Source organism: Cupressus sempervirens, chromosome 2 (assembly GCF_028749045.1).
Source record: "Cupressus sempervirens isolate cs-2001-9-10 chromosome 2, ASM2874904v1, whole genome shotgun sequence".
Classification (NCBI taxonomy): domain Eukaryota; kingdom Viridiplantae; phylum Streptophyta; class Pinopsida; order Cupressales; family Cupressaceae; genus Cupressus; species Cupressus sempervirens.
This window is the reverse complement of record NC_143119.1, coordinates 771072015-771144103: the sequence shown is the minus strand read 5'-3', so window position 1 is coordinate 771144103 and position 72089 is coordinate 771072015. Positions and strand designations below refer to the sequence as shown.

Below are 72089 nucleotides of genomic sequence, written 5' to 3'. Positions count from 1 at the left end.
AAACAATTTACTCAGCCATTTAACACTTTTCAAACTTCAATACTGACACTCGGTCATTACTGACTTTGCAACTCAACACCCAAGCACTTTCAAGCAGTTGATACTACACATATGTCCTTATGCATATGATCTTATGCTAATTTGGATTTTCATGCTTATAATCTTAGGAACTGATGTATAATTTGACAATTTAAAATATAGTTCCATAATTGCTTCTTTATTTTAGTTTGTTGTGTTGGAATCACGTAATCCATTGGATTAGGTGATCACATATGCATCATTTGAACTACTGATACCTTAAAATTTCTTCTTCTAGGTTTGATTTATCTGTCTTCTTACTTCTTTAGCATTAACTTGTGCTTTTTCTTTTTTCTCTTCATCATTGGGTGTTAGTTCTCAATTTCTATAGTCTCTGCTTAGGTGACCAACTTTATGAAAGTGAAAACATACCAAACCAAAGTTCTTCTAGTTTCCAAATCTTCCTCTAAAATGTGTTTTTGCACAAATTACTAGAATATGTCCATACTTTACACATAACTAACAAATGACCCAAGTATTGTAGTCCGAATTTATTGCATTACCTTTCCTAGTTGTATTGCCTGGACTTTTAGTTGTCCAAGTGTGTTTTGCATTAGATTTGCAACCTCATGCCTTGTGAGCATACTTTTGACATATGTAGCAATAACCTTTAAATCTAGATGTAACTGGTGTCTTACTGATCTTTGATCTACACTCATATGCTTGGTCTCCACACTTGTTGCAATTGAAGCAATAACCATTGAACTTAGGTTTAGGACTGGGCTTACCAATTTTACTTCTACAAACACTTGTTGTATGACCTAGTTTTGCATAGTGATAACATGTAGGCTTCTCACTCTTTGGTCACCCATTCCTTTGTTCTTGATGCAGAAGCATCTTGCATGAGAAATTTTATTTCAAAAAAAAATTGGAGGAGAGAGAAAGTGACAAAAATTAGAGGAAAAATAAATTAATTAATTAAAATGGAAAAAAGGAGAAAAGAGGAATTTCTATTTTTGAGGTGCATAGGTGGCGTAAATAGAAAAATAAAATAAAAATGGTTGTCATTTCATTTATCGAAGTGTGTAGGTGGCATCTTATAATTTTGTGGAAAGTTCCTTAAATCATGCATTTAATATTTGTTGTGATCCACAAAAGAAATGTAATTTTCTAATTGGGCCACATGGTGGTGCTTAGTTGTAATTCTAGAAGGTTGTGGATATTGTGTAGGAGAAATTCTAGAAGGTTGTGGATAAATCGTGCATTGGGTGGTAAGTGCCTATTTAAGCAAGGCATATGAGCATTTCTAATCAAGCTTGGGAAGGTAAAGCTTTGGAAGGTGAAAGCTTCAAGGTGTGAAAGCTCAAGAAGTAGAAGCTATGGAAGGTAAAGCTTTGGAAGGAAAAGCTTCAAGGTGTGAAAGAGACGGAGGAAGTGAAGAGTGAGTTTTCCTGAGTCTATGGATAGAGCGCCGAATGTGAGGTAGTTTACAGCAGGATTGTGATGGAGTTGTGAGTGTGTAGACAGAGTGCCAAATGTGAGGCAGTTTACACTTGGATCTTGGATAAAGTTGGAGAAGAGCTAGTGGCTATGGTTTAGAAACAAGGAGATTGCTTGGTGGCTTGCGAGCACAAGTTGAGATCTTGGAGGTTTCTACCAGAGTGTGGATCTAGACTAGCTTGGGTTGGATTGGATCTTGAGAGATCTTGCAGAAATGTTATTGTAATTGCTATTGGATTTTCAAATATAATAAAATTGCTTGGGAAGCATTTTGTCATCTCTTTGTCTTCATATTGTTGCATTTTTGGTTGTGAGTTGGTAGGGTGGTGTGGCCCTTCATCAAGTGGTATCAGAGCATACCTTCATCAGTTCTCTGTGCTTTGATGACTTACCTTGCTCAGCAGATGGTACAAACTCGATATAACCTAATTTATTAGTATCATGAGTTCTTATTTGTACTTTTAACTATTCATCAAGTTTTCTCATGGATCATCCAAATATGTTCATTCTTTCAATAATTTTTTTTTAGCTCTCAATTCATATTTTAATTGATTATTCTCTAATCTCAGATCTACAATCTCTTCCATCTTCCTAGAAATTTCATGACTGGCACTTAATAACTGAATTACCGTGTCAAATTGATTATGTTTTAGCCTCTGTACTTCAATGATCCTTTCATCAAGTCTTGTATACATTTGCCTCTTATCTTCATCAATCGTTTCCTTATCATCAACTTTTTTTTTCGTTCCAATACTTCACATAGTCTTATGGTTTATGTAATACCCGTTGGTGATTTTGTGGGACTTGCTACTATATAAGTATACATAAGGGTAGTTGTAGAGACAAGACAAAAAGGTAAAAAGGCAAGAGTTGAGTCGGATAAGACTTGATAGGTTAGTCAAGGGAGCATTTATGAAGGTTGGAAGCATGGCATGTGATGTGTGGATTCATGCTCGTTCACATAGATTTTTTGGTTGTGGCTATGATTTTGAAGGCTTCTATGGTTGTATTGCAATGGTTTTTTGTTGAATAATACGTGGTGATGGATGCTTTTGGAGGCTGGGTTTTTCTCTCAATGAGGGTTTCCCAGGGTATATATTGTGTCTCATTTTGTAGATATGTTGTCTATTCTCTTGCATGTAGATTTTAAGTGCTTACTTATTTCAGATCTATTATGGGTTATGTGGAAATGGTTATATTTTTGTTGCAAGTTTCCTTACAAATGGTATCAGACTATGGTTTTATTATTGAAACACTAGATTGAATCCATAGGAATGCATGAGAGGATAAAAGAAAGGGCAATATATATGGATTTCATAGGTTTTTTATTGCAGATCAGAAGGTTTTGGATTTGTTGTTATGACGAGATGTTGGCAGATTTTGGGCATGTGAAATTGTTGGTCAAATGATTTTTTTTTATGTTTCATTTAAATGAGGGTTTTAGGGGAAAGCTTGCAAAATGACCTCCTAGATAAAACAAACATCGTCATTGGATCCAGGTTGGTTTTTCCATTAATTTTGATATATAATATGCCCCAATCTGGCCATGTTAATAGAAAATGCAAAAGCTTTTTAGTTTCAACCCATGACGGACATCAAATTTAATCCCGATGGAATTTTTGTCACAAAAAAAAAATCATACTAAAAATGGTAAAAAGTTTGTCTTAGTAAAAATGCCATAACTTTTTGTTAGGATATCGGATTTTAGTCTTCTTATAGGAGTTGGAAAGCTAATTCAAAGAACTACAACTTGGTGCATGTTTGATTGTGTGATTTTAACATTTTGTCAAATTTTAAGAGCCCAAAAGTTACATGTTGTTTCTTTTGACCACTGAAATGGAAAGCTCTTGAAGAGATCTACACATTGGTTTAGACTGGGTGTAGGTTTAGCATGGTTTATTAGGTGATATATTGATCTGAATGGTTTATGATATTTATTGACTGTGGTAAAACTGTGAGTTTATGACATTGTATATTTTGGAGATTTGAGATTTGATGTCATTGTATACTCAACTTATATTTTAGATTGGTCTCATGATGATATGGTTATCAATGTTTGATTTGGATATGTATGATGACTTGTTGGGTCTACAAGTTGTGTAGAGTTGTAAGTGGTCTATACTTACAAGTTGCATTTATGGCTTGGCTATGGGTTGTCTTTGGCCATTGATGTTTCATTATCGATGCATATTAAGATTGGTGGCTTGGATTTGAGTTGTTTGTGCCCTTAGTCACATGGTTTTATGATTTGTCATTATGCAGAAGGGATGAAATGTTTTTACCAAATATAGTCATGGTGCAGGATTGCGGTTGACTATTTTATGCTCACAGGATGAACACATTGAGAGTTAGTTGCTCAATTCATGGATGTGATCAAGGTGACGTAGATTTTGGCATGACATGGTTGGATATACAGGTACATCCTTGATGTTCCTTAGTTTGGATTTTTTTATCTAGTTATGGTGGTATATATCTTCTTGGTTGAGGATCGTGGTTATTTAATTTCTTTTGAGGAGCTCATGATGTGCCCTAAATTCTTTTATGGTTTGATGCATTGGTTGATTCTCATGGTTAAAGGATTATTTTTCATCATTATGTCATGGATAGCTTAGATATACAATTTAGTGGGAGCATGTGACAATGATGAGGTGGAAGTGCAAGATTGGTTCCTAGTTTGGTTTATATCTTCTTGGTTTGGAGATCTTGGTTTCACTTGGCACTAACACTTTTGTTGTATGTGTAGACCTAGAGGATCTTCAAGTAGGAGATGGATTTTATGATGCCATGGGTGACTCAGTACCATAGTTGAGTCAGATTTTTTGACATTGATCTATTTAATAAGTGTTTGTAGATGTTGGAGGTTTGTCTTAGATCTTGTTGCCGTAGAAGTATATTTGACATTTGCATGGTGTACTTGGTTCTTCATGGTGTATGGAGATGGTTCTTCATGGTATGTGGAGATGGTTTTCTTCATGGTGTGTGGAGATGGTTGTATCTTGAGGACTCATGCGGTTCTTGGTAAAGATGTGGTTTATGCTTTCATTTGGCATGTTATTCTTGGTATTAGGATGGTTTCATTATGATGTCATGGTATACTCATTATATGCATTTAGAGTTTCAACCTGTTATAATATTTTCATATGGAGAATGTTATCTTTTTTGTTGAGATGGTTTAGATCATGTTGTCGTGTTTATGTTCCTAAGACCATGGTTGGAACTTTGGCATTGATCTTAGTTTAGTTTCGTGGTATTGAGTACGTTGATCATTTGTTGGATAATTCATGATATTGCTATGTTGCATTTGGAGTTGGCATGGATTGATTGGTGATAGGTGCTCATGGATACTTATAGACGGTGGTGATGTTGATTTCTCTTGGATTAGCAAAATATTTGTTAAGACGATTAATAGTTTTCATTAAGAAAGTTTGAGGGGCATTCACTTGATATGGACTTAAGAGGAGAGCGTTCTTAGATGAGTCTCAGATATCTTGATGAACATTCTCTTTCCCCACTCTTGGTCTACTCAATAGTCTACTACTTGAGAGGTATAACCCATTGCTTCTCTCAAGTGTATTGTGTTTATGCTTGTCTTTTATGGATATGGACCTTGAGCTATGGTACATGAGTTAGTTCTAGAGGGTTAATTTGAGAGATGGTTTGGCATTGGTTATTTCTATGTGTTGTGTTGTTGTTATGTTGGTTGAGTTAGGGAGATGGTTTTATATTGGGCATATTCCTTGCATTAAGAATGGTTATTCCTTGGTTTAGGAATGGTTTAGGAATGGTTTAGGAGTTTGATCTTCTTGTGAGAAGATTACATACATGATTTGTTATATGGTATGGTTTGAGCATTGTTGTGGCTTCTTTGTCAAAGTCTTATGGAGGAGATCATACTTGGAACAATTTACATCTAGAGGTGTGTGTAGAAGGACATGATATAGGTTATGATTTGCATGGCTTCTCTTTGGTCTTGGTTATCTTCCTAGATGTTTGGTTTCACTTACATTATATTTGAGATTAATTGGAGATTGTGATCACTGGTTTGTGCTCATGTATATCATGTGAGAGATGGCATGGCTATTCCTTTATATCTTTTCTTTATTGGTTGTGGAGAACTTGGGAGAGCATTGGATACTTGTTATGAGAGTTGTTTTTATAGGTTATTGGTTTATGTATTATGGATATCCTTTATACTACATGGATTTACTTCTTTGAGATGATGTGAGTGGATTGGTTATAGATTTGACATTATCTTCTGCAATGGGAGCTTCTTAGTATATATGTGGAAAGTATTGCTCTTAAGGTTGGTGATTGCAGGTTATAGATTAAATATGTTGATGATGTGAGATTCACTTGGTATATCTTTTGGAGGTATGGATAGTTGGATGGGTTAGGCCCTTGTTGTGGGTGTTATTTTAGCTATAGATATTCTACAACTACATATACATATGATTGCCTTTGGATCAAGTGTTTGTGCTTGACATTTCAGTTGGTACAAGATTTTATGATCTTCTAATGTGATAGGTTGGGTGGCTTTCGCTTTGGATGGCTTCTATGTATGTCTAGTGGCAGTGGCATAATAGGAGGTGAGCACATTTATGTTTGAGATGTTGTATACTTTGATTTTGTTGTCAATACTAGGATGGAGCACTTGGTGTACTTTGATCCACGATGGTGGATGTGCTAGGAGGGATTATTTCCTTGTTCATTTACATTGCTACAGATTGAACCTATGCAATGTATACAACAAGTTGGAGATTATTGAGACAATGGGTGTTGCACACATTGCATATTATTGTTATATTGTATTGTTTTATTTTATTTTGTAATGTTGTACCTAGGAGCACTTAGATGGATGTGCAATATAGAAAGACTCCCATGGGATATACTTGATGAGTTTTACTATAACATTATGATAATATTAATGTAATTATTTAATATTGGGGAAAAGAATTAAATGTCTAATATTAAATGCAACGTTAATGAGTTAGGTAGCACATGGTTTATGTAATATCACTTGCTAGTTTTGTTGGACATGCTACTATATAAGTAACCACAAGGGTAGTTGTAGAGACAAGATAAAAAGGGAAAAAGACAAGAGGTGAGAAGGACAAGGCTTGACAAGTTAGCCAAGAGAGCATTTGTGAAGGTTGGAAGCATGCCATGGGATGTGTGGATTCATGCTTGTTCACATGGATTGCTTGGTTGTGGCCATGGCTTTGAAGGCTTCCATGGTTGTATTGCAATGGTTTTTTGCTGAATAATACATGGTGATGGATGCTTTTGGAGGCTGAGTTTTTCCCTCAACGAGGGTTTCTCAGGGTATATCTCATGTCACAATTTTGTGGGTATGTTGTCCATTCTCTCGCATGTGGATTTTAAGTGATTATTTGTTTTAGATCTATTATGGGTTATGTGGAAACGATTGTATTCTCATTGCAAGTTTCCTTGCAATAGTGATTATGAATCAGAGGATAAAGATTAAGATGAGCTAGAAGCATTACTGGCAAAGAGGCTACTGAGAGGAAAAGGAAAATATAAACCTACAAATTGCTTGTGATTTATTTTAAATGCAAAAGGGTAGGTCACATTACATCTAAATGTCTTGACATGAGCATGAATGATAATAATAACAAAAAGAAAAATAGATTCCGAGTGAATAAAGACTACAAGGAAAAAGAAAAGAAGTCTTATTACCGAGTTGAGCAAGATGTCACTGAGTATGAAATTATTGATCAAGAGGAAGGTGAAGAAGTTGTTTATGTTGCTATGAATGATGACACAGAAGGAGATGAAAGGTATGAAGATGAAAGAATCTTATTTCTCAAGTTAGCAAGATTGATACCCAGATTGTTAATAGTGGTTGTTTACATCATATGACTAGTGATATTAGAGAGTTTGATAAAATAGAACATTATGATGGAGGATTTGTTAAACATGGAAGTGATGCTCCATGTCCTTTAAGAAGAAACATATCCATTATCTTGAATGAAAATATTAGATGCGACAATGCATATTGGGTTCAAGGACTAAAATACAAATTGTCAAGTGCATGATACAATTGAATAACACAGGTCACCGATTGGAGTTTCAAAACTCAAAGGTGAAGATCTATGATGATATTATAAATCTAATTGTTACAAAGAACAAAGACGGGGTGACTTATTCTATCTGGATTCTATTGAGAATACATGTTTGATTGCAAGGACTGAAGATGTATGGTTATGTCACAAAAGGTTATTTCATGTGAATTTTGATAATATAATCAAGGTTGGTAGGAAGGAAAGAGTGTAAGGTTTATCGAGCTTAAGTAAACCTAATAAAGTGATGTATACGCAATGTCAAATTCGTAAAATGACCAAGTAAAGTTTCAAAAGAAATTCTTACTCATCTAATAATGCACTAGGGTTGGTTCATAGTAATTTATGTGGTCCTGTGGAAGTACAAAGTAATTATGGTGGTTGATATTTCATTTTATTTATTGGTCATTACTCAAGAATAATTTATGTGATGTTTTTGAAAGAAAAACACGATGCATTCCAAATGTTCAAATGGTATAAGGCAAGGGTTGAAAAAGAAATACGTCAGCAATTGAAATGCTCGAGGTCTAATAGAGGAGGTGAATTCATTTTGATGAGTTTATTATCTTTTGCAATGAGAATGGTGTTAAAAGATAACTCTCTACACCAAGGACCCCACAATACAATGACATAGATGAAATAAAAAACATATCAACAGTTCATTGTGCTAGAATATTGTTGATTAAGAAGGAGGTTGCACAAATATATTAGAGAAGCAATCAACACTGTTGTTTATAACCTTAACTGAGTACAAGTGAAGAAAGGTACAAACAATACTCCTTATGAACTCTAGTACGGGCATACACCAATGTTAGCTATTTAAAAATCTTTGGAAGTATGTGATATATTTTGAAAGATGCTAAGAATGGAAAGTTTTATTCTAAAGGTGATGAAGGTATATTCCTAGGTCATTCCACAATGATTGAAGCTTGTAACTATTTGAAAAAGTTACTAAAAATGGTGGAAAGTGCAAATGTAAGAATTGATGAGTTTATAGAGAATAATGATGAAGAAAGTAAGAAAGAACATGAAGACTATCAAATATTTGTATATGTACAGGAAGGTGCATCGAGTACCTACCCAAGCAACAAGGTACAATCGAGAAACTAGTTGAACCCCTACCAAGTGTAGAAAATGTTAAAGAATAAAGAATCAAGCCAATTTTAGCAAAGAATGTTAGAAATAATCATTCACAGGATCAGATAATTGGAGACAATAATGCATGAATCATGACAAGAAGTAAGTTGAGAGAAAATATATGTTTAATTTCTAAATTTGAGCCTAGAACAATCAAATATGCACTAGAAAATGAACATTGGATAAATGTAATGAATGAAGAGATTGATCAAATTGATAAAAACAACCCTTGGACACTAGTACCAAGACCTAAGGAGAAGAATGCTATTGACACAAAGTGGATCTTCATAAATAAGCTGGATAAAAATGGAGATGTGATAAGGAATAAAGCAAGGCTAGTATGTAAAGGATATGCTCAATAAGGAGTTAATTATGACAAGACATTTCCTCCTATTACTAGATTAGAAGGTATGAAAATTTTACTTGCATGTGCTGCTTACAAAGGTTCCAAGGTTTATCAATTGGATGTGATGTCTACATTTCTAAATGGAATTTTGTAATAAGAAGTCTACATTAAGCAACCTGAAGGTTTTGTGGACCAGAATTAGAAAAACATGGCATATAAAGCTTTATGTGGATTGAAGGAGGCACTCTAAGCATGGTATGAAAGATTACACTCATATTTGCTAAGAATTGGTTTTGTAAGAACTAATGAAAACAATAGTCTGTATTTGAAAAGTGAATATGGAGATCTAAGATCTTGATAGCTGAAATATTTGTTGATGATATCATATTTGGAGGACATGGACTAATGTATAGAACATTTGCCGATGAAATGAGAAAGGAATTTGAGATGTCAATGTTTGGAGAGATAAAATTCTTTATTGGGTTGCAAGTTCAACAAGTCAAGGATGGGATACACATAACTCAACCCAAATATATCAAGGAGATTTTGAAAACTTTTGGCATGGAAGAGTCAATAGTAGTTGGTACACCAGTGATAACAGGATGTAAACTATCAAGGAAGATGATTCTATTGAGGTGAATGAAACACTTAATAGATTAATGATTGGTAAGCTACAACATGTTGTTCATAGCATACCATATATTGCTCATGTTGCAGGTATAGTGGAAAGATTTTCTTATAATCCTAAAGATACACATTTGATTATTCTGAAGAGAATATTTAGATATCTAAAAGAAACAGAGCACTATGGTTTATGATGGAGCTTTTGAGTCGAGAGTCTATACTAATGTCGATTGGGCAGACAATGCGGATGCAAAAACCAAAAAAACAAAAAAGTGGTGGAGCTTTCTTTTTAGGAGAAAGATTGGTGAAATTGATAAGTAAGAAGCAAAGTTGTATTTAACAATCTACTACTAAGGTAGAATATGTAGCAATTGCAATCAATTACTCTAACATTGTGTGGATCGAACAATTATTAGAAGGTATGCAAAAGGAAGTGACGGATCTTGTAGAAATCTACTATAACAATACAAGTGCTATAAACACTTCAAATAATCTATTGATGCATCAAAAAACAAAGCATATATCAATTAAGTATCATTATTTGAAAGAGAAAGTTCATGAGAAACAAGTAAGCTTGGAATATGTTAAGTCAAAGGAATAAATTATTCATGTATTCACAAAGCCTTTACTTAAGGATACATTTGAATATCTAAGAGGTAAATTAGGGGTCATTCCCCTATTTGATATTCACTAGAGGAAAATGCAAGATTACATCAATTCATGCTTTATTATAACATTTATTTGCAAGTTGATGCAAGAGTTTACTCCTTAGGAGCAACCTAAAGTTGTGAAAATGATGCAACGGAACAAAAGTGCTTAGTACAAGCAAGGTACAAGGTACAACTACATGAAAAATGAGTTTAAAGAAAGGTTTGAAGATGCCTTTGGCATTGTTGTCAAAGGGGGAGTGAATGAGAAAAGGGAATGAATGAAGTAAGGGGGAGTTGAGTATCGAAGGGAGAAGAGTAGAATGAGAACAAACAGAGAAAGAGCAAGGATAAGCATAATCAAAGGGGGGCATTTAATGTTGAAGTAGATGTGTTGAGACGTGTTGCCAAGTAAGAATATGAAAGTCAAATGTGTTGCTTATAAGAATATCATATTTGGTATTGGATGGTGTATTTCAGATATGTGTTCTCATCAATGCTCAAGGGGGATGTTGTCAGGCACAACTGATGTTGATGAATGAAAGAACTATTATGATTACACAAGTGATGTTGATGAGGAACAAGGTCAAATAACTGAGCTATGACTTGTATGTAGAAGATTTAGACTAGTTGTTACGTTGTCATTGATGTCAAGATGATTTACAATACTAATTCATGTAAGTTTCAAATCATCTAAAGGATGTGGTATTGAATAGAGAAATGGATTGTAAAGTTATTAGATGAAATGATGAAGTGATGTTAAGTATGTGAACCTAATTGCGTAACTAGTGAATTGGTCTCTGAAAAGATAATATTGGTTTGATTGTTTTACATGATTTGATGAAGTTTTAAGTTGATGCACGAGTAAGTTATTTTGGTCAGTAAGAAATGAATGAAATTATAAAGTGAAAAGATAAGGAATTGAATCTTTGATTTTTCTTGTGTACGACTTTGTGTCTAAGCTTTCCTTCAGTTGTTTCCACTTGTCAAATTGCATTTACTGTTGGAGCTTTTAGGCTAGCTTATAATGGCCCTGGCTAGTGGTGACCCAATTGTTGATACTAGTGTTCACGTTGTTGCTTTGAAAAGCCATGGTACCTCCATTGAACAAACTTCCTCGCAAATTTGTCTTGAAGTTTTTTCACGAGGTAATCCTGATATTATCCTTCCTTTGCAAGAATTTGATGCTGCTTGTGATTGGTTAGAAAAGGATACCTTAATAGGGTATTTTGTGGGTAGGACTCCTCCTAAAGCTATGCTCCAAGAATGGGTTAACAAGAGCTGAACTCCTCATGGAGTCCACCTTGACACTGTACAAAACCTCACCAAGGGTTTTTTTTCTTATTTCACTTTGCCAACCCGTCACAGGTAGATGCAGTTTTTAGCAATGGTCCTTGGTTTTTGCATTCCTCCTTGCTTGTTTTTCAAAGGTAGTTGAGAGACTTCACTATCTCTTACAACAAAAAGCTTAGGTTCTTGTGTGGGTCGAGTTCCCAAATTTACCCTTGCCTTGTTGGTCTTTTATTGAGTCCATTGCTAATACTCTTGGCAAAGTTATCACAAAGGAACATGAGAAATTTTTCAACACTTGCCCTCAGAACGCATCTGTGTTGAGGTTGATCTTTCTAAGGATCTTAAGGATTTTGTGGAAATATAGATTGGGGCTCAAACCTTCTCTCAAAAAGTGTTTTATTTGAACCTACCTAACACCTGCTATAGATGTCAGTCTGCGAAACACAAGATTAGGGATTGCCCTTTAGTCATGCCTAGGGTTAAACCCCTAGCTAAAGGGATTCCCACCAAGATATTAGAAGGGAAAAAGAAAGAATGGACTACTGTTGGGTGCAAGGGCAAGGCTCCCTTAGTTCCTAAACAATCATATGCGGCGATTATTTTGGTTCCTCCTGTTTCAACAGTAGTGCAAACCCCAGCCAGTTTAGGGGCACAAGCAATTTTTTCGGAACCAAACCCTGGTGTTTCACAAGTTTCAAACCTTGGTGTTTCATAGGGGATTAAGGTGGGCACCAGGGCTAACACCTCGGTTGTGATTCATACCCCTCTTGCTACTTCTTTCACAGTGACTTAGAATGCATGACGTTCTCGCAGTCCTCCTAGATGTGCTAAGAAACCAAAAGAGAAATGATGGGCCATCAATCCAGATGATTTTCCTTCTGGCTTTAACCTAGGTTCTTCTTTCTTGCATAATAGTTACTCCTCTCTCGAGGACGAGGAATATATGGAAGAATTTTCATGAATTTTTTTTTATCATGGAATGTGCGAGGTCTCAAGACCTCTCTAGAAAGTATTATGTCAGGGACACTCATCATAGACTTGGCAATTTAGATTTTCTCTGTATGCAAGAAGTTAAGATCGCTAGTTTCATGCATTCTTTTGCATATTGTGTCATTTGGCCAAATGGCATTATGTTTTCCTCTCAACATGATGCTAGCAGAGGTGGTGTAGTTACTCTCTTGTCACCTCATCTTCATTCTGTTATCATTTCACATGGTTTTGACCCCATGCACAAAATAATTTGGCTTTTGCTTTCCATTAACAATCATTCTTTTGGAGTTGTTAATGTTTATGTTCCCAATGATGTTGTGGAAAGATCTCAATTGTGGCGATGGCTAGCTGACAACTTGCCTCCAAGTACTTGGGTTATGTGTGCTGACTTCACTATTGTTGAGTTGGCCTCTAACAAACATGGCATTTTGCCTTTTCGCTAGACAACTAGGAAAAGGGAAGCCTGGTACTACACGTGCAATAAATTGGGTCTTTTTTATCCCAATACTAACTGTCACCAACATAGTGGGGTTTGGCACACTTGGTCCAACTTTCAATCTGGCTCTGACCACATTTTAAAGCGTCTCGATCATGCCATGATTACTGCATAATCTTTTTCCTCCTTTTCTGAGGATTGAGACTTACTTGTCATTCCCTTACTAGATGTGACATTATCTGACCACTATCCCATTTATTTTACCATTTCATGGCAAACAACTGTCCAGAAAGTTATCAAGTCACAATTCTTCCTCAACGCGTCTGTGTTGATGCATGCTTCCATTGTTGCTCATATCCTACGTGTCTAGAATTTGGAGCCACATTTGCATTCCCAGACTCGGTGGATTTAGTGGTGGAATGATGCCATTACTAGAAATGCTCGCTTTTTGCACATCTATGGAAGCTAGTTGGCGATTTTCAAAATATAGTCTTATGAATCTACTACTTCTGTGCTTAACAAAGCTTTTGAGGCTCTCACCCTTAATCCTTTCGATGTTGATTTGCAAATTCAACTTGCCAAACTCTACCATGACAAACAGGTTACAAATAATTATGTCGCTCGAGGAGCCCAAATCAAAGCTCGCCTCCATTGGTTGGAGGTTGGCGATAAAGCTTCGAAGGAGTTCTTACAGGCTCTTCGAGCCCATCATACCAATTTTGGATTTAAAAAATAAAAAAAGACACTTTTGTTCTCTCCAGTCTCCCTGACATCCTACAAGCATTTGTTCATCACTATGAGAAGGTTTTTGCTTCACAGGGAAATTCAATTGCTTAGGAGGAAGCTCTTAGAAAATGTATTTCTGTTAATCCAAACCACCTAGCAGTTGAGCAACATGCTTTCTGTGAGCAACTTCTGACCCTCTGAGACCTTAAAGAGGCAATTTTCTCCATGGCAGATGATAAGTCCTCTGGGTTTGATGGGTTTCCTTATGAATTTTACAAACACCTCTAGGAGCATGTTGGTCCTGATCTGCACAAAGTTTATCTTGAAGCCTATCATTATAAAAGTCTAGGAGCTATCATCAACAAAGGAAACATTAAATTCATATCTAAAGCTAGAGATCCTAAGGATATTTACAACTGGTGGCCCATTACCCTTATCAATGTGTCATATAAGATTATTGCTAAGGCAATTTCTCTTAAAATTCGCCATCTCCTGCCTTTAATTGTGCAGCCTAAGAAAACTCGCTTTATCAAGTCCAGACATATTCTTAACAACATTATTGTTGTCTAGGAAGGAATGAAGTGGGCTCGCAAGTCCAAGCAGTCAGCTATTTTTTTGAAAATAGATTTTGCAAAAGCCTATGATAGAATTGAATGGCCTTTCATTTTGGTTATGCTCCAGGCTCTTGGTTTTGGTCCCAACTTTCTGCAGTCCATAAAGATGCTAATGCCTGCATTACCATCAATAACTCCCAATCTAATGCCTTTGGGCTTTTTCATTCCATTAGGAAAGGTTTCCCTCTGGCTCCAACACTTTATGTTCTTACTGCTGAAAGGTTTGGCTATTTGCTAGCCCACTCTGTGTCTTCAACTTTGGTTCGTGGCATTTCTTTGCTAGATTCCTCTCCCCAGTTGGTAAATGGTCATTTTACTGATGATTCCTTTCTCACTCTTTTGGAAGATGAAGAAAACTTCAATAATGCCTTAAATTGCCTTGATACTTTTTGTCAAGCCTCCAGCTCTGCTATTCAATGGCATAAAATGCTTTGTTATCGCTAGTCTTTTTTGCCAATGCCACCTTGGCTTAACTAGTTTGAATGGAAATGGGTCACTCACAGGGATATCTTTCTCTTTCTAGGCATTCCTTTTTCTTTTCAAGCATCACTAGTGGATCTATGGAATGCAGTGCTTGCCAAGATTTACTAAGAAGCTGGATTATTGGCTTACGAAACCACTTTCTCCTATAGACAAATTCCAGATTTGATCAAAAGTTCTTGCAACAACACATGTCTATTATTTTTCTTGTTACCCGGTCTAAAGGCCTTGGCCTTCTCTCCACACAGAATCAAGGCCTTGCTCTGTGTGCCAAATGGATAATTCACGCCATCACTGGGGATGAAGACTGAAAGATTTTGGTTCAACATTGCATTTCTTCTGGATTTCCCATCAACAAGCTTGCATGGAAGGGGATTGGCTTTCGCACCCTTCCCATCATGCGAGAACCCGTGCTCATACAAAGCTCTTTTTTTATCAAGAGCATATGGAAAGCTTAGGAAGTTGTTAAGCCTTGGCTTTGCTGGTCTAGTGATGAGTTTCGTGATGGACTCTCTTTAAACCAACATAACATTTGGTGGTCTCCCTTGTTTGCCATCTAGGATATTCCCCTCACCAAGACTCAAGGTGCTAGTGCTCTGTGTTTTTTCAAACAAGGCATCAAGACTCCTAAAGATCTTTTCTCTAGGGTTTCCATGAGTTTCAGGTTTTGGGAATATATGCATGTCTAGTACCGTCTTTCTTGTCCAGATCAATAGACTTTTGACTTATTGCTTTTTGCAATTCCAGGGGACTTAATTCATAAAGTGAATATTCAATCGGTTAGACCTTTGCATTGATTGGAAGTGGTATCCTGCCACTCCTTTCACTAGTTACAAACCAAGTCTGGGTTATAGATGGCTTTCTCTCCATTTGCCAATGGTGGATACACTCAATCAGAGATGGCATTTGCAATATTCTCTTTCTCGATGGAGAAAGCACTTTGACACTATTTGGAGTGCTATTACAGAACCCAAGATTGCCCATTTTGCTTGGTGCCTAGCTTTTCAAGGTCTTTCCCTTGGGCCTCGACTTAAGCATATTGGGGTTCTAGATCCTAGGCATCCATTATGTGGCCAACTAGAGTCCTTCTTGCATATTTTCTGGTTTTGTAGACGTGCTCAAAATTATTGGCACTAGATTCATGATATTTTAAAACCATTTAAGCCTGAACCCTTTTCTTGGCACATGGTTATTTTGGGTGATTCCCTAGGATCCCTTGAAAATTTACCTAGATTTGACATACCTTTAGGATGGAGATTTTGTTCACTCTGTGGAAAGATAGAAATGTTGTCTTTTCACTCACAATTTTCTTGATATTAATATTGCTATGTACACTAAGGCATGCATTTGTAATAATGTAATGATGCAGATTCAAGTGCAAGCAAACAAGGTAGCCTTGGAGTTGGCCCATCTTCAAGAGCTTCTTAATCACTAGGGCAATGCCCCTTGTACTATTGCCAGGGTACCTCCAGATGCCTCGGTTGATACCTCGACACATAGAGGCTGCCGCTAGAGGTGCAACTCCTCAAGTCACCACTCACACACTACGCATTCCCAGGCTTCCTGCCACCACTCTAGCGGTGGTGATGATGGGTAGAGGCGTTGCTCAGTTTCCCCACCCTGTGGTGGCTCTAGCCAGTCCTCGGCTCCTCCTCCTAGTGCTCGGTGAGTAGTTTCTGGAAAATGGCCTTTTTGCCTGGAGCTGGCTATTTCGCCTCCACGACCATATATGAAGGATGCTAACTAGGCCACTAATGCTATTGATGTTGTTGCTGATAGCTAGACTATTTCCAGTTAGCCTCCTAATCCCAAAGATGATTAGAGATTTCATGATCGTGATGAACCACCTCCCTCAACAAGCACTGCTTTAGCCACCTGAGGGTTGCTTTAGATTTTTTTTTGATGAATAGTTGATGTTTTTGACCTTCCTCATGTGAACTCTCATCAGGTGATCTTGTATCCCCCAACCCTTTTTTTTGTGAATTGTATTCTTAGTATATTATTTATTAATAGAAAAGGACTATTCATAAAAAAAGAGATAAGGAATCAATGAGTTACAGCGAGCTAGAAATGGTGGTCGTTCAAAGAAGAGGAAGTAAGGTTAAGTAAGTCAAGTTTATTAGATGGAGCGATGATGGTTACCAAGTGAGCATAGTGTTAACCGAGCGTAGTGATAACTGAGTAATGAAGGTGTTTGATGACAGAAGAAAATAGTTCAATAAAGAAGAACAATTTATAGAAGATCAAGTAAAGGATGACATCGAGTGAAGATCTGGATTAATCTAGAAGCTAGAAATGGTGGTTGTTCAAAGAAGAGGAAGTAAGGTTAAGTAAGTCAAGTTTATTGGATGGAGCGATGATGGTTACCAAGTGAGCATAGTGTTAACCGAGCGTAGTGATAACTGAGTAATGAAGGTGTTTGATGACAGAAGAAAATAGTTCAATAAAGAAGAACAATTTATAGAAGATCAAGTAAAGGATGACATCGAGTGAAGATCTGGATTAATCTAGAAGATTCTAAGATAAGGACAAAGATAGTTAGCAAGATCAATAGATGGAATTGGCAAGGTAAAATTAGATGTTGAAGATTTAAGACATGTTTTAAAATCCAAGAAAAGTTTAAGTTCCAAGGTGAAGTTACAACTAGCATGATCGATAAAATGTTATACCCAATGCTGGATTCAATGTATCTAAGTTGGTGATTGACCATGTGGACAAGAGGGATTAATGAAAACCTTAGTAAATGTGATTAAGTGACAAAGATTTGTCTATATTAGGATTGGACAAGAATGGTAAAGTTGTTGGGGCTAGTTGAGTTGATGGTAAAGTTGTTGAACGAACACAAGGGCATATTGAGTAGATTTGAAGTGTGAAGTGAAGTGGATTGATGGAGATAGTGTGATGCCCAACCAATAAGAAAGATTTGAGTGGAATGTGGAGCTAAACAATCAAAGGTAGTTGGATATTTATTAGATCATTTTATTGTTACTCTTTAACCATTATAGCACAAAATCTCTTAACCAAGAGGATTTAATAGTCCTATTTGTAAATCCTTTTGTAAGGTGACATTCTATTGAATGTTTTTAAGTCCTTTAGATAAGCTACTCATTGAAGGGTGATAAGGTCAAGATGATCTTTGGCAAAAATACCCTAATAAGTTCACATCTAACAAATGTGTATATAGCCTTTAATAAGGTTGACTCTTAATCGAGCTCACTTCAAAAGAGTGAATTTCTTTTGGGTGACAAGTCCTAGGTGGTTTTTACCCATATTGGGTTTTCGCATTAAAAATAGTGGTGTCAATGTGTGCCTGAATGTTTTACATGATATTTCATGTTTACATTTAAAAATTGTTAAATACTACTGTGCTTTAGTTTCCTAAGTCTAATATGTACGCCGAGTGAATTTGCTAATAAGTTTATTTTTTTAAAATACAACGCATTGTTTTAAAGACTGGAGGCTAACTGATTGACCCCCCTCATCCTAGTTATCTAACAACACCCTTGTGACTTTATATGCCTTTAAGAGGTATACATTTGATTTTTGTTTCAATTTATGTTGTTTTGGGTTAACGAGGTCATTTAATTGACCCATTTTGGAATGTTTTCATGGCAAGACATTACAATATGTACAATGGTGCAAGATTTATCATGTAAAAGTTCTCAATGTCAACAAAACTTTAAAATGTTGTCATTGGTGTCAACAATGGAGTCAATAGTTATTTGAGAAGTTATAGATGGTTTTAATGCGATAAATACGTAATGCCAACTTGAATGTGGGGTTTGGAGATTGTGACAAAGAAGAAATCCATATTTTTTGTGTATTATTTTTATTTTTTCTCATGTTATAGACTGTTCTTTTGGTTTGTATGGATTTTATATTTCATTTAACCCCTTTAAGAAGCAAAATTGGATTTTTTTGTTTCATTTAGATTAATGAGGTCATTTAATAACATTTGGGATCATTTTGATCCATTTTGGAATGTTTTCATGGCAACACGTTACAAGATGTACAATGGTGCAAAAGTTATCACGTAGAAGTTGTCAATGCTAACAAAACTTGAAAATACTGTAACTAGTCTTTACAAAGGAGTTACTAGTTATTTAAGAAGTTATACATGATTTTAATATGATATATATGTAATTCCAACTCAAATTTGGGGGTTGGAGATTGTGACGAAGAAGAAATCCATGTTTTTTGTGTATTTTTTTTTTCTCACGTCATAGACTATTCATTTGGTTTGTATGGATTTTATATTTCATCTAATGCTCTCAATCTAGTTGGAAAACTTAGTGATGTGAATTTACTTTCATTTTCAATCGATATCATCAAATTTGATTAAATTTTGTAGAAGTTATGACATTTTTGGTAGTTTGGGTGACTATCTTTTTCCATGAATAGTTTGAAAGAAACACATGATATGGAATGTTAACATACAAAAAGAATATGAAATCAACATGAAAATATGGGAACATAAGTCTATTTTCATTTCATTTCATTTTTGTTTGATCAATTTTTTTTAAAAGTTTGGATGAGCTATGTCATTTTTGGCGACGGTGAGTTTGTGATAAAACTAGAGTTTTCATCTCGTTAGTTTATGGTGACTGATCAGGAAAGTGCTGTACATACTTCCAAAAATAAATATTGGGCCCTATTTTATCAAGATTTTGGGTTGACATGTAATTATTAATTATAACCCTAAAGCAGTAAAAATACTTGTATAAAAGGGCTTAGGGTTAGGGACTGTTTCAATGTTGTGATGTGAAATTTGGTTCTTGCGGTGGTATTGAGTTGTAAGGGATTACAAATTGTAATCAAGTTTTAATCACCGGATCATAATAATATTGGACTTGTTGTTTGGTGGACGTAGCCCAAGGATTGGGTGAACCACGTTAAATCATGGTATCTTGTGTTCTTTTCTACGTGATCTATTATTTTCTGATATTGTTTATATTTGCATGTAATTGTTATTTCTGTCTATGGTTTAATCCTAACACATCTTGCATTAAATACTGTATCTTTGAATTGCATTGTCCAAAAAGGCTCAAACTTGAGGAGAGTCCTCTTTATATTTCTACCAATGGTTCCTCAAGAATATTTTTTTTAATAAAATTTACAGTAAATGTTCTCACAACCCTTGGTGAAATGAGGGACTAACAAAATAATGCATTGTTGGGATGTTTGATGTAATGGATTTATATGCTATCAATATTTATTGTGAGAGCCACAATTAGACCAATATTGTACGCCTTTTATGATTTTTGAATAACATATGTTGACAGGGCAAATGAGTAATGTATCTAAGTGATGTGAAATGGAATGCACCTTGAGTATATTTAAGCAAAACTTGTATGTATAATATATGTTAGTCCTTCCTTTGCATCACTAGAGCCGATTGGCCCTAGCTAGATTCGATTCCAACAATTTTGTTCTTCATCCTTATGTCCTTTTCAATATTTTTTTTTATCATCATGACTAATATTAATAACACTTACCCATAAATAAATTTAACCTTCAATATATATATATATATATATATATAGATGAATAGTCCTTTTCTATTAACAAATAATATACTAAGATTACAATTGACAAAAAAAGGGTCAGGCGATACAAGATCACCCCGCAAGAGTTCACATGGCCAAAGCCGGAAACATCAACTATTCATCAAAAAGAACATATAAAGCAACCCTTAGGCGACTAAAGCAGTGCCTGCTGAGGGAGGTGGCTCATCTCTATCATGAAATCTGCAATCATCCTTGGGATTGGGAGGCGGACTAGGAACAAACCAATCGTTAGCAATAGCATCACCGACCTAGTCAACATCCTCCATATTAGGTCATGGAGGTGAAATGGCCAGTTCCAGGCGAAAAGGCCATTTCTTAGAAACCACTCGCTGAGTGCTAGGAGGAGGAGCCAGGGACTAGCTAGTGCCACCACGGGGCAGGGAAATTGAGTGGCACCTTCATCCATCATCGCCACCGTTGAGAGAGTGATGGCGAGAAGCTTGGAACGTGGAGTGTATGAGTGGTGGTTTGAAGAGTTGTGCCTTTGGCGGCAGCCTCTAGGCGTTGAGGTATCAATCGAGGCATTTGGAGGTACCTTGGCAATGGTACAAGGGGCATTGCCCCAGTGATTGAGAAGCTCTTGAAGGTGGGCCACCTCTAAGGCCACCTTGTTTGCTTGCACTTGAATCTGCATCATTACATTATTACAAATGCACACTTTAGTGTACATACAAATATTAATATCAAGAAAACTATGAGTGAAAAGAAAAACATTTCTATCTTTCCACAAAGTGAAAACAATCTCCATCCTAAAGGTATGCCAAATATGGCTAAAATTTAAAGGGATCCTAGGGGAATCACCCAAAATAGCCATGTGCCAAGAAAAGGGTTCAGGCCAAAACAACTTTAAAAAATTGAATCCAATGCCAATAATTTTGAGCATGTCACAAAACTAGAAACTATGCAGGAAGGACTCTGGTTAGCCATAGAATGGACAGCTAGGATCTCGAACCCCAATATGCTTGAGCTAAGGCCCAAGGGGAAGACCTTGAAAAGCCAGGCACCAAGCAAAATGGGCAATCTTGAGTTTTGTAGTAACACTCCAAATAATGTCAAAGTGCTTTCTCCATTGAGAAAGAGAAGATTGTAAATGTTATCTTTGATTGAGTGTATCCACCATCAATAGATGGGGAGAAAGCCGTCTATAACCTAGACTTGGTTTGTAATTGGTGAAAGGAGTGGCAATATACCACTTCCAATTAGTCCACCAAGGTCTAATAGATTGAATACCCACTTTATGAATTAAGTGCCTTGGAATTGTAGAAAGCAATAAGTCAAAAGTATACCGATCTGAATGAGAAAGACGGTACTGGACTTGCATATCTTCCCAATATCTGAAACTCATGGAAACCCTAGAGAAAAGATCTTTAGGAGTCTTGATGATGTAGGAGCATCCTAGGCTTTCTTGCAATCCCGCATGTTGAAGCCGAGTGCCAGTGTTTTCCAAATTTCTATTACTGCCGAGCTGGTTAATGGATGCCAAATTACTATAACTCTAATGGATGCCAAGTTACTATAGCTCTAGGGGATGCTGAGTTACTGTAGCTCTAGTGGATGTTGAATTACTATAGCTATAGTTGATGTCGAGTTACTATAGCTCCAATGGATGTCAAGTTACTGTAGCTCCTAGTGGATGCTGAGTTACTATAGCTCTAATGGATGCCGATTTACTGTAGCTCCTAATGGATTTCGAGTTACTGTAGCAATCTTGTGTTGACTGAGTGATCATGTATGTGCCGAGTGCCAATATTGGTCTTGGTTCTATTCGTGCGAAGTTATTTGCGAAGCCAACTTTTGGCATTTAATTTATGTATGGGTATTTAATTTAGTGTTGTAGCTGACTTGTGGCTCAACCTATATTCAATGTAAGGGATTTAATTTAGTTTGTAATGAGTTGGGTTGACTTGTGGGTTAGTTGGGTATAATTGGGGTTTTGTGGAGTCTTTAGTGAGTAGTTATCATTCTAGCGTGGAGAAGGGGGTGAAGTGTAGATGCAAATTTTGAAGAGCTAGGGCTATGACTTGAGAACCAGAGGATTGCTTGGTGGACTTGAGGGTGCAAGTGTGGATTTCTTGGTGTTCTTATCTAATTGTGTATCTGGACTAGCTAGGATTGGAATTGTAAGTTGGATCTTGTGGATCTTGCATAATTGATTTTGTAATTGCTATTTGTAGTTGGCCCTAACCTAGAAGGCCTTATAGCCAGGCATATTGCATGTAATCAGTTATATCTATGAATAAAGAGTTGTGATTTGGTATTAGATCTTGCATTATTGTTGAGTTTTTGCCGTGTAGTTATTTATTGGGGGTTTCGACATCTCCTTTGGGGATTCTCCTACCTTGCATTACGTTACTTGATGCCTCGTTTGAAAAAATGCAAAGCACTAGCACCTTGAGTCTTGGGAAGGGGAATACCCTAGATGGCAAACAAGCAAGACCACCAAATATTCTGCTAGTTCAAAGAGAGCCCATCATGAAACTCATCACCAGACCAGTGAAGCCAAGGCTTGACAGCTTCCCAAGCTTTCCATATGCTCTTGATAACAAAAGAGCCCTGTATGAGCACGAGTTCTCGCATGATGAGAAGGGTGTAGAAGCCAATCCCCTTCCATATACGCTTGTTGATGAGAAATTCGAAAGAAATGCAATGCTGAACCAAAATCTTCTAGGCTTCATCTCTAGTGATGGCATGAATAATCCATTTGGCAAATAGAGCAAGGCCTTGCTTCTGTGTAGAGAGAAGGCCAAGGCCTCCAGACTCTTTTGGGAGACAACAAAAATCCCAAGCAACTTTGTGAAAGCCATAATGATTGGAACCAAAGGCCCAGAGAAAATCACGGTGCAATCTCTCTAATTTTTGATAGGAGGCTTTTGAAGGAGCCCAACAAGAAGAATAATATACATGCATAGCTGCAAGGACTTTTGAGCAAATCTAGAGTTTGCCTATAAGAAAGTGGTTTCGCAAGCCAATAATCCAGCTTCTTAGTAATCTTGGCAAGCACTGCATTCCATAGATCCATTGGCGACACTTGAAAGGCAAAATGAATGTCTCTGAGAAAGCAGAAGATCTCTCCGCAAGCGACCCATTTCCATTCAAACTGGTTCAACCAAGGTGGTGCTGGCAAAAAAGATTGGCGATAACAGAGTGTTTTATTCCATCGAATAGCAGAGCCAAAGGCTTGACAAAAAGTGTAAAGGCAATTTAAAGCATTATTGATGTTTTCTTATCCTCCAAAAGAGTGAGAAAGGAATCATCAACAAAATGACCATTGACCAACTGGGAAGAGGATTTTGGCAAAGAAATGCCACGAAACAAACTTGAAGACACGAAGTGGGCTAGCAAATAGCCAAACCCTTCAGCAACAAGAACATAAAGCACTAGCGCTAGAGGGCAACCTTGCCTGATGGAATGAAAAAGCCCAAAGGTGTCAAATTGGGAGTTATTGATGGTAATGCAAGCATGAGCATCTCCACAGACTAGAGAAAATTGGGACCAAAACCAAGAGCCCAGAGCGTAGCCAAAATGAAAGGCCATTCAATCCGGTCATAGGCTTTTGCAAAATCTATTTTAAAAAAACAGCCAGCTGCTTGGACTTGCGAGCCCACTCCATTCCTTTCCAGACAACAATAGAAAATTTTAAAAATTGTAAAATTAAAAATTAAAATTGAAGAAGAACAATTCAAATGAAAAATAAAACTAAAATTCCAATCCTTAAACATCTTTACAAGTGATTTTCCCTGAATACCTTTTATATAATTTTTTTTCACACAATATTTATCTTTTACATAGTTTTGTTTTAATTCTCTAACATTTTTATAATGTACAAATTTGACCTATAGATTTAAAAAAAAATAAAAATTGAAAAAATAAATAAATTCCAATCCTTGAACATATGTAGAGTTGTATTCCCTTGATTTTACATAGTTTGCAAATTAATTAAAATCTAGAAACTCTGTTATAAACTTAAATAGAAACCAGACCTATAACGAAAAATCACCCTCTAAACAACTATAGTGAAAACGTGGATCACAGTAAACCTGAGAATTAACCCTGGTTTACAAACACACTATGAAAAGCAAAAGAATATGTAGCCGAAAGCCCTAGGCTTATCATCTTTCATTTCCCCTCCCCCGTATATATTGACGATATTATACATGTATTCACACCGCCTCTATCGTACCCATTAATATGCATTTGGCCTTTTTTCACATCAACATTTTTTCACATCAACATTTCACAGTTATATAATATTATCTCACCGACGAGGAAGAGTACAGAGGGAGAATGGATCAGTGGAACTATGCGAGGGCTGCCCAACAAGCTGCTCACCAGGTATTTATGCTTCTGTATTCCCTCTGTTTTTGCAACCAGGGGTTTAAGGTTTTAGTCCCACTCATTTCCTATAATCTTGCGCACCGGCAATGAATTTGAGAAGCAATGGACATGACTTTGATTCGATGGATACCGTGAAAAAGACATAGGGAACGAATATGGATTTCAGACGGTTACTTTTGGTTTTATTTTGCATTTACTATCGTAGGGTTTGGACATTTTATCAGGGTTTTTGTTTCACACCTTTTGGTGTGCTAGGTTTTGGGTTTTCCTGTAATGAATTCAAGTTATTGCGAAGTGCTGTAGATTTGCGTTAGTTTTTCGTCTTTGCTAAGGTGGAACGTGTACGCTAAGTGGGATTAGATTGTTTCCACGGATATGCATTGGATTTTGTTTTGTTTTGTTTTTATTTTTCTTAAGGCACGTTGAGATTAGTAGGCTAACAATTTGGTTTCTCTACCTCTTTTATCTTTTATGTTTTAGCCTGTTCGAGGTTTGCATCGAAAGTTTGCACCGAAGTTTTGTACAAAACTTAATCTATTTAATATGGTTATTCAACTTCTTTCCTCCAGAGTAGTACATTTTTTAAGCCTGCTTTGCAGTCTCATCTTTTAGAGGTCCTACGAGTTGTCTTGTTCGTGGCTTTTGATGAAGGGCAGGAACAGATTGTTTGCACTTTTTGGAAAGAGGCTTTTTAAACCACTTCGTTTTTAGCATGTGAGAATATGCTTAATCTTATTTTCGGCAGTCAATCCATCATACTGGTGTTGATTTAATGATAGTTGTTGCAGGAACTCTATTAATTTTCGTTTCTATTCAAAAATTTCCAAGCATTTTCATTTTAACATGCTTTTCATTGGATCATTACCCGTTCTTTGCTTTCTATCGTCTACTCATACGAGTTATGATTCTGTTTGGCCATTTATTGAAAAGATCAATCTCCCATGAATAACAGTTATGAAGAAGTTTACGAAGCTTTATTTTGAACACACGGGCAGTGGGTTAGCTTTGTCCCCAGCTTGACACGTCTCCCAGATATACCTCTGTTCTGGCGTATACTTAATTTGCCAGAAGCATATTGTTTGTAACAATTGCCATGCATGCAACATCCTTTTATTCTCTCTGCTACTAACATCACCAAAGGCTGCTTGGTTTTATCTGTACGATGCTATACAGTTTATAGAAAATAAACTGGAATATTTCTATAATGAGAATCAATCCACATCAATTCGTCATTGGGCTATCTTACTATTTGTTTCATAATAGTTTCTTATTTCTATATTTATTATATTATTTGATATATATATATATATATATATATTCAGTCCTTGTCTTTGGTTTCAGTTTTTGAGATCAAGTGTTGTTGTTATATGAAAAGTATTCCGATAAAAGCTGGTTATTAATAAGCTAATAAATATTTTTCTATTGAGCTTTCCTTTTGTATTCCATATCTTCATTGTTGGGTACTTAAAAAAATTTGACAGGGGTATTCTGCACAACAAGCTCCAGCCACCTCTATAGCAGGCACTGCATATGCTCAACAGTCATATGGGCAGCAGCAGACATATGGGCAACAGGTACAATAACATTTCTGTTGGTTTGTTGGGCAAGGGGTACAATGACATTTCTGTTGGTTTGTACTGGTGGCAACTATTCGATAATAATGTAACAATGGATTGAATGATAAGTTGTTGTTTTTATTTTATATTTCATAAAGCAACATCAGGGGAGTAGCATCCTGGGTTTACTGCATTGGTGTTGGCCTAATGTCATGGCTTGTAACTCATCGATTTTGAATGCATTGGTCTTGACTTAATGTTACGGCTTGTAGCTCATTATTTTTGAATGGGTAAACTGGTAAATTTTTTCTTTGTCTGTTAACTCTTTATTTGTTAACTTTACCAGGCTGCAGGTGGATATGTTAGCAGTGCATCTCTAGGTTCTGCTACAGGATTGCAGCATGCTTCGCTACAACATCCATCCCAACGTGCTAATTCTTCACGGGGTGGACAAGCAGATTCTGGTGCATATTCTGCAGGAGCCTCAGTTGTTGCTGGTGGTGGAACTTCATCAAGTGCTCTTCAATATGGAGGACAGTATGGATCTGTTTATGGGGGCTCTGCTCAAAGTAGTGTACAACAGGTGAGAATTCCTAATGATAGACGTAAATGGCATGTTTGTACTATGACTTTTGACGATGGGGATGGTTTTGAAACAATAATTTAACACCTCAGCTGGATTTTATTGTATGCGTTGTGTGCCAATACCTTGGCACTGACAATATTTCTTCATACGAGGGAAAACTAGAAAGGGCTGAAAATATTTTACATTGAAAATGAAATCAATCTGTTCAAGTGTTTTGGAAACAATGTAAAAAAGCTTAGTTACCAATGCTCCTCCTGGAGCAGCAGATGCAGGCGTGGATGCCTGTAGATACTGATGCAGGTGCCTGCCAGAAGTACACCCCTGGCACCCAGATGCACATCGATGCTTCTCCATATGCATCTGGGTGCCCAGGGTGAGCTTCCGTGAGGCACCCGCAGGGCACACTGGAGCATCCGGGACTCCATACATATTTGCAACACTAGCTAGAAACTAACTACAGACTTCACTTTTTAAAATATAAAGTATTCATGATTGATCATTGCATTATTCATGATATTAACATTACTAATATAAACTAATACATTATTTAATTGTCAATGATGTATTTTAAATTTTCAATTGGCCTGAGATTAAAGAATAATTACATTATTAAATTGTTGATGATGTATTTTGAATTTCAAATGGCCCAAGAATAATGAATACCTGCAGTGCAAAGCATCCAGCAATGCATACAAAGAATTTTTTTGGGAACTGGATTCAGAACTTTTTCTTGATAGTGTTTAGTGCTAAAAGAGTATCCAATCTGTACAGTTACATATTTTCATAATAAATGTGCTAGACATTAATTCAAAGCCATTTCATGCTTTGAAGAACTGTGGAAACATTATTACACAAGTCTTTATGGTGTGACAAGGGGAGTTCACCAGAGATCCTCAATAGACAACTCATCTTTAATAACGTAATAGAGCTTCGAATGGGATAATGATACACATAAAATGAAATTGGGGAATGGTATAGGCACTTTCAAGCAAATGCAATTAAATTTAAACTCCATCCCAAAAGAGATATATATCTTGAATCTTGATTGATGGTGAAGTATTATATTTTCAGATGATTTAATTTTGTATATTTCTTTTCTGTGTAAGCCCCCTCAAAAAGTTTTGCACATTCACACACCTCGTCCTTGCACCCACATGTGCACACATACTCGACTCAGTAATTTCGTAACAAAGTACTATATATGCGTCTTTTTCGGTGCCTATAGTGGATTCAATACCTGGTAAATAGCCTGACAAAATTCCGATTCAATTTAAGGGCTGAAGAAGGCAAATCAATACTACATCAATTAAACATAAAGGCCGGCTTGGGTAAGAAAGTTTACTAATTATTTTATTTAAAAGAATTTATTGTAGAGAAGCTGAGAAGTAATTTTATTTAACATTTAATTAATAATAAATGAATTGCCAAGGCAACACTCCATTATGAAGAAGTGTGCCTTTTTGCAAATGGTTGATAACAAAAAATGTTAACTCCACCTATGTTGATATATAAAGAGAAATCATTCTTGTGGAGCATGGGGGATAAGGAGGGAAACATCAAGTCAGATTTTGAGTAGAATATGAGACAATATTGCAGCAAAAAATAATATTCAAAGAATAATTGTAGGATATAAATTAAATATTGCTGAAATTTAGTTAGTGGAACTATTTGTAAGTACTATATCTAAATAAAAATATATCAATTTGTTAAGAGGTATTGAATTAATAATAATATAGCAATTTCCTTGAGAAATCCTGCCATAGATTTGGGAGGTGTCTTGCAAATAGGTCCTAAGAAGGACAAGTGGTCTTTTGAGTTCATGAGAGGTCAAAGAGGAATGGTCTTCATGCTCTTATCAAGTATGGTGCCCAAGTTTGCAGTCAATGACCATTTTTCCATGCACATGGGTGAGGAGGTGCTCCGAGGTGGGATGGAAGATTTGCCTCCCATGCCCTTTTGCTTGTTCAAGGATGATGATCAACGTCCAAGGTAGATTTACTAAGGGAACTAGAACCTTCCACGCTCTTGCAATACAAGGAAGATCAATTTCTCTTGCAATACAAGGATGATCAATTTTGAGATTGGTATTTGCAAGCTTCTTGTAGTTAATCTAGATATTGTTCTATTTTTATGTGTGGATTTGAATATTATCGGGCTTTCATGTTATCTAATTGTTACTGATATCACTTTTAGTAATTAATATCATCTTTAGGCCTGAAATCATTAATATTCCAAGAAAGGGATTTTACACAAAAGAAAAGGAAAACAGAAGAGTGTTGTAATAAACTACTATTTTTTGAATTGAAGTATCAATCAGAGATAAATGCAACGAAGAGAAGTGAGAATATTTTTTCATCAATTTTGCTATGGTAGAATATTGGAGAAAATGCCTTATGGGTGGGTAGATTCAAGTGGTATCTAGCCATATTGAGCAGAAAATGCATTTGCTGATTGCATATGTAAATGTTTATCACTCACAATGCTTGCTCCTCATTGATTAGTGTTGAAACTTTTACAACTTTTATAAAGTTGGACAATTTTGGCTCATTTCAAAAGCTTTTTGAGATTTTTTTTGTCTCCACTTGTTTTTGTTTCAATTTTTTTTTTTCCATTGCTAAGAATTTGTGATGTATTGAGGTTAATTGGTGTCTTGTCACCATTGGTTGAGTGAGTTCCTTGCCTACCTTAAAGGTCCTTACATAATCTACATTCTTTTGTAATTGTAAATGAACAAACTATTTGACCCAATGTGATGCATTGATAGAAATGGAAAAATTTGTACTAATGTTAAAGGGAAAAAAGTTTGAAGAGGATACAATTCTTTCAAACTTGTTAGCGTTGATGAAGGAGTTCCTTGCCTTTTATGAAGGTTCTTATTGTATCTAACGCTTGTCGATGAATGCGTGAAAGTGATTTATTTTACCAAGGTCTCATGGGACAAGGTTGATGAGAATAATTTTGAGCTGCCTAAAATAAGTATGGGTATGAGTGTGGGTATTCATACACACATTTAGGATGCGCTGATGCATATGCCAAATAAAAGTTGCATGGATACAAATACAGATATAAATATGAATATGGTTGGGTACTACATTCATAAAATGCAAATGCAATATTTAACACATTTTTCTTAGCGATTATAGGTTATTTTCATTACTTTAAAAGCAATATATGAATTAGAGAACCTAAACTCGGAATTGGAAATCTTGAATCGCCTATGAATTGGCAAAGTGAAAAAATCCCTTGAAATTTAAAGATATTAATGATTTAAAACTTATTTCATGTGCCCTTTATTGAATATAACTTAAACACACTATAACATCATCAAATAGAAGCTAATATACATAAACAAGAACAACATAAACAAGAAACCTAAATGATAAATCCATCACATATGTAAAATGTAAGTTGTAGCTTAAGTAAATAGAAATTGATAATATGATATATCATATATCTGATCTAATGAAAGGTTTTAAGTGTTGCATATGATTGAAAGAGGTTAAGGAGGATCTAATTAATCTTCTAATAATGTTGGAGTTCATGGTATGTTTGGTCAAGGAATGTATTCTCAAAGTTATTTGTAGCTATATATTTGATGTGTTTCCAAAACACAAATATTTGCTGATTGAACAATAAAAAACTTAAATAATCATAACTCATAAAGTCATAATTGAGATGCCAAAAAAAGAATTCGACAAAATGAAAATGATTTTTTGAGCAGAGTCATGAGGCACATAACTCGGTGATTAGGCAAAAATTCCCCAAAATCACCTACAAACTGGTGAGTTAGGCAATTTATGCCTCAAAAATTGCCGAGGCAATTCAACGAGGTAGGAAAAATTGGGAGGGTCAAGACAAAATGCCGAATCACGGCGGTTCTCATTACTCTGATATAAATATAACTGCTATATACATAATTATAATTTGATTTAAATGTTTACAATATTCAAAAAGTTTTGAAGATAACTCAAAATATGGGTAGCTGAAATAGAAAAGCATTTTATATGTCTTCCTCATTTGGTGTAGCTTTTTGTTTACACCAACCAATCAAAAAGAGTTGCACATTTGAAGTAGCTTTAAATTAAGGATTTTTGGGCACATTTGAGTAAGGAATCTGATGGCTGTTTTCTATTGTAATCCTAATGAACCACTTCTTAAACTCTTTCGCTGAGTAGTACAGTATGAGTGTTGAGTGCAGTCAAAACTAATAATGATACGGAGCTGCCAATCTCCAGCCATGTTAACGTGTCTGCCCGAGTGAAGGACAAGGCTGCATGACACTGACATCTTGGTAACTGTAAAAACTGAAGTACAAATGTTCCAAAAACAAATTATGGTTGACTCGTAAATGCTAAAAAAAATTGCATATTATAATTATGAATCTAAAACTTTAGTTAAATTTTGTATTGTGTAATAATTGTTATTTTTAATTTTAGACAAAAACTGAAGGCTCAGTCTGTGCCAAGGGGGAGATTGTTGACTTGGTGGTCGGCACCTCCTTGGAGATTTGTGACATGGCTTAACTACCTCCCATCGACAAGGTTAAATCTGATATTTGTATCAGGCATTAACAGTTTGTGCTTTTGTTGCAATGGCAACTGATTCCAACAGTGAGCTGATCTTTTCCTCCTGTGTGAAGGGCTTCTTGCCCCACTTCTTGTCACTTTCTCGAGAACTAATTTTTTTCCTGTGTCCTGTGCAGGCATCTGTCAAAGCCCTGGCCTGGTTGAAATCTGCCCAAATCTGCTCATTCCTTTGTTTCCAAACCTATTTTCCTTGCCACCTATTCCTTTGAACACCGTGATTGTCTGTTTTCAGTGTATATTGAGGGTTACTGCTTCCCAGAGATGACATTTGCGCGTATAGCTACACTGATCTGCTGTGGTTCTGGCTCATTTCACCAGTTTGCAGGCAGGAATTGCCTGCCCTGATTTGCTTTACATTATCATTTTAAAAATTAATGAATACATTAAAATTATATTGCCCCACCTTTTTAACGACATGTTAATTTAGAGGAAAAGTCAGGGTGTTAGCCCTATGCATGTTTGGTGTATGAAATATCCCTTGCCATATAATGGCACCTTTTTGATTGGGAGTATATGAGTAGTATTGGGTGGATGGACATGAAAGCGTAGGAATGGTTGGGCTCAATCAAATGAAGAATAAGGTGGATAAGTGAGGTAGGGTAAGTTAAATAGGATGTTTTTGTCATTTAAATGCCATTGATTGAAGAAGGTACTTGTCAGTCAGGATTCAATCAATTGTGGATTGGTCTGCCTATAAGTGAGGGAAAATGGAATTATCAACCATATTCTCAACCTTGCGAAAAATGGCACATCAGCTGGTGTGCTTTTGGAGTCTGAACCCTTTAGGCATGGCAAATCAAATCATGTTGTGGATAGAAAACCTCAAGTGGCAGACCAAAATTCAGAGTGACTTAGAAACAATATAAAATTTTTTTGATTTGTATGTGTATCATATTAACATTCAAGATTTCTCAGTTGAACGAGTCTGTTGAATTTCAAGTTGTATTCAACTTTCAATAAAATATGATTTATATTTTTCCTTGTCTTTTAGTATGCATGTATTTGGTTGGATGCCTTTACATTAAAAAATGGCATACATGTATATTTTGGTGCAATACCTAATGTGGCATGTTTTGTTTAAGTCTTCTGAGGAAATCTTCAGTGTGTATGGTTAATTGCGAACTATGCTTGTAAAAATAAGCCACCAGGTAAATGGTAGCCTGTTTATGTCTTTCATTCTCTGTCTCTGTCTCTCTTGTGTGTGTGTGTGTGTAAGGTGGTGTTTCTTGAACTGTAAGGTGTTATGATAAAAGTTAAAACTGTGATTGTCAGGTATCTGGTGCTAGTACAAAGGGTGGCAATGCATCCACATTTCCAGTGTATGGTAGTGGTGCCAGTCGGGCTGCTGGATCATTTGCTGGAGGTTCAGCAGGTGTAAATGCTTCTGCTGTCCATGGATTAGATTCTTCAAAGTATATATCCAGTGGTGCAGGTGCTGTTTATGGGAGTGCTAAAGCTAATGATTATGACTCCTTATCACCACATGGATACAGTCAAAAAGCTGATCAGTATGCTGGTAGTGGTGGGTATGGTGCAAAGGCTGCTGATTATTTATCTTCAGACAGGGGGCAGTATGGACAGAGTCAGAGTGCATACATTGGGAGAGACATGCAGACTGATGCAGCAAGGCGCTATCCAGAGTCAGGTGGTGTTGGGCACCCTAGACAAGTATGTTTTTTATGCTATATGGTATTTGAAGGTTAGATTTGTTTTTAATTTTTGATTTCTCTTATTATTATCATGGAAAGCTGAAATTCTGTTTATGCTCCATTGTGCTGGTGGTGGATTCACTGCAGTCAGACTTACAAGATCAGGTACCTGGTTATTTATGATTTGCTAGTTATGGTGATCTTGTGCTGTTGTGTAGTAAATTTCTTTTTTTATTTAGTATTTGAATTAGGTGGTTATAAATTCTTGAACTATGAATCTTGTCTTTATTGTAAATGCACAGGCACTCTTGCTTCGCCAGACACAAGTTATGCAAGCACAGCAACTGCAATCTGTTGGTTCATTAAGGCCTGCTGCTACCTCACTTGATGCAAGTGCAAGGTGATCCTTGTGTTTGTTAAGTTACATGTTCAATGTGTTACTTTGTTCAAATTTCTTTGACAATATATCAAACAATCATATTATCTTTATCTCAAACAAATAATCTGGGAAGCATTTCTGTAGAAGTGATCAATATTTATTCCTGTTTCTTCTCTGGTTATTCTTTTTCCAGGCCTGCAGATTATCTGCCAGGAAGGGGCAGTTCTATGCACCCTGTATCACAGGAATATGGTGCCCCTATGAGGGACCTATTAGGTAGCTCTTACGGTTCAAGGCTTGATTCAGATGTGGCCTTGCTAGGTCATCGTGGTGCTGGTAGTGCCGCTTCTGTTCTTGGAGGTAGTGGAGGGAGGGGTCTTGATGATCTATATGGTCAGGGGTCACCACATACAGGTTATGGTGTCAGCTTACCTCCTGGTCGAGACTATAGTTCTGGAAAAGGTCCTGTTGGCGTTTCTTCTTGGGATGCAGGATATACTGGGAGTAGTGCAAGTCGGATGGATCGTCCAAGTCATTTTGATGACATCCGAGATGATAGAGTCTTACTTCGACATGAGTATGATAGGAGGGAAGAAGAAATTCATAGAGAGCGGGAAAGGGAGAGGGAACGTGACAGGGAGAGAGAACGTGAATTGGAACGACGAGAGCGAGAACGGGAACGTGAAAGGGAACGAGAACGGGAACGTGAACGTGAAAGGGAACGAGAACTTAGGAGAAGGGAACGGACTCCCATTAGACCTCCTCCAAGAGTTCGCAGAGAGCCATCTTTTGCAAGGAAAGAAGAAAGAGTTGCTAGGCGACCCTCCCCTCGTCGTGAGCCATTGCATAGGTAGTGTTAATGCTATTTTTCTGAGTTGAGGCTATTGGACCTTGTTATTGTTACATTTATCCTAAAGATAATATTTACTAAAAAGTTCTCTTTAAAATGTAGACATGCATCGCCTGTCAAAGATCGAAAGCGAGAGTATATTTGCAGGGTAAGACAATTGTTTCATCATTGGTATTTTCTCTGCTTCTGTGATACAATGTAATGTTAATGTTATGTCTGGTTCTGTAGTACTGGTATTTTGTGTGCCTACACAATTTTATCCATTACCAACAATGATTTGTTGCAGTCCAGTACAATAGATCATTTAATTACTTTTATCTTTGTGTTGTCTAGATTGAGCCGTACAGTCTTGTTGAGGTAGAAAGGGACTTTGCATCTGTCAGTAAACGTTATTCAAGGCTCTATGTAGCCCCAGATTTTTCAAAGGTTGGACTATTGTTTGCTATTTTCAATGCATAATCGAATTTCAATCTTTTCTTGAGCATGTCAAGCTTCATTTTGGTTGTGTTTTTGACCTGTTGATCTCTGTCTCATGTTTGCAGTTAGTTGTCAATTGGTTAAAAGAAGAGCTCAGCATCTCTTATAATACACCAATCAGGTATTTTGCATTTACATTTTTACATGCTATGAACTTGGTAGACTTTTTTATTAGCCTTATTTCAAGCTGCAGTATTCCGATTCAATTTGCATGCACATTAAATATTTAGAGTATGGAAAGTGGGAACTAATAGATATGGTGCTGTTTTATGTTGTTAGAAGACTAAATTCTTGGAGTGCCTTTATGTTTTGGTGAGAACCAGAGTTGGCCTAGAGGATTTGATTTTGTTTTGTATGATTTACGTTTTCTTAGTTAGCATTGAAAGTGCTAGGTCTTTTTGCAGCCTGACCTTGCATATGAGCATATTTGTTTAAGCTGATTAAATGACTGTTATCAACTCTTGGTCTGAAATGGGATGCAACAGCTTCGAGCATGATGCCTTAATAGAGGATGAGAACGATCCAAAGGAGTCTTCACCAAAGTCATCTGACAAAGTAGCAGGGGATGCGAAACAATCGAAGGGAAGCACCGTTTGGAATGCTAAGGTAACTTGAGGAGATGAGACAAGCCTTTGGTGACAAAGCGGCCAGTGTTTGTGGAGCTTATGCCATCATTTGAGAACACATGAGCTAAGTCATTAGAATTTTAGGTGGAGTCGCTGTTGCGATCAATCTGCTGAAGTTTGAGCGCAAACTTCAGGTTATACTTATCAGATTACTCGTGATGATAGCTGCTGCGTTATTCACAGTAATCTCTTAATTGTACAACTTAATATAGAAAAACTTACATGACGACAAAAATTAAGACCGATATGTAGCTGGTTTGCTGGTTTGCTGCTGGTGGCAACATCGAGCTTTTGGCGCAGGCGTGCTTGGAGTTTACATCGAAAGATTGTTTGTTTTCTTTGGGCTGCTAGATGACAACATTCAGCAATATAGATTGTCATTAAGGATGCTTATCTCTTATGGTTAATTAACATCAATAAATTTGATTGGTCCTAATAAATTGAAAGCAGTGGCAAATGACTTCCTTATCTTTTCTAGTTAGCACTCTTAGTAATTAAAGCTGATGCATTTGTTTTTCTTATGTTATGTTCTGCAGGTCATTCTAATGAGTGGAATAAGTGCGAATGCCATGACAGAACTTGTTTCTGATAATATTACTGAAGATAAAGTTCTCCATGTTCATAATGTGTTAAGATTTGCTATTCTTCGGAAGGACCACACATTTTTTGCAGCCGGAGGATCATGGGATAGTGTTTTAGATGGTGGGGATCCAGCTACTGATGAATCTGCTTTAATTAGGACAGCTATAAGGTAAGTACGAAAGTGAACACTTTGCTGCTTGTGAAAACCTGGTGATAGCTGATGCTGGTATTATATTGTAATTTCTTCTAAGTAACATAATATTTTTTTTGACAGATGCTTCAAGGGAGCCACTCAACTTGATCTGACCAGTTGCAAGCATTGGAGTCGTTTTGTTGAGGTATTTCATATTACTGGCTTTTATCCTTTATCTTTCTTTTATTTTCAATTCTTTATTATATTAAATTTTATAATTACTGGATGGATTGCAAGGTTTAAAATTGTTTTGTTGAGCTATTAGTTAATAGTGGCTTTTATCCTTCTTTTGGGGAATCCTTCTTCTGACTTGTTTTGTTTGTTTAACATTTTTTATAAGAACTAGTCCTATGAGGTTTGTAGGCATGGAGTTTGAAAGTTTTCTATGTTTCACAGGGACATGTCTCCTTTCCCTTTACCCCTGATCCCTGTAGCCTCCCTGTTTTGGGGATGCCTGCCAGTGTTCCTGATCGGCAGAAATTGCTGGAAATGACAGGATTTGTTCTCGGACGTGATGGCTAACTGCCCTTGAAATCACTAGGGGATGCCGATCCGTCCCCCATCTGGCCATGGAATAGCTCGCTGTTCCCTGCGCCTTAAGATGGTTTGGGCATTTAAAAGACATTTTTGAAAGAAATTATATTTGCCAAAGCAGCAATGTGGCGGGCCCACAAGGGCATTAGTTTTGTCTTCATAACCCTAAACTGATAAATATTGAAAAGAGATCAACATGAAAATCCATTCTTTCCTGTACCTTGCAACGATTTGGGCTTTAAAAAATGAAATACTTTCAGTTCTTAAATACAACAATATTTGATTAGTTAACACAATTTCACACATGCCTAGATAAGTCCCCAACCTTATTTTTGGAAAGAGTTTGAGTTTGTTTGAAAGTTTGTGTTTTGTTGGGTATTTGAGCATGTATTCTCACAAATTGATGGTCCAAATGATATAGGTTTCCCTGTGACGATTTCATGGTCAATGCCTTAATAAGAAATATCAAAATGAGTTTTATCTCTTTCTTATCAAATTTTATAAATTTTATATTTGATATCAGTTTTCCTTCCCACAGAATTACCACTTGTGTTGGGGATGCTGCTGCGTTGCTTGCTGTATGGCACATGCCATAGATATTGATAGCAAACTTTTTGAAATCTAGTTTACTTTTCATGGGGCACTCAGATATGTTATTTTGCAGATTCTACCTAATATTTAAATACTTCTCAATTTGTATATTGGCTATGTTCCTGCCCACGAATCTTGTCTCAGGGCAATTAAGTTTTTAGAGTATATGGTGACTAGATGCATTTGGCATCTTGACAAATTGATTCATGACCACTGTCATTTGATACCTATCTTGTTGGTGTTTTGTTTGTGAAAGAAATATACAGTGCTGTAATAGTCATTGTTTTTACTTCAAAATCAAGTTATGGATGTCATATTAGGTTTTGTTGGAGGGAAGCTTGGGGTTGGACTTAGTTAACTGCCTTGCCATGATTATTGGTCCTTTTTAAATGTAATTTGAACATCACTGCTTATGGCCACTGATGTTGCCTTGATGTGGGAAACAATGAAAATCAGAGCTATGTCTATGTTTAAGGATTCAAAATTGAGAATGTAAAGAGTTTGTGAAGGGAAAAATGTCTAATTACTAAGGGCAAAGTCAGGTTCTCATCAAATAATATAATTGCCCCAATTTTGATTTGTAAAGGATCTAGATAGCATTTCCTCAAGTCTCTTAAAAGCAAATTGTTAGTTGGGGCAAATCTATTCAGTCATCCATCTTATCTTTCTGGATCAAGTCTCTCAGTAATAAATTGTAGTGCCATTTAAAGATTTATGAGTTTATCACAGAGGCTTCAAAGTTGTTTCAATTAAATATGCAATTTTTCTTTAGCGTTGATTGAATCCAGGAAATTATAATTTTATGTTCTTGCTGCATATGGTGTAGAGCTTGTTGACATGTTATGTGTCTCTTCTTCAGTTTCTGTTTCTAACACTTCATTTTCAATATTTATAAAATTCTATTTCTGTTCCTGTCTTGTATAAGTTTGTTCCTCATATGTGAAGCATCTTTGATATGTCTTGGACCACAACACGTACTTTGTTTTGGTGTATTGAGGAATTCAGATTCTTTGGTAGCTAATTGAGATTGAACTTTTCTTAATGCAGGTGCACTATGAGAGAATAGGTAAAGACGGCCTTCCGAGCCACAGAGAAATTACAGTTATCTTTCTTCCGGACATTTCTACATGCCTTCCATCATTAGAGAGTTGGAAAGCTCAGTATGTTGAACAGAAAAACAGAAGGCTGGAGAGGGAACGCGAGGCTGCTTCCAGAAGGGAAAAGGTATTGATAGTGTTTCTTCGATCATTGTACTTTCTATGTTGAGAAGATAGTGTTTTTTTGCCTGGCATTTACTGTTTTTTTTTGTCTCAGAAAGAGAAGTCCACTGATAAGAAGGATAGCATCAAAGGTGAGCTGCAATATTATTAAAATTTTCAGCTGTTTAATAGAGAGATAAAATTGTATGCTAACTTCATTTTATGGAATTCCAAAGCAGATAAGGAAAGCAAATCCGCAGAGAAAAGCAAGAAAGAAAAAGATGGCAAGAAAGAGAAAGAAAAGAACACAAAAGATGAGAAAAAGGAGGAAAAGAAGGATGATATAAAAAAAATTGAGAATAAAGAGGAGGAGAAGAAAGAAAAGGAAGACAAGAAAGAAGAGAAGAAAGTAAAGGAGGAGAAGAAAGTAGATAAGAAGGAATCTGAGGGTAAGAAAGTTGAGAAAAAGGATTCTGATGTGAAGAAAGTAGAAAAGGAGCAGAAGAAAGCAGAGAAAAAGAAAGATGATAAGAAGGAATCTGAAGGGAAGAAATTTGAGAAGAAGGAACCTGAGGGAAAGAAAGTTGAAAAGAAAGAATCTGAGACAAAGAAAGTTGAAAAAAAGAAAGAGGATGAAAAGAAAACTGAGAAGAAAGATGAAGAGAAGCAAAGTGATAAAAGTAAAGACAAGAATAAGGAGGAAAAGAAGGATGAAAAGGAGAACTTGGAAGAAAAGGACAGGGAAGAAAAGAAAGAAGAGAAGTTAGATACGCATGATGGTGCTCAGGACATAAATGATAGTGATAAGGTGAAGAAGAAAGATGAGAAAAAATCTGAGGGTAAAGACAAAGATGTGAAAGAAACTGATTCCAAAGGGAAATCTTTGAAAGAAAAGAAGGATAAAGAAAAGGCAGACGAGGTTCCACCTTATCCGGGATTTTTTCTCACTACAAAATGGACCAAGAAATCCAAGGTATGTTAAGAAAAATGCTCGTGTTAATGTTAGTTTTGCTTTTTACAATAGTAACATCTTATACAACTATTTAGCTCAGTTTGATTTTGTTTGATTTAAGGTACATATCATTGAGTTACTTTAGACCTTTAGAAATTGTTGTTTGAGGTAACAACTCCTATCTAATAAAATATAATGCCATGAATTTCACAAGGCTAATTTAATCAAATATGCTTTCCTGCCAACAGAGAAATTCCCCTTCTTTTGCTCAAAGTGTGTTACTCTTCAAAGAATTAGAAGGTAGATAAATAATTTAATAATTAAAGTGCAGTAACTAGTGAGCATACATGGAAAATGCACTTTTAATGGGTGTACATGAAAAATGAAAAATGTGCTATCTAATGTGCATGCATAAATATGCTCTATTCTGCATATATGGTAACAAGTTTATCCATAGAAGTCGGTTATCTTTCAGATTAATTAAGAGTAACTTTTCTGATTTGGAAAATGTTCTTGACATTTTCATTACTGTAATTTATGGAAAAGGATGGTAAATCATTTTGCTAACTTTTAGGTCTCCAAATTGGCAATTTATAGAAAAGGATGGTAAATCATTTTTTTAACTTTTAGGTCTCCAAATTGGTTGGTAGATCTGCCTCTTGTTTACTATCCTCTTTATATGTTATGAGATTCTCAAAATCCTCAATTTTTTTTGAACAGTGATTGTTTCTGACTGGAGCAATGAAACAGTGGGGTCACAATGGGGGACCACTTTCCTGGGAACATGTTGGGGCATTAACACCTTGATTCTTTTTGCCTCCTTATCATTGCTCTTAATGCTTATTTTTCCTTGATTCTTTTTGCATTCTTAACACTCCTCTCTCCTCTCCACCGCCTTCTTATTTATCACTCCTTCCTTTCTTTGTTAAGTCACCAAGAGAGCCCAGCCCTGGTGTGAACGTTGTGTGAGGATTGCACCATTAACATTCTAGTCAATTACGCTTTCTCCTTTTTATTGCTGCAGTAGCTTACATTGAACTCCTATTCTCTTTGACATCCATTTTCACTGACTAGTCTTAGACATTTTATGATAGCTTTTGCTTCTGGATTATTTTTGCATTCAGTTGGAAGTAGGTAAAAAACATTAATAGGGATATCTATCTGACTTCTTACAAAAAAATTAAATATTTTGAACAGCCAAATGAATTATTATCTCGATTCTCAACTCAATTCTATTAGAGGTTTCTTTTGTACATTTGGAATCTATATTCTATTCCCACCAAATTCATTATTAGGTTGTGCATAGCAATTTGATTTTAATAAAAATCTTCCTTTAATTTTAATTTTTTGAGTTTCTATAGATGCTCATTTGTTTGTAAGCATATTAACACTTGTCCATACTAGCAGATCCATTACAAGGTACATGTAGAGATAGGTTTTTGTACATTGATTATGACCACTTGGACAATTATTGAAATATGTAAATAATGAAATCTCAAAACTCCATGTTGTACATGTCATTCTAGGAGGACCACATTTTCTTAAAATAATTACAATTGCTCATGAGATTTTTGCAAGGTGGTACAATACCTAGTGTGCAATTCAGAGTAATTTGCATACCTAATTTGCACTAAGTAAACTTGTTTGTACTTGTTGGTTTGGTAAGAGAAACAGCGACATGCTCAAAGGTGCTGAGCTGTTGAATATTTAACTTCCCTTTCCACCACATTCCAGACGAAGTGGAAGTGCACAATAATACTTCTGTAATGTCCCTTTATTGCTTGGCACTTCAACAAATAAATAAAGACTAATGTTAACCTATTATCTATTCTCCTTATAGGCTAAAGTATTAAGTTAATAAAGGAGCTTAAGTGTTTAATTAAATAAAAGAAGGAAACAGCTATAGTTCTTGATAATATGAATTTAATTATTCATTAACAATTATAAAAGGTTCAATTGGGGTTTGGAGTCTAATTCTATTATGGGTTTTAATTTGTTACTTGATAAATTCTCCATTGTTGCTGATTTGACTTTAGCAGCCATATTTGAGAATAGAAACCTTTGGATATTCTTAGGCTAGAAGAAACTCAACACTACTTGAGGGGTAGACTCGCTTGAGGTTCATCGTTGAGCAGATTTCTATTGTATTAAACAAGTTGTAGACATGCATGTTCTACCATTGTAATAACAATATATTTGATGTGACAGCCATGCATGTTTTATATCAGAATCATTATCAATAGATTTGTCTTTGAAATCAATTCTTTCCTTGGAAATCTATATTGTTTCCTTGCATGATTGCATGTTATTATGCAATAAAATAAAGCTAAACATGAGATTTGAATACTCAAATGTAATGTTCCCTGCTGGGACTGGACTTAATTTAATTTATGTTGTTTTTAACACTTACATCCAACCTTGTTATTGTATCAACTCAAAGACGAAGGAGTAAGTGTTATCCAAATTGCCTAGAAACCAACAACGGATTCCCTTAAAGTTTACAGGTCCAAGTTCATATCACGGAGGCTTATGGAATGCTTACCCTTACACTCTCTTGTGATAAGATATATATATAAATTCATTTTAAATATATATTATAAATGAATGTATATATAATTCTATGTTTATTATTATTGTGTATATGTAAGACCATATACGAGTCCCTTACTCATAATATAATTTAGTTATAATATTAGGAATCAACACTTGATTTGCCAAAAGGACAATGCTTTTGTTGATATGTATTCTGTAAGTATTCCTTCTTGAATACTGAACATAGATAATAATTTTTGTTTCCTTTCTGCCGGGGATGTGTCCTTGGTATATTTTCAGCCGGAGACTTGGGGATTTGACTTTGACTTCTAGAACAAATAAGACTTTGACTCTCAAAGTAACACAGGTTTGGCATATGAATTCTGCTGATTCATATATTTTAAGGTTCTATTCTGTATAAGTATGTGTGTGCTTTATCCATGTTTTCATATAAATATTTTAAATTTCTCTATTGTTATATAGCTGTCCCCATTTGCTGTCCCCTCCATGCCCAAAGTTGGCAAATTTTTTTGCTTTCCCGGAAGCCTGTCGTGCTGTCCCCTGCCATCCCCATCCTCGTCCCAGCAACTTTGGGGAACATAGTATAATATATATTCTCCTCTACTCTAATAGCTCGTTTGAGAGATATTGAATGGCTCTTTTATATCTTGTCACGTTCCATCCTCGTCCCAGCAACTTCGGGGAACATAGTATAATATATATTCTCCTCTACTCTAATAGCTCGTTTGAGAGAGATTGAATGTCTCTTTTATATCTCGTCACGTTCCAAGGGACATTTTTGCCTTCCTTATTTTTATTGTATTCTTTTATGCTGCCTCCATTCTTATCGGTGTTTGGTTATTGTAAGTGTTTATAAATAGTGATTATCATGTCTCGTGCTATTTTCGTATCAATTCCTGTTCATTGACTGTTTATGGTTTCTTCTCTCTTATCGACATCTATTTCTCTTTTAATAACATCCGTCCAAACGCTTGTTTAGTTTAGTATGGAATTGCTAATACTTTCGAATTCATCCATGGCTTTTATGCATCATAATATTTCGAAATATCAAACATTAATCACTTGTTGCATGTATTTAGGTGCCCTCTATCAATTCCTTATCAATATCAATCTTTCTGTGATAATCTAAGGGTTATTTGTTTGAATTTTCTTTTCAACATGGATAGTGGATATTGGATAATGATTGCTTGAGCAGGTATTTGATATCCTTCTTGCCGGGCATTTGTGAAGGTTCCATACTTGTATGGATTCGATGATACATCCACACTGATTAGTACTTAGTCACCATTGCCATAGCTAGTCTGGTTAAGTTTGAATTTGTGCTTGCGGATAATAATTTCATGATTAAAAATATCCTGCAAATCAATTCATGATTAAGTATGTTTAAAATTTTATATAAAAAATATAGTAAAATTATAAATCTAATATTTTCAATGTAAGTTTGTTAATATTCACCATGATAAACACATTAAAAAATAATAATATTAAATAAATATAGTAAAATTATAAATCTAATATTTTCAATGTAAGTTTGTTAATATTCACCATGATAAACACATTAAAAAATAATAATATTAAATATATTATAAGTATAAATTTAATTTTATAGCTTTTAAATATTTAATTGTAATATTGTTTTTATATACATAAATCTTAAGGCCATTGAATTTAAAATTTAAACATTTATGGGATGATACATTACTGCTATAGGAGATACCGACTCAGATGATTTTGAGCCTTCAGATATTTGATAGCTATAGAATGAGGCTTACTGCCATAGATTGTGCTTGTAGTCTGTTATATTCTAATTTTGAGAATTTTGGATGCATGTTTGAGACTTTTTGACACATAGGAGTCAAACATTTGGTACCACATGCTAGGAAATTCTTTTAGATTACTTACATATTTTGTTTTCTTCATCTTCTTTAATATCGTACGACTTTCAAGCCACCTACAATTAAATTTTTAGGTGTAATATTGGTGGTGAACTTGGTACTCTTGAAAGAGAGGTGACAAGTTCAAATCCTGCTGGGGGTAGGGTATGTACACCTCGCTTGTAGCACAGATAGGTGCCCCCTTCAAGGAGGAGAAGATAGTCCCATATTGCTGCCACCATATTGGTATTGTGGACAGCAAAGGACTTGCACAATGGGTCAGTGAGGGCTCAATCCCTACAATCACAATGGGTCTGGGGGTTTGAACCTTGGTTGCTACACCAAGGCAATGATATAATTTTACTTCATAAGTAAAATTTAATTTATATAATTAATTAACCACAAGTGTAATTTATTGATTAATATATCCCATTCTACATATAATAATTATATGCAGAATTATGTTTTAACAATTTTAACAAATTTTAAACCCAATTATAAATTCATTATATTAACAATTTAACCAAACTTCCATCTTTTCCACTTTCATTGGATAGGGAATTAGTAACATTTGCATGCACAGTGAAATGTTTTCTGATTCTCAAGTGAATATAATAACATGTTTGCAAATCTCATAGAACAACTGTCTTGATACTTGGCGAGTCACCATTGAGATAAAAGAAAGCTGGACTATTTGAAACATGAAGTGGTATTATATTTAGTTTGCATACTTGTGTAGATTGCATAACATTAAGTGCAAACAGAACTCTGACCTCAGGTCAGGGATAGAGCTGCTAGACACAATGATTGATTTGCTCATTTCAAGTCTTGAAATGAACACCTGGCAATTACATTTCCTGCGATCAATTGATGTTTTGGAGAGCTGCAGAGGATGTTGACGCCTAGTTATAAAATCAATTTATGTCTCTTCCACACATTTGCCATTTGTGTGTGGCCATTTTAAAAGTCCTGCATTTTGCAGGAAGGTGTATGTATTGCAACAATAAAGTCTAATATCATACAGAATGTTGTACATGTCCTCCAAGCTTTCTGGAATGAAAATGCACATTGCATGGCTAGAAATTTGACTCTCTTAAGTGATGCCTGTAAAGTTTTTGGAAGTGACTTAAGTGAATGCCTGTTCAGTTATGCCTAACATGTATATTTTGTTTCAGGTTTACATTTAAGTTGACATTTTATTTTATTATTCATACATATTATATAAACTTCTTTTTTGTTTTTGTCTTTTGAACTTGATGTTTATATTTATTAATTTTTAAGGTTCTGAGTCTCCAATCTACAGCTTTTAACCATTCAATAAATCAAGGATAGCTCTATAATTCTATTTCTAAAAGTAATCAGTATTGGACTAAATTGTACATAGAATTATACTTACAATGAACATATAAAGTAAATATTCTTTTACTTGAATGATTAATTCTACAAATAGGTATTTCACATTTTCTTATTTTATTGTTTTAGTAAATCATGTATATTAACCTCTATAAATTATTATTTAATTTATTGTATACTAGCATAAGTATCTTAAAATATATCTATATAGAAGATGCACATCAATCTTTTGATATGCATGGTAAGCTGTTGGTCTTTAGATCAATTGGGACCCTGTTCTGGATTATTTTTGACAGCAGTTTAATTATTACTTTTATGATTTATCTATCTGTTTACTAATTGTAAGTAATATTCTAATCACATTCATTCTCTCATTTTCAGTACAATCACATGAATGCAATCTGTTTGTAATGCTTTAAATTTGTTCCTATCATTCTGGAGGTACTACATAGTTTTTTTGAACAAAATATATTTGTTATGCGACATGATTCTTTTTTGTTGCTTCTAATACCTTATAATTTTAGGCAAAATCCATGGTTGGGGAAAAAATACTTTGAAATGTAAATTGAAGAGGCTTCATCTTCACATTGGATGGGGACTGAGGTCTATTTAAGCTGGGCAAATTTCTGTCACATGATAACTCGTTTCCATGCCCTCTATAATTTCAGATTCGCTCAATGACATTATCTCTGGATGGCCTTCTGGATTACAATGAAAAGGATTGTGAAGAAAGAACATTTGAGGTACTGATTTTCTGGAGGCAATTTTGTATGCAGTCATTTTTTCTCAAAGAAGTTTCATGTTGTGATGATAAATTGGATTAATCATTTGTGTCTGCTAATTGAGTCTTTCTAATATTCTTTGTAACAGCTGTCCCTGTTTGCTGAAGTTTTTCAAGAAATGATCCAATATCAAATGGGAAGTCGCATATTGGCGTCTTTAGAAGTGAGTTCTGGTACTTGAAAATGGCTTGAAATGAAAAATGCTTAATGATTTATGTTTGTAGTGTTTTATTTTTTTAATAGCATACCTTTGCTTCGGTGACCCATATGCTTATGTTTGGTGTACAGGCATTGAGGAAATTGACAAGTTTGAAGAGAAAGGATGAACGGAAGAGACCTCGGGAAGAGAAATCAGACAGAGGTGAAGGACAAGGGGCATCCACACAGAAACGCTCAAAGATTTCTGATAAACCAGCAGAAGGTAATTCAAAAGATGAAATCCATATCAAGGCTGATAAAGACCATAAAAATGAAAAAAAAAAGGATGGTGAGAATGATGAGATGATGGAAAGGAATGATAATAAGAATGAGAAAACTGGTGAGAAGACGGATACAAAGGAGGAGAGGATAGATGAAAAAACTGAGAATACAGAGAATACAGAGGTGAAAGTTGAGAATAATGAGCAGCAGGTTTCTGAAAAGGTGGATCAGATGGATGTGGATGAAGAAGTTGCAGAAGAGCGCGAGGGGGAGAGGCAGGAGGAAGAGGAGGGAGGAGAGGAAGTAGAGGAAGATGAAGAGGCAGAAGTGGAAGATGAAGAAGAGGCAGAAGAAGAGGCAGAAGCAGAAGATGAAGAAGAGGAAGGAGATGAAGACGAGGAAGAGGAGAATAATGAGAATGTGGACAATGAGGGTGTAAAAGGTAATAAAGAGAATAATGAGAATGTGGACGGTGAGAATCTGGAAGGTAATACAGCAGAAACATCCAAACCATTGCCAAATGGCAAGAGCTCACCATCTTGTCATGATATGGGAGAAACAAGAAGTGATACAGTCAAGAATGATTCAAACAAGGATGTCAGAGAAACTGACATAGAAATGAAAGATGCATCACAAAAGGATGCAATTGACGAGGTAATGTTTCAATTGATTCGACCAAAAAATTTACTCTCACCATTTAAGATTTATGATTCTGTAAATGGAAATTAAATTGTACCATCTTTTATCATATTCTAATGTGTCATACGAAATTTAATTTAGTATACAAATGTGCCCACTGAAACTTAGTATTCAAGCATATTCATTTACAGGGATTCTAGTAGAGGTTTTTGCCAGATGACTGTAACCAGGAAAATGTTTGTAACATTCTATATTTAAAACTCATAGAGCCTCCAAAATGTTTGAATTGGTAACTGATGGGTTGCTTGTATTCTACTGTATAATTTATCTACATTTTTATTGTTCTACAATTTGCAATTAAATATAAGCGTTTTTAGAAAGCATACGCTTGAGAATTGTTTATTTCAAGTATTTACTACAGCAAGAAACCAAATCTTTTATCCTTGGTAGTGACTAAAGTTGCGCGTCTTTCTGAAGGAATGACAACATGTCAGTTCAGTTAATTTGGCGTTCAGTTTTATGCTTCAAAATTTACAGCCATGGTGATTTTTTAATTGAGCTTCAATAAATATGGATGTGACTTGTATTTGGGAAAGGTGGTATGTTTGCATTCTTATTGTTTTACATATTTCAAATAAATTCATTATAAGTATTTTGAGGAAGAACACATTTAAATTGTTTGAAGTATTTTCTGGAACAACAAATTATAATTTCTATTCTTACAGTATATACTGAATTCTGATTTGTTCTACAAAATGGCATTATGTCAAATTCTTTATATGCTTTTTAAGAGAGCGCTCTAAAATTTGTTGTTCTGTGGATTTTTCAATTGAGCTTTAAGTAACTTAAGGTAGCAGCGTACTATGTATGGTTTACTGAAAAAACTCTGCTCCCACAATGTCAGCGTGGAAGAGTTTTTTTTTAATTAAGTGAAGCTAAATAGTCATTAAAGGAGTTCCTTTCTAACCCCTCAAAAAATTGTTGATTTTTGGGCTATGCAGGAAAAAGCTGAAGAGAAGAGTGAGAAGAAAGAGAAGAAAGAGAAGATTGTGAAGCCTGATGTTAAAAAGGCAATTGACAAGGAGTTGCTAAAGGTTTCTAGATATGCATGTGTTTTTTCAACTTTGTAATTATATGTATCCTTATGGTTATTGCTGACTGAATTACTTGTGTTGGACTTCAGGCATATCGCTATTTTGATAGAAATAGAGCTGGTTACATTAAGGTATGATTGAGAACATTTGCATTATTTATGTGTTTTTTTTAAAGAAAACATCTGTTCAAAAAAATCTGTTGTTCCTCAGGTGGATGATTTGCGAAGGCTTCTACATAGTTTGGGGAAATTCCTATCGTACAAGAATGTCAAGGTATGGTAAATCATAATACATCCCTTTTTTTGACTTAATTATACACGTTGAAACATCAACTCTATTTTTCTCATCGACCTCGTTCATGTCTGGTACTCAGGAACTTGTATCATGTGCACTGTATGAGAGTAACAAAACACCGCGTGATGAAAGGATCATTTACCCAAATTTATTGAAGAAAGGGGACTTGCTAACAATGGCAGATGAAATGTGTAGGGAGGTTTGTCAGGGATTGACATTACCTTCTGTTTAACTTATTGGATTGGGAAAATTAGGTCATGGTATTCTTAATACTGGTATTCTACATGCGGCAAGCTGCAATATAGGATTTCAGTCTCCTTCAAAATCTTGATTTTCGAAGTAGCTTGAAATTTCCTTTTTGAGTAAAATTATTCGTAACACATTGATTTTGTTTGTTGTGATTAAGCTCACCAATCCTTACCTATTTGCTAGGAAGCCATAAATTTGTAGTTTTATGAACCATTATACTACTTGAGAGTTCACCATGTGATGTAAAGATCATTTCAATCAGATCTGCTGTTGAGACGGGTTTTCTAAATTTGTACTAGTTTGATCAGTAAAAACACATTTGGTTATGATGATGGTGATTAAGATCATTAATATTCTTGAAATCAAATACACTACTCTTTCATGCAGTGTCATCTTGATTGTGTTTCTTCTTGATGGCTTCTATTTCTGCAGAGGATTAAGTTTACTGGTTTAGTGTTTTTGAGATTACTTTTTCATGCTGGGGATAGTTGTGCAATGGCAATAATGGAGTGTCACGTGTTAACGAGTGTACAAAAAATAACAAGACACAGCTGACGTAATATTTATACACAAATTATTTCTTGATAAGTAATTTATGGTTGATTAAGATCACCAGTATTCTTACTTCCTGTTTATTTACTCTTAGCAGGCAATATCTTTCATTTAATTAGCTTATATTTCTGCAGAGGATTTAAAGCCTCTGGTTTGGAGTGTTTTGGAGATTGCTTTTTCTAGATAGGATAATTTTATTAATGTCCAACAAAAGACCACGTGGGTCTATGAGACTGGAAACTTACACCAAGAAGATAGCAGACAAACGTAGCAACAAGATAAGTGGCACCAAGGGAACATCACGTGGTAGCGAGTGTAAAAAACATAGCCACAGCCGACTTATATTTAAACGGAAACTATGAATGAAGATAAAATAAAATTGCTATATTTTAAATGAAGATAAAATTAAGGTGGTATTTCTAAAATAAATAAAAATATAGTATTTTTTTTTCACAAGGTTTAAACATTAAATAGTCTTTATCGGATAGTCAGCCCCTTAACGTGTTAAGAGCCGAGCAGATCAATTCTTTCTTGTATAATAAGATGAGAATGGGTTCTAACCATTTCTTAATAGCCCCTTCATTGAAGAGATTATTCCAGGAACCAATTAATTTGCTCAGAATTCCACTGTCTTGACAAACATGTGGAAGTCGCTGCTTTGTGGTCCTTTTTTGGTTCGTAACATTATGAGATCTTTGTATTTCGTTATTGAAGTATCTATATGGCATTACCTAGAAACTGTTGGATATTGTGTTGACAAAACGCTAGATGGCACATATTAAGGAATTGAATATGGAAGTTCACTGCAATGACTGCGTTGTATGCCGAGCACCTAGTTCAACACATTTCGAATGTCTTAGTGCATATGGGCTTAAGGAAAGGATTGCCACTAGTATTCTATTCTGTTTCATTGTAAAAATCACACAGTAAAATACACTTTTTAAAGATGAATAAAAAGAAAATAATAATTTTATTTTTATAAATATATGAACAAATGGCCCATAAAAGTTGAAACAATTAAAATACTAGTTCTTTTGGGACTCTAGAATCGCATTGAGCGCATTTTTCATCAAATTTTTGAAATATCATGTTTGAAGCGAAATGTGTTCTCGGGAGTTGGTACTCTTAAACATAGATCAGTGAGTTTACTTAGAAAACTATTAATTGAATAAAAAAGATTTTGTACACCTCTTTAAAAATAAAAATAAAAATATTGAAATACTAATTCTTGTAATTATTGCTTTATTCTTATCAAAATGTAGAAGTACACATTTGATTATTATCTAGATGTAATGAGAGATACTGATACCACTAATTTTCAGGAGCCACTGTTCTCTTTTTAATAGCATTATGATGTTAAAAACATTTCTTGCTTACTAGTCTCATTTAGTAGTCAATAACTATTTGTTATGTAAAGCTTTCTTATTATTAAATAAGATCAAAAATCTCACATATGCTAATGTCTTAAGTTCTTTATTTTTTATTTGTAAAGAACAGCAAATATTTGTGTTGGAACATTAGAAGCTTTGAATGTCACGGCATCTTAGGACCATTGTGTGAATAGGAGTCGGCTCTATTAATGTTGGAATTGAGAGCTACTAATTTTAAATTGCCAATCTGCAGCGAATTCTTTGTATCTATCATAAGAATAAATAAAAATATGAAGAATCCTTGTACATGTCGAGTAGTAAATTACCTCGTCATATAGACATTCACAACCCTGCTCATGAAGCAATATGATTCTACCTTGCAAGAAGCCAAAGTTATATATTCACAACCTGCTCAATAATGAAGCAATGTGATTTTAACATTGTATATGACATCAAGCTAAAATGATTTATGAATTCGAGGCAATATATGAATGAGTCTAAATAGTCGAGAATAATTATAATATTTATTTTAAACTTTTTAAAACAAACTTCATTAGATTAGCAAAGGAAAAAAATACGAACATAAGTTGATAAACATATTTAATTGCCATTTGCCAAAAAAATGCAAAGTTTCAACATACATGTTTTGATTAGAATGATTAAAACTTAGCACCATCATGGCCAAGCAAATTATGCGCACAAAAAATTCCTGACATAAGTTACATTTTGTAAACATGCAAAATTCAGAAAGCAAACAAAATTCCTTTACATTATTATAAGTAGATATAAATTTTTGATATTATGAAATAACTTACAGAGAGAAACTTCTATGCCAAAAAAATATATTTTGAAGTGTAATCATCAAATTAGAAACAAACTACTCAAGAGTACTCAAGGGAATTGGGTATACGTCATTACTATTTTGCTTAAGTTTGCCAAGTGAGGTCCAACCAAAGTTTAGAGGGGATTGACATTGCATAATTCTTTAGTTTTAGTAATAGATGCATCTAGAGGATTTACAATTCTCGCGGAAGCCATATATACCTTGAGTGTAAGCCACACAAGCCTACAAATGTTTTGAAATCCTAGTTAAGAGGCCACAAATTCATTATTGGTAGCCTAGAATGAGATTTTCCTTGCCATTATGTCATGTTATAGGTGGAAAACACTTAGGAAGAAGGCTTATTATTTAAGAAAAGTAGTCCAAAAATATATTATTATGTCTATAAGGGGTGGTGGTTATTAAAGCACCTCACATAAAATTAAACCTAAAAGGGCACAAATATCACTATAACCCGTGTTGAGAAACAAAAGGACTCTTCTATGTGTCCCCCTACAACTCTTTAATCCCTTTATAAAACTTCTCAACACATTCATGAAACAAATCCATAAAAATCTGCCCTATCACAGTCCTCTGCACATACCCATGAACAGTCATTCATAACTTCTTGATAAAAGCTTATTTGCTCGATCCAACCGTTGATATTTTGAGCAACTTGTTCCCCAACAACATATAAAAATCTGAGGCGAATCCAACGGTGGGTTTGGGAGATATGACCCCCGCACTGGACTACATTTTCTGGAACAGTTTTCCATTCATTTTCCAAACAGCACTTTGTCACAATCTGAGACCTCTTTATTCAATCTCTTGCATATCCTACATGAAAAAAATACCTACAAGAAGTATCATACATGTTTAACCCTCCTCCCACAATAAACAACCATCTACATAAAGTGGGAGGGGATTTTACTCTTTAAAACAACAAAACAATGTTAAATCTGTCACGTGACAGCCTTATTACAGCAAACAAAATGGCTTATTTCTCTTAAACTTTCACTATCCAAATGTTAATAAGTCATGATCAAAGCCTTCTAAATATTTAGGATTCAAATAAAAAGTTTTTTTGATGCCAAAAGACTTGCAAACTTTAAAACAATCCAAATTGCATCAGTCACTGTTTGTGACAGTTATAATGTGACAGTCAAACACAGAATTTTATTGATTTTTTTTCAAGACTTTTACATTAAGATCTCTGAACCCCCTCCTTGGACACTAAATACATTGTATTTTAAACTCCTTTTCCACCATCTAACTGTCCAAACTTCAAAAACCGACCAAAAACTCCCTAACTGTCTATGACAATTTTGAATAACCTTTGATTAAATTTTTAAAACAACTATTTACTGCTTATTTCAGACTTCTAAGACTCAAACATTCTTGAAACTTTTGAAACTAATGTAAATGGATGTTCCTATGCTCAAAAGACTTATAAATCCTTACTTAACCCTTGACTCCATCATAGTGCCCTATGTGGCCTATTACTAACATTTTGACAATTTGATATGTTTTCCCAATTACATTGTAATTATTTGCATTTGATATGCACTTTATGACTCTTTGATCCCATTTATCAACCTAGTACATTCTAGGACTCTATCCTCATGACACTTCATTACATCACATTAATGACCCTTAGGTACATTCCTTGTCCTTTCATCATGCCATTAATGGCTTACAATTTTGAACTTTAACAAAATGAGTACAAAACATATTAAAAGGACCTTTACAAGGTCTTATTACATTTAATGACCCAATATGCTCATGTTGCCATCTTGTGACCTTAATGTCTTCTCATGCCTTCAACCTTGGCCTAAAGTTTCTAGATTAGATCTTATGAAAATTGAAATATATTGTCTTAACTATATATCTATATTGTTGCTTTTGATGATAACTTGCCCAAATAAGTATATTATGTATAATATCCACTAATATAGGTATACTAAATTCATTGAGGGCTCTAGGCGAAGTGGTTGTGTATTAAAGAAAATGATAAGTGATCATTAAGGTTCTGGGTATGTAAATTACAAATGAAGAGTGAAGGCAACTAATTGTAGTATATCACAACCTCCTAGATTGAAACCCTTAAGAGGTATAACCTTCAATATCCAATTGCAATACATAAAACATTTTCTTTTTAAGATGCTCAGAGTTGATTGAGATTCACTCCACTAATTTCCAAAAGGAAGCTTGCTACATAAGTACACAAGTAGGACCTCTTTTAGTTTCATTAAAATTTTGGGTTATGTAGATCCTCCTTAAATGCAAAAAAGAAATGTATATTAAGTTTTTATAAAAAGTTTAGATATGTAATTCTCAACATTTGAAAATACTAAGAAAATCTTGCTTTAATACCATATGATGTTTGTTTATGAAGATAGCTACCCAAGATAACAAAGTCTCCCAAGCTGAACAAAGTCTAAGATTTAGATGACACATAACATTAAATACTAATATGATAAAATAATATTCTTTGATGTAATGGAAAAATGAACAGCAAAACACCATTTTTCTTATCGTGTAGATTCTTATAGTGTAACATTACCATAGGCATTGCACACTTTTTTGCAACACCATCCCTTCTAATACACGTCCATGTTGATAATTTTTCCCCTAAAGCTTAGGGAAAAAATGAATATTTGTTTTTTGTAGTAAGCACAAGTGTTTTTTCAAGACCAAATGACTCTTGTACATGTAACATCCATGGTAACACTAGTAGCAAAAAAACAAACACATTTGGCATATACTCATTGCAATATCTATTTCAGCAACCTAAGATATTTTTCACCAACTTCATTTTTCAGTGCAACTTAAAGAGAATATTCAATGGACAACAACACAAAGATCCTCTTGAGTCTTCTCAAGTCCTCTATCTATTTTTAATATTCTTTCAATTTTTTCAGCCCATAAATTGGCATACTTGATTGTAACCACACTAATGGGATATCATAGGAAAACAATCAGCTTATAGGCATGATGTAGAGGTGCAAGTTTTTTTCTATAGATATTTCTCTTGACAATTCTACAGAACTTCTAAATTTAAATCTAGTTGTTTTTGCTTTGATGACCATGATATCCTCATATGACTTCTTTTTTTTCTGCAATTCTTGTGGCTCTGGAAATTTAGCCCAACATTGTATACAAATTATTGGTCCTAAGTGTTTATAATGTATACCAAGTATCTTTAATGTTCTTCAAATTTTGAAATCTTATTTTTGAGCTTCTTTCTTGGAAAATGCACAAATCAAGTGTTTATTTAGATCTAAGTTATTATTTTCCCATTAAGAGGGCCTATATTGTTTTTGATTAAGGGACAATGGATTATAAAAGGGCCCTAAAACCCAACACAAGGCATGTTTTAAACAAAGGGACCTGAAATCCAAAGGAAAATATATACAGTGAGCTCCACAAAGAGAAACAAAACATAGACAAAACAAGACAAAGAAGAAGGGGGAGAAAAACTACGAAGATACCAACTAGTGGTCAAAAAGACAAATATTCATTTAAGAGACCACCCTAGAAATTTAGATGAACAATTAGAATTTAAGATTTCCCCTTAGTTTCCTACTTGTGGGATCTATATTGATGTATCATTTTATTTATATACCTTTTTACTATTATTTATCATGGATTCATATTGTATTATTCCTCACTCCATTTAACTCTTATAATGGAAAACATGATCTTGAGATTAGTTTGAAGAATCTAGGGATATATAGCTTGACTCCATAGGTGTTAATTATAAGAGAGTTTTTTGAGAGGTGTGATTAGACTTTTGGGATATTATGCACATCTATATCTTCCAATCTTCTTTTCCATGTTGATTCGTGCACCACTCCCATTCATACTTGGAGGAACTTGTGTTCTTGTTTGGGATAGATGTGTTGATCGTGTTTCATTTGAAGAATGAACTTATTAGCTCGAGTCATATATTTTGATAGCATCAAATATTACTTAACCAAATTCAAGTCTCTGAAAGAGGAATCTTAACTAATTATCTCCATCCTTTCCAAACTTGGTCTTGATAATTCAATTTTTGTTTCTACCTATCGTGTCACCTAAGATGGACTTGATATTAGACACCATGTATGCACTTAATAATTTTTCTTCATCTCTCACTCAGGAGCAAGCAACGTTGGTTTAGTTGGATATTTTATAGTCTACAAAATCATAGGCTCTTTTTCCATCATAGGACACTAATGATGAGAAGATTTCACTTAAAGAGGAAACCAATAAAAGATGACTTGAATTCATATGATTGGTCAAAGGATAGATAATCACACGATTTATCAAAATTTTCCTCTTCCAAGAGGTCTTCATTCAGAATGTTAAATAAAACTTTGCATATTCCACTAAGATAGAACATAGTAAACATTGGTTTTATGCGAATAATATTGATGAGATATAAATCCTTCTCCTAAAGTTTGATATTGAGCCTCCTTACTCTACTTTATCCTCTTCTACCAATTTACAACATGCATAGTTCAAGTCAACTTCTATGTTATGTGGGAAAGATAGATAAGATGGACACCTCTCTTGGTATCTAAACATCTTTAGTCCATCCATTTGACTCCTGACTAAAGAGTCTATCATCATATCACATCATCCATGGGAATATTAGATATTTGAAGAATCATACTTTTTTACACATTTTTATGGGTAATAACACTTACACGAGTGGGTCGATTTAGGTTGATGATTTCCCTTGTGTCTCCCATCTGCAAATTACTCTTAGTAGGACATGCAAGATAGTCAATTTCACTCCCAATCTAGTATTCATCAAAGATCTACATTGTAGGGAGCTTCTAGTAGTTGTTGTCATTTTTATCCTACGAAGCTCACCATTCCATTGGCATGTTATCTCTCTCATACATCTAGAGTGAATCTTAGATATGGCAAGAGAGTTCGTCACTTAAAATTGTATATGATTTTTTCGTCCACCTAGGTTTCTCATACTTGTGTTGAGTCTCCACCACCATCTTCTCCTTCTTTAAAATCTGGTTTAGTTTAATAGGTTTATTGTTCCCTTCCATTTTATGCGCTTCTGATGAGTACGTGCCAAATATTGGTGACATAATTGAGGATATTGAGTTCCTCCTTGCTAGTAGCTTCAACATTCCTATCATGTCACCTTTATCTATGTGTTTTGAAGTAGTTCATTTGGTACCTTCACAATTATTTGATCTTGCTTCATTTGATTTGTTTTATCATGATTCAGACATGAGGATGGTTGAGATATCTTCCATGTTACACATCTTGAGAGCATTTCTTCCATCTCCTTTCATTAGTTTGATTCTATATTGACCATTGGACCGATCTCTTACTAAAGGGAGGAATGATTTTTTCTACTCTTAGAAATTGAAGAGCATTCATAAACAGTGAACCCTGCAGTGTTAAAACAATGATCTCGTAGAGATGTAAGATAAGAAGTACAAGATTCTTGGCGGAGATGGTCGAAAACTATACACATGCCTTTCTTGTTGGGGCCCTCAATCTACAAACCTGAAATATGTGCAGATCATTTCTAATAACAACCGAAAAAATACTAGAGGGCAAAAAACATAAAAATTTTGCAGGAAAAAATGGGGAATGTTTTGAATAAAAAATTGTAGATCAATTCCAAAATTGAGAATTTTTTGGAGAATGAAAAGCATTTTCTAAAAATAATATTTACCTAGTTCCAAATCGGGCTACAGAAATCTAATTTGCAATTTTTTTGGCCTCAAAATTGATATTGGGCCAATATAGGCAAATTTATGTTCAAAATTCACTTAATGACTGTTTGGACACAATGACAAAGTTAAATCTTTCCCTAAATGCTCCTAATAGCTTATCATGTGCTGGATTTAATTGTGGCCCTCCAAAGTTGAAGTAAATAGCTCTCTAATGGCTAATCAATGACACTCATATGGCTTTGACCTACCATATATAATTTTTCCCAAGGCAAATAATAAAAATCATAAGATATAGAAGCTTAATCAATAGCACAAATAAGAGAGAACAAATAATATGATCAAATGGTTGATTCAATATTTGATAAAATGATAATGGATACCTAATCAATTGAATACAAAGTAGACATGCTTGAATATATAGGCAATGCATGATAACTAGGAGATATGTATGTGATAACTTATCCATTATACAACGTGAAATCACATGTTCACCAAAGGTGGATCATCATCCATTGTACAACAAAATATGTGCAACACGTGTAATAATGAGAGGATGGTATTGTGATAGGAGCATAAAAGATGTATTTCACACACAAAGAGGTATTCGATGACAACTAACTCCACCTCAAGTGAATTTCTCCAACTCCATGTGCTAAAATAAAGTGCAAATTACTATGTGTCTATATGACGACTAATATGCAAATGTATTATCTTAAGTAAACTTATGTAAAGCATAATTAGCAAAGATTTAATTACACCAACACCCCTTCTTAAGTGCAACTTACAAGAATACACTTAAGCTCACAAGGCTAGATAAAAATGCATGATGAGTCCTAAATACAAGGCCATGCTAGGTACCCATTTACAATATGAAAAAGCAATGCAATCTCCCATAAAGTAGAGAAAAAAGGAAAAATACATGGGGAAAAACCTCCCTCGAAAAGAGATATAAAAAATTAGATAATATACATGTATGGATGGAGTAATAAAGACCCCTCATTATGACATACATCATGCATATAGAAAAATGTACCCACCATAGAAGCAAGCAAGCAGACATGATATCCCCCCCATAACGAATCATCTCCTTAATGAATGAAGTGTGTTTGAAGGTAAAACATTGCCCACATTAGCCAATGCATACAAACAACATTTATTTCCTTAGGAAAAAGATAGACCAAGTACAAATGTAAGAAGTATACCCATTATGAATAGGCATAAGGAAGGGGAATCCTCGAAATGCATGATGTCTTAGGAAATTGAATGATAATCTCCAACACATGGATATGGTCAACACGAGTCATGCAATGCGACATCTCTAGTGAAGTTTGAGACTCATGAATAAAAATCTCAAAATAACCAAATGTATTCTTTGAAGTGAAAGAGACCTCCAAATGTTATATAAAAGGATCCAAAATCATGTTGAAATAAAAAGAAGGATCAAGTGAAGAATGATAAGGGTCAGAATGTTCCCTCACAAATACTGAAGAAGGATCTTCCTCAATAAAGAGAAGATGAATGTCATAAATAACATCTCCCAATTCTTGAATGTGGGACTCCACAAATAAACCTAACATGTATGTCAAGTAGTCATCCCATGGAACTAAGTTTGGAAGACAAGGAACATATTGTTGCACTAAATTAAAAGAACCCATGGTTGTATGAGCACAAGCATAATAAGTAGCAATAGTAGACATGATCTCAATAGGAGAAGTAGGAATTTTAGGTGGAGGTTTCAGATCCTAACTTGACTAAGACATCTATAAGGAAACATCATCACAGGGTTTATTATCTTCACTATAAAGTGGAATGAGAATAGCCACAAAAAGATTGATTGGGAATGGAGGAAAATGTGGATGTCCAAATCTCCCAAAAAATACCCCAAATTGTTTGTGGACACCTAGCATCATTGATATTAGGGATTACTACATAAGATAAATAGACTAAAGTTGTCACAAATCAAAATTCTGATATGATAATTCTTTCTTTCCCCAATGCATTGTTTCCACACATATTTGGGTTAGAAAAGATTCAATAAAGATAAGGAAAGAGATTAAGCCATCTACAATGTGTGATGATTCCTTTTGCCCATGATGCACAACTACCCCCATACAAGGTTGTGCCTATAGGATATAGATAATGAGATCAACAAATCATTGTATCCCCCCATATTACGATAACTCAACCCCACCCCCCCCTCTTGCTAAAACAAAAATTGATTCTTTTGACTCTTTGTATGTAGTGCATATAAAATATCCACTTTCCAAGATGGACCAAAGTAGACTTCTAATTTTGATTATTACAATAGAAAATATGAAGCTTGTTACCTTGCCTTTTTTACCTAGATTTTCAAAATTTTAAAACCAAGCTCCATGAAGAAATTCCCTCAATTTCTTTCAGCATATTATATTGGTTTTGGTCTAATAATTCTTTGTAAAAGGATAATGCAACAAGGAGTTATTGAACTTGAACCTTGAACCTCAAATTCATAGCTCAGGTTCAAGGTTCAAGTTCAAAGTTCAAGTTCTTTGGTTTGAAAGTGCAGATGCAAAGTGTAGTTCAATGTTCAAAGTGTACGGGTCGGAAAGTACATATCCAATTTAGAAGTCAAGTTCAAAAATCAAATCTCCCAAACACAAAGATAGTGGTTCAAGTCCAAATGTATGCCCAAGGACATTGGTTCACCATTTCAGAAATGGAAATCTAGATTCAAGGGTTCAAATAGTTGAAACTCAAAAAACATAAAAAGACAAGCATGTTACCAGATAAATTCTACAAAGGAAGATTGTTGTCTTGAAAATTTAAGAGTTGGTTTATAAAAATAAAGAGCTTGTGAAAAAGGAGGCAACCATGTACACATGACTTTGGTCTAAACAATTGAAAGTGAATGGAAACTTTATTTTGTGAATTCTGATTTTATGACAATCATATAGGCACACACTCAGTAGAGAATATCATTTTACTCATTAATTATTTTTCCAATCGCTCTAGCTAGAATTCAGAAAACTAGGATTGGGAAAACATATTAGAAGATGAGGTCAATCCAAAACTGGAATAGAAAGATACGCCCCCGAAAATGAGACCCATGTTTATTGGTAGAAGTATTTTTGAGTCCGCCTAGAAAAAATAATATTTTTATATTTTTATGTAACATATTTAAATGTCATTTGTTCTAGCATCATTCAAATATGATAAAATGTAACCTTATAAACTTTAAAATCAACAGTTTATAAGCATATTAGATTTGAAAAGAGAAAAGAAAGGAAATGTTACAAAGATGATAAAGATAAAAAGGGACAAGAATTCGTTATTAAAACTGAAAGGGATTAACATGAAGCAAATAGAATAAATATGCAACATATTAACAATAGAGGGGTTCTTCTTTTTCTAATTAGTCTTGTGGCTACAAGGGAGAGGATAATTCTTTTGTATTGAATGCAACAGAGAAGGGAGAGGGAGTTAATGTATTTCCATTTTTTGAATAGCTTGAAAGGATTGCAGAGATAGAATAATCTTGTGGTTGTCTTTGTTATATGTTTGGAATAAAAGAAATTTATATATGTTAGACCTTGTGATCTGAATATGTACTTGTTTTCAAATGAAATTGATTGTATGATTATCTCTTTTATATTTTGAATAAGGTTCTATATTGTCTTACCAAGTAAATGAACCTTTTAGTTTTTATATTCATGTTCTAATAGATTGAGGTATTTAAATCCCTTATTTTCTCTATAATTAGGGAGGATTTAGTAAGTGATCTTGTGGTCATTTGTGTTTTTCCCCTTGATTATCCACTTTTGAAAATACATTCATTTCATAGTGGTGAATGAATGTCAGCAATCCTTTGTGTCTTTAGGTTAAAGGCATCATCATCATCATTATCTAATTTTTTGAATATCTTTCATGGAGGGAGATGTATCTCACAATTTAGAGGAGGGTTATCAATCCAATGATAACTCATCCAACTGTTGGTAGTATTTGTTCTTCCATTTGGGAAATTTGACTGATTGATTGTATTTCTTTTTGAAGGACAAATATGTTTCCCAACATATTTTTGGCGACTCTGCTAGAGAACTAGAATCAAAGATTGGTGCCTGACATTTGGTTCCCTAGTTTTTACATTATCTCTATGTGTAGGAGATTGACGACTCTATGAAACTAGTAGTGAGGTCGCAAGAAAGATGAGACCTACCCTATCATTTTGATATCATCTAGTCGAATGACAAGGTGCTACATGATTTTTGGGATTGTTGCAAGGAAAGATTTACTCATTCTCTAAAAAGTAATTTTTTGAATATCAGCAATCCTTTGTGTCTTTAGGTTAAAGGTATCATCATCATCATTATCTAATTTTTTGAATATCTTTCATCAAGGGAGATGTATCTCACAATTTAGAGGAGGGTTATCAATCCAATGATAACTCATCCAACTGTTGGTAGTATTTGTTCTTCCATTTGGAAAATTTGACTGATTGATTGTATTTCTTTTTGAAGGACAAATATGTTTCCCAACATATTTTTGGCGACTCTGCTAGAGAACTAGAATCAAAGATTGGTGCCTGACATTTGGTTCCCTAATTTTTACATTATCTCTATGTGTAGGAGATTGACGACTCTATGAAACTAGTAGTAAGGTCGCAAGAAAGATGAGACCTACCCTATCATTTGGATATCATCTAGTCGAATGACAAGGTGCTACATGATTTTCGAGACTGTTGCAAGGAAAGCTTTACTCATTCTCTAAAAACTAATTTGAGTATTGAAGATCATACATCTTCACTTTTTTGGAGGAGCCTACATGTCAAATTTCACACGCTAAAGGGCCTACAATAACACAGGAAAAGAGTGCATCATCTTGAAGAAGAACTGGAGGTTGATGACAATAAATCTCCTATAATTGCATCTCATTACTTTTCTTGTAATTATTCAGTCTTGAATGAACAAGAAGTGCAACAAGAAGCATCTTAGCCTCACAAGGCACAAACAAGTGCAGGTGGAGACAATCAAGGAATTGAGGGTTTGGTGAGTTTAAATACAAATGATTCAACTGATTCCACTTTCCTCCCAAAACTGCAAAGCTTTGGTTTTGAAGGTTTAAATCACCCTGCTAATGCAATCACCCAAAAATGGTTACCCACTACAACATTTGGGGTCAAATTGCGATGATAATTTGTGACGGGAGTGTAATTTGTGTGTTGATTTTCATTTTTTTTGCAAGTGTCCTCAAGGCCGTCCTAATATCAATGGGGCCATTTTTATTGTGATGCCCACGTGATTACAAACAAAAATAAGAAAAATAATGATCATTTATCATTTTCCCAAATCCAACTGTGTGCACGAAAAGTAGCTAGGGCAATTCTCTTTTCCAATTTCCATTCGCCCCTTCCAAGGGAAAAGTAGAGTTGATTAAACATGTGTATTTTACTAGCATTCACCTTCTATTCAAACCAGGTAAATCGTATTCCACGAGGCCACATTTTTGTTAGATTTTCTTTTCTTAAAAATGCATTTTTTTGTATGAGTAAAGACATTCTTACAAAAACCCATTCATTTTCTTTGTATTTTTGTGAATGGGCTGGCAGTGGAATAATTGAAACAAACTTCTATTTTCTCTTGTGTCTCTTGCTAGGTCACTGCATGCTTCATGTGTGAGTGTATTTCTTTTATCTATTTCACATTCGAAAGAACGATGCCTGGAGAAAAATACCCCCAATCAATCCCTCTCAATAAACAAAGATCTTTTAGGTTGGATATAATCATCATATTTTTTCCTTGATATTCAAGTCAACTACACCTCAAGGAAGAAGAATGATGACTGTCTGATGCACACATCTTGGGAAATGATGTAGATGATGGAGATTAATTAAAAAATTCACACACTTTTTTGTGTGATTAGGTGAGTGGATTGAGCAACAAATTTGATAAATGAGCAGATTGGGCAGTTTGGATCACCTCATGTTTTGGGAGCATTGTAAAATGTTTAATAGCTCTCTCATATCACTCCATAAAATCTCATACTTTACTATATTCTAGATACAAAAGGTTTTCTTTATTTACATATGCATTTGCTCTCTCATATCATTCCATAAAATCTCATACTATACTATACTATATTTTAGATACAAAAGGTTTTCTTTATTTACATATGCATCTAAGCATACATATGTTGGCCATACCAAAGAGTGTTATGGCTAGAATTTAAAAAGATATTACAATTGTATTCAATGCACTACCACCGGTCCTAAATCTAGGTCATACTTAAGAGTTCTTTATAAAATGTTACCATAGGACCTGAATATAAGTCACTCTTAAAATGTACAAAATAGATATTGCACTCAATGTTCAACTATTGGAAGACCACAACCAAGTCTAAGAATTGGAACACTACAGCCAAGTCCAAGAATTGGAACACCACAACCAATTCCATTCATTCAAAAGAATCTTCAAAATGAAAAAAAAATCCTCAAATTTAAATGTTATTAGATCCTTTTCATACATGCAACATATGCTTATCAAACATCCACCATTGATCTATGCATCTCTTCCATGCTTCTTGCTATGGTTATAAGAGAAACTGGCATGATGTTAATAAGAAAACCTTTTTTACACCTACGCATGCATATGTATCTGTGATCTATGCCTCCCCATACTTCAATTCTCATTGTGGACAACAATTGGAACAAGTTGAATTGCTTACTTTTTTAAAAAAGTGAATAGATGAAAAGTGCATTATCAACATGTCATTGCTTGATCCTATTTTGATTTTTTACCTTTTAAGCAACTCTATTAGCTTGAATGATATAAAGTGCTCTTCCTTTACACTTCAACAATGCTGATATTTTTAACTATTGCTTTACCATTGTTGGTAATTGTATTTCTTACCTCTATTGTTTTTATTCTTTATGATCGATCACTGCAGGGAAACACATATACTAAGGTTTCTTTTCCTCCATTTTCTAGATATTGTGATCTTCTTGTATGTTGATTTGATTATGATTTTCCCAATGTGATGTTTTTGTATCCTCCTTGGCCTAGATGGCCATTAGACATTTTGTAGTATGAAACTCTATCATTGCATAATTTTTTATCTTCATCGAACTTTTTAGCTGTGCTTCCAAGGAGATTTCCACTGTTTATCCTCTAAGGGAAAATTGTTATTCATTTTGGCCATTTTCCTAAGGCCCCCTCTACAACATCATGGATATCATTCACCTCTTGAAGTGCTGTTATGAAATTTTCCATCTTTTTATACCTTTCATTTAGCAAGAATTCAAAGTGTCAATTATAATGTTGAAATAGTGAAAACATACCACAGAAACCTAATTAAGTTGCAAAGATGATCTAATAGATTGTCATATAGTCCTAATTCATGCTAAACTATGTAGGTGATGTTCTAATACCAAATTATTATGTTTCATTCTAGAATACTTCTATTGCTAAAATGAAAATGGGTAAAACTACGTACTAAGCAGCATGAGGATTATCGTCTTTACATATTTGAGGAATTTTGTATACATGTATGCTTTTAACACAATAAATATGGTTTGTGGGCCTTTTCCATATTGTGAGGTCACCCTTTTGAATAACCTTCTCTCAACATAGACGCTTTACAACATCTTCATTTGCATCTTGCTCTACTTTCAAGTCCTCTGGAGTTATTGCCCAACCATTGTGATATGTTTCCCAATTTATAGGAGGACTAGATAAAATCAAATAGCCACTAGGCCTCAACACCCTATCCACTTCCAATAAGTAAATGCCATTTGGTGAGAAAAAACATGGGTTTATCAAATAAAATTATATTATTGAAAGTTATCTATTTCCCAATATTCATGATCGAATTGTGTAGCATAACTATTTACATGACTTCACCTGTATAGCTTAGAAAAGAAATTTTTATCCATTACTAAAGCTATACTGAAGAAACAAGTTGGATTTAGGTTATTACCACAATATTTCCATGGCATAAGACAACAAGAATAGTGAGCCATATCAAATTATCTTGTTGTATATGACATCCTCTCAGAAGCCATGATACCAATCATTGTCGGAACACCACATTCTAGAGAAAATTGTAATTGTGCTTCATGTGTATCCCTCAATGCAAATGACATGTTTAAAATGTTTTTCTTTAGAAGGTATGCACCCCAACTAGCAACCAACAAATGATTATGAAAGATAGTCACTTTCCAATTCTAGTAGTTGTTGTGTGCAATTAAATGAGCAAATAATTTCAATTTCATTTGATTTATACAAAATCTAAATATATCCCTTATTATGTGTCTAGGTTAGTAGAAAGAAAGTTGGTGCAATCAATGATTTTTTTTTTACTTGTAATAAATCAAGTGGTTTTTGATCTATTGGTCAGCTACTTTGAACGTTGAACTTCTACGAATTTGCACCAATTTGTTTAGCCCTTAGTTTTACATTACATCGACAAATTACATTTTCTTGAAGTCACAAATGATTTCTACAAGCCACGCAACCACCACATGCCATAAAATAGAAAATTTTAAAAGCATTGTGTAAAACATTTTGTGTCTCTTGTCTCTATTTTATGCCTAAGTGTTCTATTTAGAACATAGCAATGGTTAAAGAGTTTAGATTTGTAGCTACCAATTGCACTTACTTAGAAGTCTTTTAAACTATTTTATCAATTTTATTTTCATAAATGATGCTATCATGGCATCCCATGCAATAACATTTCTCTGAGGCAACATTGCTAAATAGTACACAACCTATTCTCAAGGCACTCACATTTTGTACACATCTACTAGTGCATTATCAATTATGTTCATGCCATAGTAACATATCAGCTATGTGCATGCGATTCAAAAATTTGTTGGTATTTCTTTAAGCACTTAGTCAAACCCTCATCAGGATCTGCATAATTCTGCATTTTACATGAATGCCTATGCTTCAACAAGTTGTGTCTCTTAAAGCATTTCAATTATAATCCTTTGAAAAAATTATCCCTTCAGTGACACTTTGGTGGATAATTATATTGATGTTTCAAAGCTATGATTTTAGCAATGAGCACATAGGATAATGTCAAGGGTTGTAAAATTTTGTCTTTTCAACTACTAATCACAGTTTCTTGAAGCCTATGAAACTTGTTCAAAAAATCTATTTTGTGCCCTTTCTAAAAGCGAGAATCATTACCAAGATTTTCTTTCAACACATTATGAGAATCATGGTAGCATTTGTAGAAGCCTCTCTTGCTTTCCAACTTGAAGGTTCTTGAAAGATGGTTACAAGCTCTCGAAATTGGGATTTCAAAAGTCCAAAAATTGAAACAATTTGGGAACAAAAGGAGGTCCTCGAAAAACATGAAAATTAGAGTTTGGAGTGTAAAAATGTGTAAAGTAGAGGTTTTGGTGGAATCAACATGAAAGTTCAGTATTTGAATTCCAAAAGTGCAAAAGCTATGGTTTAAGGTTGCAAAAGTGTGAGAGTTAAGGTTTTCAATGATTCCATGCAAAAACGATAAGATTTTATAACTTTTGGGTACAACGAGTCATTAATGAATGGGATAAGACTTCACACAAAAACTTTCACATGCAAAGGAGAATGACTTACAAACTTTCACTTGTTCCAAACATGATTGCAGAGTCTGATGTAAAATGAAGCAAACTGAGGTTTTCTACTTAGCATTAAAATCAAACAAGAAAGAATATTGCAAGGTTAGTGCAAAATGAACTGTTAGTGGGCAAAATTTAAGGTATAAATGAAGCAACACGTTGAAGTTGTTAATGAGACAAAATATTGGATTGTTCTAGTGGGTTTCTCAAAGTTCAATTAGTGATCTCAAACTTTCCTTAAGAGATTAAAAAACTAATGGAAATGCCCCAAGAGACTTTAAACAAATTGTTTCTCAAGAACCAGGGCCTCTAACTATGAGTTTCCCACCATGATCAAGTACCATTTTGCACCCGTCCTTGTAAATATTGTATAAATGCTACACTATCCACGACACCATACCCACTATTGGCCAATTTAGCGGACCTTTGCTAAAATATATTCTTATAATGCTAAGAACAATCACTACTATGCTAGCCATTGTACTAATGTAAGCTACCTCCATAGCTTTGAGATCTCTATACAAATATAGTGCATACTATAGATTATAGCAAGAATAATACATAATAGGATGGTAATAAACATATCATATTTCAGGATGGCACTATAGAGATCATATTTATAAGATGAAACTTGTTTAATGAATAGTAGACATTGTTCAATGAAGCCATTAAAACAACTGTGGCAATTTAATGTGAAAAAGAATTTTACCAAACACAAAGAATACACTATAGAAATGTGTACTATTTCCTAGGGCCCATCACCATCGAGAAATTTAAATCAACAATCAAGAACACACCAACCACCATGGTAAAAATTCAGAATGTAAAAGACATCCAAAGAAAATGCTTTGATGACATGCTTGTGAATTATTCCTAGAAGAAGATTGAGTGAAATAAATAAGAAAACACAACTTATACCTTCTATGTATAACAGTGTACTCAAGAACTCAATGCACAATCAAAGAGTAGGTAGATGAACCAAATGCAAGAGCTAAATAAGCAATAAATGAAAATAAAATCTAGATGGGAAATGAAACTACCATTAAAGAAGATTTTCCAATTAGAATTATGTCAGACTTATGAAGAGATCATAATGGGATTACAATTTGTAATTTTTTGTTTGACATTTTTTGTCACAACTAAAAAGTTCTCACCACGAGAAAATAGAGTGACCATTTTCTATCAAAAGCATATGTGCAGATGTAAACATTATGTATAACATGCCCAATATTTTTGCAGATATACACATTAATTACATCAATTTTTTTCTTTCAAAACCATATATGTAGATATAAACATTAAGTACAATATGTCCAATTTTTTTTTGTAGAGATACACATTAAGTACACCGATTTTTTTCTTTCAAAACCAATATGTGTAGATATAAACATCAATACACCATGTCCAATTTTTTTATCAAGGTTTTCTCTCTAATGTTAATGTGTATGGTGAAATGGTTATCAATGATAGATCTAGCAAGTACAACCAATTCAATAAGGGTACACGAATAAGTTATTCCCATGAAGAAGGATCATGTTAGATAATACAAGGGAATTTGATCAGAATAGGGAGACAATCAATAGATTGTTGACTAACTTTGAAAGAGAAGGTGATGACAAATGTTATTGTTCTTGCAAGTGTTGTAACAACTTAAAGACAAGAAGAGTTAAAAACAAAACAACTAAGAGACATTGTAGGGAGAATGGTCACATTGAAGTGGGGTTTGATTATCATCCATTGGTAAGTTGTTTGTTATATTGCTTTTGTAGTTAATATACATATGAACCATGGAAGTTGGGTTTGATTATCATATTGAAGGGGGGTTTGATTATCATCATTTTTATATAGGTCAATCTCCCCAGGGTAGTACGTGATATGGATCACCACCATGTTGACAAATGGCTAATGAAGATATGTAATTTTTATCATTTATGGCAACACATGATGTACATGCTTGTAGAAAACCTCAAAAATAAAGACACTTAGCTTTTGGTACCTATTAAATTGTCTAAGTATGAAATTGATTTACAACAGTATAATGTTTTATATGTAAAATGTTTCTGACATCATTATTATGACTAGCAAAGTTAGATGGAGACAATGTACATGTTGGTGATGATGTATATAACCTCAGACATTAGTACAGATAGCACTGATAAAAGATATTCAAGATTTACCAAACATCAAAATAATTACTTAACCAATCAGGGTCGACATCCTAAATATTTACTCTAAGTTGGAAAAGTATATTCTGGTCTTAGCCGACCTAGTAGCAATTTGTGAAAAGCACGATATTTATACAAAGGATATCTTGCGAGATATGTGTAATTAAATTTTAATAAGTGATATGGGAACTTTTTTCAAAGAGATATATCCAAAGTTTTTGAGAACTTGATTTTGTGATTTGAGATCGAGCTAAGGTTATAGATTAGTCAAGAAAGAAGATACAACATCTATGTACCTGAGAAATAATTACTTATTTTGGCAATGAGCTCTTTTTGTAATTGGAAGTGCATGTTTGGGCAGTGAGCTCTTATTGCATCTACTGTACTACAACCCCTAACAGGGTTGGAATCTCCTAATAGGGATTCAAAGTCTTCTAATAGGGATGCTCTCTACTGAATTTTCTCATTGACTCCTAACAGGGTCCATCCTCTAATAAGGAACATATATATCAATATATTATCTAGTGGGTATCATCCCCACAGAGGTTTTCCCTTGGCCAGGGTTTCCCTAGTTAAAAAAATATGGTTTTATGAGTTCTCTTTATGCATTTTTTATTATTTCTATTCAGCATTACTTGTTTACTTTCTTATGCATGGTACAAGTAATTAATAATATCCAATTCGCAACAAAAGTTTGTAGAATACTAATTCACTCCCCCCTCTTAGTATTCCCTATTTCTAACACACCATATCTTGGAGGAACATCGAGGTATGAATATGGAGGAACATCAAGGTGTGAGTATTGAAGGAGAAGATCATGATCCCATGGAAGATGATGATCATGTGACAGAAAGCATATTTGAAGATGATGATACAAATGCATTGGTCCATGACACATTTGGTACTGGTGCTTCTGCTGTTGATGATGATGATGATTATGATCAGGATGACATTGAGGCCATCCATGATATACCTATACTTAAGAAGGAAAACACGACCCTTTACGAAGGATCCCAATCAACTCTTCTCTCTATTGTATTGTTGTTGGTGAATTTGAAGGTTATGAATGTTTATCCAACATAACAATCTCATGCATGCTAAGGTTTGTCATATATGTCATTATAGTCTATAAAAGGTGAAACATGTACCATTAAGATTATTTGTACTAAAAAATTATATATTTTTTCTTTTGTAGATTGATAGGTGAGTTTGTTACCATCATCAAATATTCTCCCTCGCTCATACTGAGAATTATGTGCCACTATGAATCATATTGGAATGGAGTATCAAGCAATAGATGCTTGTCCTAAAGATCATGTTATTTATCATAAAGAAAATGAATATGCAACAGAAAGCCTCAAATTTCATACAGGAAAATATCAAGATAATCAAGTGACAAAAAGGTGCCTTGAAAGGTTCTTCATTACATACCCATTATTCCACTTCTTAAATGATTATTTAGGTGCAGTAGTTTGGCACAATTTATTGATTACCATGCACACAATAGAAGTCGAGATGACATTATTTGAATGCTTGCAGATGGTTCAACATTTATGGACATAGAGGAAAAGTGGCCACACTCTAAAGAAGAACCTCAAAATCTCAGGCTTTCTATGGCAACTGACGGTGTCAATCCATTTGGAGAGATGAGATCTGCTTACTTGGTGTGGCCTATTTTTGTTATCAAAATAACCGTCCTCCATGGATGCAAATAAAGATGGATCACGTTATATTGGAAATGGTTTTTAAAGATATTTTATTATTTTATAGTTATCTACATGTAATTATAAGTCTTGGCGTGAAATGGCCACAATAATTATCTGATGTTGTTGATCATTCAACTAGGTAAGTACCAAGTGAAAGATATGAATGTATATATTACGCCTCTTATTGATTAGTTGCTGGTGCTATGGAATGGTTTCACTATGTATGATATCTCTAGACCAATTGGACAAAAGTAATTTCAATTCCATGAAATGCTTGTGTGGACAATTCATGATACCCAGGGTTGACACATTTGTATGGTATGTTATGCTGAATTCTAGTTGTATGCGATAATTCTAATTCTAAAAGTTAACCTATTTAATCCAATTGTATCATTATCTTGTAGGTCTTCACACAAAGGAAAAATTTGCATCTCCAATGTGTGGTCCAAAGATGAAATCTCATCATTCCAAAAGTTTAAGAAAGTAGGTGTTTGATGAGTATAGGCACTTCCTACACAAAAATCATAAATATCAAAGTGCCAAAAAACATCTTTTCAATGGAAAAGAAGAGACTACATCAAAGCCAAGAAGAATGAAACCTCACCTATGGCAGTTGGAATATTGGATTCATTTTATGTAAGAGGCGATGAGGACATTTCTTGATGTACTCGTGTTAGATGTATGTAAATAATAAAGAATTGCAATCGATTGCTTGTGAGCAATGAAGATGGACTTCCCTTGAGAGTAGCCCACCTTCCAGGTACTTTAAAGATTGATCCTCCTCTATTTTACTATACAATCTTATACTCATAATCAAATGCACTTGTGTAGTCCCTTGCAATAACTACTAATCCCATTATTATTTTATAGGGAATAATCTGTTTTATGAAAAACTTATGGGTTGACCATACATACATGGTATCATATTTTGATTTCATTGCTAGATCAGATTCCTTTGATCCATTTCTTCAAGTAAATAAAAAGGTAGCTTCAATTCATTTATGAATCTAATAGTTTTTTTCTTTCTTAAAAGGTGGAATTTACAAGCTAAAGAGTTAAAGGATAAACTCATTGATGCTATGACAACACTTTTTGGACCCAACGTCTTTCAAAAACTTAGGATCCTTAAGAAGATGGGACAAGGTTTGAAGTATATTAGGTACAAGTACAAGACCCAAATGGAATGAAACCCTTAATATAAGTGGCCCCCTTTATTCCTATTGTTGAGTGGGAGAATCTTAAAAAGGATGCCACTGAGAAAAGTGCAAGACATGATGGAGAAATAGTATCACTTGAAGAAAGAAGGCATGTCATAATCTTAAGAATAAAATTATGTAATAATTAATCTTAATACTTATGTGATATAACATATTTAAAACTTCACATAGATTT

At 34.6% G+C, this 72089-nt stretch overlaps 1 protein-coding gene across 1 annotated transcript; it reads left to right on the top strand.

Moving 5' to 3' along the window:
• Nucleotides 1–24622: 24622 nt before the first annotated feature.
• On the top strand, nt 24623–49197 carry EMB1579 (ATP/GTP-binding protein family). Its single transcript, XM_089815527.1, has 23 exons — nt 24623–24790; nt 26275–26367; nt 26696–26932; nt 32794–33189; nt 33318–33335; nt 33473–33570; nt 33743–34399; nt 34502–34547; nt 34733–34825; nt 34942–34997; nt 35362–35482; nt 36039–36253; nt 36359–36422; nt 38450–38626; nt 38717–38753; nt 38841–39574; nt 46002–46076; nt 46204–46278; nt 46404–47189; nt 48176–48268; nt 48358–48399; nt 48479–48541; nt 48642–49197. Exons 1-23 carry the CDS (start codon nt 24743–24745, stop codon nt 48792–48794), a joined length of 4377 nt encoding a protein of 1458 aa, XP_089671653.1. The 5' UTR covers nt 24623–24742; the 3' UTR covers nt 48795–49197.
• The last annotated feature ends 22892 nt before the right edge of the window (nt 49198–72089 follow it).

What these genes read in the sequence shown, in the direction of transcription:
- EMB1579 (XM_089815527.1), top strand. Translation starts at nt 24,743, where the DNA reads ATGGATCAGTGGAACTATGCGAGGGCTGCCCAACAAGCTGCTCACCAG. An exon ending in TTAATTAGGACAGCTATAAG is followed by an intron (nt 36,254 to 36,358) that starts GTAAGTACGAAA and finishes TTTTTTTGACAG; the next exon opens with ATGCTTCAAGGGAGCCACTC. An exon ending in TATCGTACAAGAATGTCAAG is followed by an intron (nt 48,542 to 48,641) that starts GTATGGTAAATC and finishes TCTGGTACTCAG; the next exon opens with GAACTTGTATCATGTGCACT.